The sequence below is a fragment of the Haemaphysalis longicornis genome, unplaced genomic scaffold (genome assembly GCF_048455015.1).
Source record: "Haemaphysalis longicornis isolate Haplotype H1 unplaced genomic scaffold, Haemaphysalis longicornis Haplotype H1 scaffold_3, whole genome shotgun sequence".
Lineage (NCBI taxonomy): Eukaryota > Metazoa > Arthropoda > Arachnida > Ixodida > Ixodidae > Haemaphysalis > Haemaphysalis longicornis.
In genome coordinates, this window is record NW_027526335.1 from 180,055,323 (window position 1) to 180,127,143 (window position 71,821).

Sequence of the window (71,821 nt, forward strand, 5' to 3'; positions counted from 1 at the left end):
CAACAGCATCATTACGAATATTTTGTTGTAACATGCACACCATATTCAACTTCACTGCCAATGGCCAAAAAGCGCTGTGAGAGCGTAATGCAAAGCAAGACCGACAAATAGGATTATTATACGACTAACTGGCTGATCATTCGTGGACGCCATTATAATGCCCCTGCCATGTTCTATTGTGCACGGAGGTGTCTGCAGGCGATGCCTGTAAAAAGAGTGAGTTGGTAAGAAAAATTTTCACCTCAATAACGATTTTAATTTTTTTTGAAATCCATTAGAAGCAGTCCTTCACACACTACGCTGAAACTCGAAGGGGTCAGGACTATTTATCGTATTTCGCAGGAAACGATGCGACCATTCGAACTATTGCGCTTATCCTAAATTTGAGGGCATGTTGCTCCACATTCAGACAAAAGTATCACCACAAAATTAATCGAATTTTTTTATGGACCAGTTCACGTCAATCCTGAGCCATTTACTTTTTGATACCGCGCGTAAAGTATTTATTGGGGAATTAATACGTCTAGATTAGTGAAACATGTGTTATTAGGACTGTCTTTGTGACTTCTCGGCAAGAAACCATTTTTTTGCAGCGAAGCATCCTAATGATGCCAGCTATCTTTTAAAAGCATGCAGATCGAACACTACAAATGCATTTATGATGACTTTAAACGGATTTATTGCACTAAAAGAACACCAGTGCTGCTGTGAACACAGTGACTCACTTGCTCAGCGTTTGAAGCTTTCTTTCTTTTGTTTTTGCGCTAGCGTCCGCGATCTTGTCATTCAGTCGGCAACAGAAGTTCTTAAGCAGAATGTTTGTACTGCACCACAGCACATGCTTCAGCAGGAGCTCACCCTGGAGTTCAGTGTAGGTGGAAAGTCTTCTCGGCGTATTGCACGTATCCATTTTCGTCGCTACTCGTCCTCTTGAGAAAACCGAAACACCGTCACTTCCACTCTGGTGTGTAATTTCCTCGACACCACGGAACTGATCACTTGCTCGGCATCAAATATAGTGCGCACCATCCCGGCAGAATGACAAATGACAGACACGAAAAGAAGCGTGGTCAGGATCATACGCGCAGTACCATGCACGTGGGTGCAGTGAGAAAAAAAAAAGCTGACTGAGAACACAGCACTTTCAGTTTACATGCGCTGTCGAAAATAGTGCGGGGTAGGTATCATTCAACCTCCGTCAAACTTGCTTGCAAATAAAAGCTGTAACTTATAAACTTTTACGTTATCTTTGTCCACAATTTACCGAACAATCTGTTCTCATTCTACCGCAAAATATACATCGATATTTATTGTCACTGCGCGAACTGACACAAACACGGGCATGCTATGTGGCACTACTTGAACCTCTTTGCCCTGAAGGAAACTTGTTGTGAGGGGTGGCTATGAAAATTCTGGGAAGTTGTGGTTAGTGAACCCTGCCGCCCAGCCACTACGAAGGATAAGCCGGGAAGTTATGCTGAGTGGGCGCGCCTTTTCTTTTCGTCCCCTTCTCGTTGGGCTTTTGTGGGCCCCATCGGGAGGCAATTAACGTGTCTCGCGACAATGGCCGTCTTTCTGCTCCTGCACGTACCTACCTGCGCCGGGACGGGGGACAAAGGAAGGGGTGGCAGGGCCCACGGAAAAGCTTGCAGGCGACGCCAGCAGAAAAGTATTTGGGCTTTGCAGGGAAGACGACCATGTGCTTTGCCAAGAAGCCGACTTTTTCAATCAGCCCCCGCCCGCCCCAGCCCGATGACGTAGGCCGCGTCGCGCAAAAGAGAATTTCGGCTTTATAGTCTAGGTGGTGTTGGCGCGTGGCGCAGCGCACTCGCGCGGCGCAAGCGCGCTGTGCGCATGTGCAGCGCCCTCTCTCTCCGCGGTCTCCTCTCCTTCTGGCGCGCTGCGCATATAGGCGGAGTGCCGCGCTCCGGCCGGTCTCTCAGTCGACGGTCGTCCGCGCTATGCTCTCTCTCTCTCTCTCTCTCTCTCTCTCTCTCTCTCTCTCTCTCTCTCGCATTACCCGACGATTGCTCACGCAATTCGAGTAATCGACCCAACGGAAACGCACAATGGAAGCCCCTTCAGCGTCGCATCACACCAGGGTTCCCGCGAGGGGAGGTGGGCGTAATTTTTTTACTTCCTTTTTACTGACTCACTTGCCTCCAATGCCAATGGCGCATTTTTAGGAGGCGTTGACATAACTTTTTGCGTAGGCAGCCGATTTGCCCACCGCGTCAAGCTGGCACATGCGCTGAGAAAATGACACTCCCTGGGCACGTAACACGAACGCACACTTGAGACGACGCAAACCTTCGCGGGACAACAAACATCGGTATACCGTTCGCCGTCGTCACAAATCCACCCGCCAAACTGAGACAGATCTCTGAGCACTGCTTGAATGTATCACAAGTAGCGTTGCAATACAGTCCCAATTTTCTTTTCAGCCCCTGTAGCAGCACAAACACGAGGCCTCCCACACTTCCACAGAGTCGTCTGCTGGACGGCTGGCTGAACAGTGAACTGGGTATTCCTCCTCTCCCTTTCAGTTGCGTGCGAACTAGAAATAAAAATTGTTGGCACGCGGCGTGCGAACTAAAAATAAAAATTGTTCCCACGGGGCGTGCGAATAGGGACACCCTTTTCTGGCAGGCTGGTACGCCAACTGGGTACAGCGCCACCACGCATTCTTATTATTGCGCAATCCAGTCCAAAGCAGTCGTTGAGCGAGCGGGCGACGGTGGGCTATGTGTGTATTTGGTGGCTATACATCGGCCGCGCACAGGCCGTGAACGGAGACGCTTTCCATGGTGCTTTCTGTGCGCCGTGGATGAAGATTTGTGTGCCGCTACAGTGACAGAAAGTCCCGGAACGCTCCGTGAAGGACAAGTCGCCGAAGCAGTTCCATTCTCCAGGCGCAAGCAAGCTGAGCCCCAGCGTTTCGACTGCGCTGCCCGCTTGCTAGGGGCTGTGGAGCTCGAGCTCCGTGTTTTAGCCCGCGATGGGGCCTCCAATTGTGGACCGATTGCTGAGTGCTCCAAACGACCAAGTTGCGCAGCTTCTCGATGAGTTTAACGCCAAGGTAAGCCACGGAGTAAGCGCACACCCTTAGGAGGACTTTGTACGCCGACGTATCCGCGCTCATAACCAGCCCTTGCCGGCAGCATGTGTTGCTGCCTTGGCGTGTTTACACGTTTACACCATTTGCACCCAGGACTTCGGTCGCACACCACAGCGCTGATGAAGTGTGTGTGAAAAGAACATTTGTACGGCTAGTTCACAAATTGGGCTGCATAGTTTCTGTCTTCTGAAATTCTTTTTCTGCAGAGATTGTCTGGTTGCCAAGTCTGTGGGGCGGCATGTTCGGGACGAGATTTCGCGTCACTGTAACGCAAGCAGGCAGTGTTCATTGCAGCCCTAAGCGTTCACGTATTTCCGACCGTCGAGACAGGCGGTTGATTTAACCGCACTTCGTATCCTGTGTCCGTTCCCAATGGGCATTTACACCAACGGTACACGAAAGTCAGCGACCTTTTGTCACAAGCTCACCAACTTCAAAGCCGCATATCAGGTGTGGGTACAGGCCCTACGGGTCAAAAGCCGCGTTTTTTGCCTTGTGCCAACACTGTGCGGCTTGTTTTTCACCGAACTTACCCCACCTCAAGCGACAAACGTTTTCATTGCCTTCCAGTTTATGAGTTATTCTTACGCCAGGATTGAGATCTAACCGTCCCAGTTCACCAATTGGCCAAAACCGCAACCTTTTGAATTAAGTCCCCCACCTGGTGGTACAGTCAAAAGCTTAATGACAGTAAACACTTGAGCGCGTGCTGCTGCTGATGATGATGATGGTGCAGTGGTGCCTTTCCCTTTGAAACGGGTGGCAGTTACAGTGATGGCCTGGCCAAAAAAGAAAACCCAGTTCGACAGCGAAAAACAAACGTTTGACGATGTTCACCCTGTTTTGCAGCTTGATAAAATGTACCTGATTTGCATGTGACTACCCTGCGATCATTTCATGATATCGTGACGCAACATACTGGAGCAGACAACCGTGCTATCAACTGCTATCTGGCAGTAGGTCTGCCAAACGTGCAAACTACGAGAGTGCGTCAGCCCGTCGCAAGCCTTTTGCACATGTACTGAGTGGCACGCACTCCCCTGTCATAAAGCTTTTGACTTTACATAGCTTGAACAAACAGGGAACTTGAGGTGTTGTTTTATGACATCTTAGTTTTAATGTGCTCATGTTTGCTCTTGGCAGCGTCCACCTCAACTGCATTAAAATAATTTGTTCTGGTGGTTTTGAAAGGGCCTGAACAACGGTATGGGGCATGCTTCACATGTGAACATTACATCCGTTTGATTTGCCCACATTACATGAACCAATTCAGGTGGTGAACCCTCTTCCATTCATCTTGCGTTATCTGAACTTAACTGTCTGATCCACCAGTGTTGCGGGTGTGTTCATGGCTTATCCACACTTGAAGCCGCGGAGGTGCAGAATCAGGCGCAAAAACAAAACAAAAAAAACCGTGCCATGTTCATTAACGGGAGCTGGTTGATAGTGCAGGCCTATCGGAGAAATTGAGGAGACCTATCAGTGCTGTCCTAAGAATAATGTGCCATGGGACCATTGCGGAAAAAACTTCTTGAGACGCAGGACTACTGTTTTATGGCTTTTGCAAGGGGAATTCTTGAACGTGGGGCAATCATAGGCTCTTCATTGAAATCTTTCGGGGAACAACAAATGCTAACTGCCCAGCGGCCACTGGGCTCATCTGCTGTTATTGCTTGCATGACAGGTTTTTCCTACGATGTGTTGGATGTACCAGCTTGCCAGTGACTTCAACAAAGTGGCTTTGCACGATTTGCATGTTTCCCCATTAACGAGGGAAAATCTGCTTGCATTTATAAGTGGCATTTTGCTGCCGACAATTATGGCGAAAATCTGAAAGCGGTACAGTCTTTGCCAGCAAGCCAGCAAGATGTTTTTGAAGCTGAATGGGATTCGAACGGTCTGTGTGATGGGGGGGCCTTAGCTGTGAGCAATTACTGTTGGTGTTATAGGAGGATGCTTCATTGCGCCTACAACAGAAGTTGCTACCATACCTCTAAATTGTAGAGCATAGTTTCAGGCGCTTTAGACAATCTGGCCGCAAGGACGTTGCAAATCAAGGCATCCTAGTATAATCAGGCTTTAAACTAAGTTTTCGCCAATGTATGCATGACCAGGCCTTTCACCTTTACAAGGCAGCGACGCACTACCTTCTGCTGTTTGGTGAAAAGAATAAAAAGCGCATAATTATGGGCTTTTTTGATACGTAATAACTGTGCGGATTATGATGGCATTTACAGAATTCTTGCTTGAATTTTTTATTCGAACTAGACTGTACAAAACTCTAGTGCGTGCTGTGTACTGTCAGTGGAGGGTGTTTCAGAGTCCTTTCCAGTGTTGCCGGACCAATATCTTCAGGAATTAGCGGAAATGACCGCAATCTTTGGCACAAGCGTGCGTTGTAAAAGTGCGCCTAAAATCAATGAGTGGAGTCGTCACGCACGTGCCTCTTAAAGCAAACCGTCTGAGCGTTCCCCAAAAGCAGACATCTCCCATGGTTAATTTAAAATTATTACTTCAAAGGTTTATCTCTGTCCCATAAGCCTGCTGTAGTGTGTATCTAATAAAAAAAAAACAATCTGGGTCTTTCAGTAAGAGCGCAGTTTGCCTTTAACTCAGCATGCCTTTAACTGTACGCGAGATGAAAAGAGCTATTTAAAGATTGTCCCTGGCTAAAACAATAATAAAGTGAAGTCTTTCCATTACTTAATACAGTTTTTAAATCACGGATTAAAATGAATGGAGTGTTTTGTATACGAACAGTCGTGTCATGTTTGTACACTACATGGCGCAACCTTTCAGACTACACAAAGTTTAGCGCCAAATTAAGATTATTTCAGTCAATTTATTTGTAAATTCCTTGCGGTTACCCCACGAAATGAAATGCTGGCTTTCATATGAGCCAGGGGACAAGCACTCCACAAAAAGCGATTGTTTGGCTCCCTTTAAGTTCTTCCAAACGCAACGTAGTCTCTATGTTGTGGTTGAGCATAATCTACAGTGGCGCCTTACACATGCAGCACGCCCAGGCGTTCACGTTCCCGGACCTGAGCCTGGACGATCGGCAGGTGAGTCACGCACACACCTCAAACTGTGGTTGTCAGGGTTTCAAGGTGTGTGGTCGGGTTTTGGCGTCTATAGAAAGAACAGAAGTTGACCACTTTGAGAGGTCTCCACTTGTGGCCACTGTTCCAATTCAGCATGAACCAAGATGAGGCTTTATGGGTGTTTCGAAAACACTCCATTTAGCTGCGTGACAGAAGTGAGTTGGTGTTATCCAAATGGGTTTCTTCATCTGGCTGCGAAAGCGAGGCTAAAAGAGACAGGAAAATGCAGTAACGTTTGCGTGGCTTAATAGAGAGGAATACCATTGGGCATGCATAATGTCAGCACACTTGCACTACTACCCTCAAAAATTAGTGCATTTTGTTGAGAACTTGTTTAGTTACTCAGGGGGGCTGAATATGGCAATGTATGGATACATCCGAAACAGTTGGAGTTAAAAATCTGGGACCGTGCGTGTGCCCTTAGCATCAGCAGACATCGCTTTTGTAGCAGATTATTCAGTGGCACTGTTTTGATCTTCCAGGCAGTTTTCTGTTTTACGCCACTTGTGATGGGAGGGCGTAAGTGGGTCAAGAGGCTCAAAGAACGCTCACATGGGCAGTTGCCTCATTGCAGAACATTTCAAAAGGCTCTGTCTTGAAAGCTGCCATCTGTGTGCCATGCTCTGGTGGAACACACGTGCCACGGTTGTAGTAGCAAATTTTTTTTTTACCTTTTTCTATGCTGCAGGTGTAATCAACCAAACTTTGTGGAAAGGTTCACTGTCAGTTGAGGAACCAAGTACAGGATAGTAAATCTAGAAATGTGCTTTCGTGTGGGGAGGGGCGATTGTTGCCTTGCATTCCCCCTTGGCTCGATCTATCAAGTGTGTGAGGTTGGTGGCTCTTTGCAAAGCCAGTTTGTTGCTGCTGCTAGCTTTGGGTGCATGGCTGAGTGCACTATCTCCCACGTAGAGTTTCCTACTAATGTATACTAGAGGGAAATCTCGCGCTGTAGTCGTGAGCTGTCGTGGGCGCTCCCATTGCAGCTAGCGACGTTCCTCGCCTACTCGGCTTGGCTAGCCACATGGCTTCTTGTGGCTTAAAAGCCAAAGCCAAAATTAATACACTAAGGGTGCGTTCCAATTTGCCCTTTGGACAGCTTCGTCGCCGTCTTCGCGGACAGTCCGCCATGTTAAGCCCCGTTCCAATTCGAACGAAGCAGTCAACGAAGACGGCTTCGAAGAGGCAGCATCGAAGTCAGCAACGATGCAGACTACCTTCCTGTCTAAACTACTAAGCGACGCCAGCGCCATCTTTTTGTGTTAATGTTGTGACAAAATTGTGACAAATAGTTTAGTTTACTAGTGGTGAACATGCTTTTGTTTAGTTTTTAAATTACATAATGCTTGTAATAATAACGGTAATATTATTTACGAAACCTGCAGCTTGCGTTACTCAACATGTCTGCTACAAAGTTGTCGTCTGCGTTGGTGACCGCTGCGCTGTTCCAATTCTGGTTCCTTTAGACGTCTGATTTGACTGATTTGTAGCCTGTCTACCAAGCTGTCCCCGAATTGGAACGCAGCCAAAGAGTGACAATTTTTTCTTTGTAAGCTTCTAAGTAATCCCTGACATAAATCTTTTCGGAGCTTCAACTTCAAATAACAAAACAAAGTTGAATAATCTTTTACAGTAGTATTGGTGCGTTTTTGCAGCCAGAGCCAACTTATAAGCCTGTTCTTGAACCGTGCCAAGGATAAGTGGGACGTGCTTGCCCGGTACATGGCAGAACGCTCGCTGAAGCATGCCTCCCCTAGACACTGGCACCAGATGCCCCTCTAGTAGATATTAGTATGAAACTCTGCGGTCTCCCCCTCCTCCTTGGCACAGCGGCTGGTGGAGCGTCTCCTGCAGCTGGCCTCTGCCGAAGGTTCCCCGGTGGGCTGCCGTTGCCTGGAGGCCCTGCGGCTGCTCAGCCGTGACCGAAGCCACCTGGAGGCCGTCTTCTCGGCCGACGTGCTCTCTGCCCTGGTGCGCCTCGCACGGCTCACAGGCTGTGGCAAGGAGGGGGAGGAGGAGGAGGAAGAGGCGGAACAGGCAGAGGGGCTGCCCAAGGACTTCCCCGCTGACGGTGAGTGAGCGCCACTTCACTCCTTTCCCTGTTGGCGACGATGGAGTTGCTCCAAGCTTGGCTGCCGAGAAGCGTTCAAGTTCCCTTTTCCTAAAGGTCCAGGGTGGGTCAGCAACTCTCGATGGTAGCCACCTACTGAATGCTCAATGTGACGCCCTTCTTTAGAGGGACCACAAACACAAAGACAGAACACCAATTCGGTTCGTTAAAAAGATGGTTGTGTCCCGCTGACAGCGATACCGGTTTTATCACAAAATTTGTGCCCTAGATATTAGGAAGTTATAGCAAAGCGGAGAACTGATCCCGGTACGGTGCTTGGTGGGTGACCGGCGCAACTGCACGTGCGCAGTGTTGGAAAAACTGGTTGTGTGCATGTGCAGATGTACTGGGTACCGTACCGGGTCCGGTCCTCCGCTCTGCTATCTCTCTATTAACTTTTTTATGACCGGTTGTCGTGCATTCACATCACACCAATTGCAAGCCGCGCAAGCAGAACAAAGAATTGGTAGCTGTCACGCCCGCACTCAGATGGAATCCACTCAAGGACAGCAACATATGGCACAAGTAGCATCGTATACCTCCCATTCAGTAAAGTGCTGACTACTGTCATTTCTCCGGTTTATGCCATTAATCCCTGCTCATCTGTGATCAGCCACTGAAACTTGTATGTATTCAATGAATGTAGGTATTTTGGTTGCAAAAAAAATGTTGCGCAATAGGTACTTCATTGAATAACACACGGAGTTGGCGCAAATAATTTGTTCCTGAAGAAAATAACCATGCACTGGTTTATTATGACCCCTTGTTATGTTTTCGTGCGATAGTCATAACTTTGTTCCCAAAACCCCAGCATGTGTAAAAGTTCTCCTGTGGCTTCCTTATAAGCAGACTAGGAAAAGTGCTAAATTCAGGCTAGAAGAGGTTAAGGAAGGCAGTTGGGGGGCAGTGTTGACTTGTCACCCACTTTCTTGCCGGGACTTGGTGACTTCACAGGGGGAGAGAGAGAGAGAAAGGACTTTTATTGGTTATCCTGCACTATCGGTGAGGGGGATCACCACACAGGGTTCCGCCCTCACCGTCGGCTGTTGGTGTTAAAGCCGATCCGGAGACGGGGCCGCGTCCGGCCGGAGGCGTCGGCGCTGGGGGGTCCGACCATTGACGTGATCGGGAAGCCGCCCGCGCTTCTGCCTGGCCAGAGCTGTCTCCAGCTGCTGGATCACCATGAGTTGGAGCTCCCTAGTCGGGGAGTTCATATTTTGCACGACATGTTGTGGTAGTTCCGGTGGGTAACCCCTCACTCTGTGTTCGTCACACCCCCACATTATGTGAGGCAGGTCCGCGCGCACCACACTACACACACAGCACACGTCACTCTGGTAGAGGTCCGGACAGATGTGTCGCGCCAGAGCTGGCGTGAGCGCTGTACCAGTCTGCAGCTGCCGAAGAAACACTCCCTCACTTCTACTCAGAAGCGAATGAGGCTTCGGTGCTTGTCGGCGTTGTTCGCGATACCAGGCAAGGACTTCACCGAAGCTCAATGCCGGGTGCGGTTCGTTTTCCTCGTCGTTGCCTTCCGATCGCAAGAGAGGGGGCGAGGTGACTGCGCGGTGTGCGAGCTCGCGCGCAGTTCTGTCCGCTTCCTCGTTGCGGTTTGGCGTCCTTCCCAGAGTGGTTTCCATGTGCGCCGGGAACCACCTAATGTGGGCCCGCGCCATTCTATTTGTGGGCAGTAGTCCATGGGCGGGTCGCCCAATGATCCCTCTGCTGTAGCCGACAATGGCGGTCTTGTTTGTGCGATCCAACGACCAAAGCCACCGTCAAGAAATATCGCTGTACTTCCATTCGATTGCACCGCCTCAATGCTGATGTAGAGTTAACAGAGCTGCATTTTTAATGCTCCCTTTATTGCATCAGTGCGTCACGTCATGGAGCACGAAACTAAAAATTTTCCTAGTAGTACTATTTCTTGTGTTTTTTTTTCTTCTGTTATAGAGGCATCTTTTGTGGGTGGATATGCAACTGAGCAAGTTTTAGAGGCCTTTTATTTCAAATTAAACGATGTTCTGTTTTTATCTCGATGGCCCCCACTACAGGGCATGCTTTGTATGTAGCCTAACTGTGCCTGCAACAGCAAGCACACCTTGCAAAAATTGGGCTACCTTCACTTTGACTGGAAGTTCGTTCGCGCCATTATGTTGAATTCAATTTTGAGGAGCACACACAGTGACTTGAAATGTTGCCTAGTGAAAGTTTGGAAGAGCACTGAAGTGTGGGTCTCTTTTTTTTTTCCGAGTGACCCTTCAAATAAGTGAAGCAGAGCAACTGAAGCAAACAGCAACGGATGAAACAAGGCATGTCTGTCTGTGTTACTGTTTTTATCGCTAAGTTTACAAAATAGTTTACAAAATAGTCACCTCAAAAACAAGAAGTACCCCTTATTGTTCGAGTAGTTCTTGACCCATCTTTTTTTGGCACACGGGAACGTTACCTGAGTGGTCAAAATTAATCCAGAGCCCTCCACTTTTGCAAGCCTACTCACCTGTGTACCATCGGTGCGTTAAACTTCACAATCAATCAATCAATCAATCAATCAATCAATCAATCAATCAATCAATCAATCAGTCCAATCAATCCAATCAATCAATCAACCAACCAACCAACCAACCAACCAATCAACCTCACAATCAATCAATCAATCAATCAATCAATTTTTCTTTCATTCTACGCAGTGGTGGTGGAGGCACTGAAGACCCTGTGCAACCTCATCTACAACAGCTCCCAGGTGCAGCAGACGTGCAGGTGAGCACCACGGTGGGCTTCAGCTCATATGGTGGCGTCAGTAGGAGGGTCGCAGTTGTGAATGCACAGTGAAGTGGTGCGGTTCCTGAAATGAAAACGTCCATGTGGAATGAAAAAGGAACACCTGTTGACCAATATTTTTAACCGCTGATTGTAGTTTCATTGGTTTTAGGTTTGAAACACCTTCAGCAGTACACAGAGCATTGTGAAACTATTGTGCATGCTTTTCTGTGTGCCTGGTAAACAGCTCAATGAAATGTCATCAATGAAACGTGCGCGACATTACTAGGGGATTGTGTACATGTCCGGTAGATTGCAAGGTGGAAAGTTTGACCACTCTTTTATGCCTCATGTGCCTAACGATGTACACTTTGAGGTGTTATAGGTAAGTTTTACCGTATTTTCGCGTGCATAACCCACACCAAAAATGCGAAAATTTCAATGGCAAAGTAGGGGTGCGGATGATACGCAGGGTTTTTCCTTTAGTGCACCTTCACGGCAATGCGCGCTGTGCCGTGAAGCTCCTACGCAGTGGCACTGACTAAGATTTTCATGGCAGCGACTGCGCAAAACATACAAGGACAAAGAAGAAAAAAAAACAAGGACGAGCGCACTCTAAAGACTGAGTTTTACGCTTTTTCTGTCTGCATAGTATGTGATCTGTTGCTTGAGCAGTAGTTTTGGTGCAGCCTTTCCTGTATCAAATGTGCGGGCAATATGCGGGGATTTTTTTTCTCTTTTCTGGCGGGCTGAAAGTGGGGTTGCGGATTATATTCAGCGGCGGGTTATACGTGCAAAAATACGGTATTTTCTCTCGAGTGTGCAGGGTACGGAAAAATAATTAATTGCAGTTTAAATTTTCTCAGCTGGGGTGAAATCGGCAATAGCAAAAATACAGGCCATTGCTTGCTATGTCTAGAGAGTCAAGCCCACATCCATTTAAAAGTTAGTATTCAACCTTACATTTTATTTTTGGCAACTGAGGAAGGCTTTGTTTCATAATTTCATTAGCTAGTTTGCAGGTTTTTGTTTTTGTGGTTGTTTTTTACCTTCTTTTTTGTTTTTGATTTAATTACGGGATGTGCTGGCTTTGATAGACATTTGAGATTTTTGTTAGTTCAATTTCAAATTATGCAACCTTTTTTTGTTTTGTTTTTGGTTTTGTTTTCCCAGTTAGTTCTGCGGGGGCACTGGATCGTTCCAAATATATGAGGCCATAGAGCCCCTTATTAAAAAATCCAATGAACCCAGGTATTCTTGTTAAACATACCGTATTTACCGTATTTATTCGAATATAAGGCGGTCACGATTATAAGGCGAGGGGGGGTTGAAGGACCCAAGAAAAAGAAAAAAGTTTGCACATTAATATAAGGCGAAATACCAAAAGAAAAAAGGCAACTAAATTCCTTACCTTTCAGCACAGCAGACACCAAGTATTCATGAACTATCTGCGCACAACGGGATTTATTTGAAGTGAGACGAAAATGCAACTTAGAAACTGTCTTCAGAGGTGGTGGTATCCGAATCTTCCTTGTCACTTGCGCACTCAAAGAGGTCATTGTCCTCGGCACCGTCAAGAGCATTTGAAATGCAGCACTTGCGGAACGATGCCGCAACCATGGCTTCGGGGATTGCTGCTCAAGCGTCGACCACCCACTGGGCGAGCATAGACGGGGACGCCCGCTTCAGACGTCCCGACGGCGTCAGGGCCACAGTGTCAGACGCCATCCATTCGTTGTACAGCCGTCTCATGTGTACCTTAAAGGGCTTGTTAAGGCAAACGTCAAGCGGCCGTAGTTGACTCGTCATGCCCCCCGGAATGACGACCAGCTCCGTCTGGTTGTCCATGAGCTTCTTCACACCTTCCGTGAAGTGCCCGCGGAAGGCGTCGAGCACCAGCATTGACCTCCGGGCGAGAAGTGCCCCTTGTCTCCGGCACCTCACCGACTTTATCCAGTCAAGAAAAAGCTCTTCCGTCACCCACCCTTTCTCCTGGCAACGAAAGTGGACGTTCTGCGGGAACACCTCGTTCTTTGCCATAGTCTTTCTGTTCAGGATGATGAAGGGGGGCAACTTCCGCCCATCGGCGGTGCAGGCTAACATCACGGTTATCCGAGCCTTCTTGTTGCCTGTAGTGCGCAGGCTCACTTGGCGATCACCTTTTTGGTGAATGGTCTGGGCCGACGGCATGTCAAAAAAAATCGGAGTTTCGTCGGCATTGCCAATCTGCCCAAGTAGGACGCGTCGCAGGCTGATAACATATCTTTGAAAGGAAATTAGTTTTTCTTCATAGTCTCCTGGCAACTTCTGCATCACGGAGGTCCGCCTTCACAACGAAAGCCCGGCCCTCTTCATGTACTTCTGCACCTAGCCCCGGCTGGCTTTGAAGCGGGAATGCCATGCTCTCTCGCCATTTCGCGCGCCTTCATCTGCACGATGTCGGTAGTAACGGCCAAACCGCGGCCTCTTCTCTCTTTGACGAAGTCCGTCAGCACTTTTTCCACTTTGGGAAACGCTCCCTTTCGTGGGCCGCGGAAAGCCTTCCTCGTCACGGTGCATGCTAAGAGCGATGTCTTCTGTTTGCGCCAACGACGCACGTTGTTTTCGAGAGCGTCAAACTTTCGACCCGCCGCGCAGTTTCCAGTGACTTCCGCCTCTGCTATGACTTTCCTCTTGAAGGCAGCATCGTAGTGGCAACGACGACTCGCCATTGCGCTGGTCGCATGAAACAAGCACACGGAAAGAAAATCTTGCAGCAGGGAGTCCGAGAGCTCTAACAAAAAATGCAAAATGGCGTCCCGACTTGTTTACATGCTTTGCGGCTACTACTGGCTTGGAGCGGCTACTGCTGGCTCAGCTCGTTGACATGGTCGAATGCGTCTGCTGCCATGGCCTCTGCTGTATTCAATACCCTTGCAGTTGCCGAAACTCGGTAATTACTATCTGCAACCTGCGTTTGTGTAAAATTTTATGCGTTTATTCTGAAATCTCTTTGTTACATTTCCAACAGTGTTGTCGGGCTCTTTTGGAAGCTTGGAAATGGTTGGAAGGTGGAAACCAAAACTTCACACCAGAATCGGCATAACGGGATACTGAGCTTCGAATATAAGGCGGGGTATGACTTTGAGACCGCACATTTTGGAAAAAAACCTCGTCTTATATTCGAATAAATACGGTACTCGCATAATGAACCCACTCACGTAATAAACCCTTCCCCCACTTTTCCTCTTGAGAATTTACTTTTTTTGTCACTTTGAATAAAAAATGCAGCGGGGATATGTTTCTGATGTTGTAGACGATCGCAGTAACTTGATATTACGCCACAGTACGCACAGAAATGCTAAAAACGCAACAAAAAGAAATCTCAACACTAGCCGGAGACGTGAGCGCGAATGCGGTGGCTCACAATTTAAAAATTGCGTGCTTGCGGTGTGCCACCTACTGAACACAAAACAAACTTTGCGCCATAAAAACATTGCATTGTGCGAACAAAGCGCAATACGCACTCCACACTTCTTCCATGGTCTTTGCCGTTCCAGCTGGTTTTGGCGGCGTGCGAACAAAGCACTAAACGTATTCCACACTCCCCTGCTCTCGCTGTTCCGCGACTTCGCCATGACGCTCCGTGGTGTTGTTGTTCAGCTGTGTTCCGAACTTTTTTGTTCAGCTGTGTTCCGAAAGGAATTCACCGACAGTGCCTTAGCGTTCACACCACTTTATATGCAGAGCCCTCCTGGGTGTTCTATGGCTCACTAACTGTCGTGAGATTTTATGTACAGCCTCTTATTTATGTTCTGTCTTTGTTCTGCTTTCACCTCGCCTCTTGTCAAAGTCGTTTTTTAACCCAGACAGCATACCATATTTATTTGAATTTAAAGGAGCCATGAAGAGAAAATACAACTTCGTTTAATTTGAAAGAACTAGGATTCAGTACTTCACTCAGCTCCATTACAGCTACGAAAAATGTTTTTTTAACGAAAAAAAAGCAAGAAGTAGATAAAAACTTTCAAATTTTGCGCCACAGTGACGTGTTACGAGCAAGAATGACGTCATATGGGCCACCAATAAAACATAATTTTCAGTGCGTTAACTGCACGTTAGCATTCAAGTTATGCGGTCAAGTGGAACTAGAGGCCCCATTACAGACGCCCAGTCATGTGTCGTCGCGACAGGTCAGTTAGGCGGCCGCCAATTGCACAAACAAGGTTCCGTGACATCATAGAAAAGTTGCGAGAAATTGGCTAGGGGGTCGCGACTGCTTCACATGTTTTCTTTCATATCTCCATTATTTGTTCGAAGATTGCGGTGATATTGCTATCATTGTTATCGGGACTAAGCAGTCTTTCGAATAAATCCAACTTGTATTTTGTCGTCATGGCTCCTTTAAGGCAAAGTTTCTATCCAAAATCTGTAGTCTAAAAGTCATACCCTGCCTTGTAGTCGACGCTCAGTGTATATATAAGGCGATTTTTTCGGCTCTCCAAACTGCACCCTCGCCTCATATTCGTGACCGCCTTATAATAATATATATATGTGTACTTTTCTTTTCTTTTCTTTTTAGCAAGCTTCACTGTAAGGCACGAAAGCAACGCAGGAAGCCGAATGTACTAAAACCGGGCTACTTTTTAGTTGGCTTCCGTCGCATACTTTGAGCCCCTTTAACGTTGGTTTTACTGCTTCACACAAGTGCACTGCTGAGAAGAGGTTCTTTCAGGAGGTGCCATAAGCAGTCATGTACCAAAATATGAAGGCCCGTATGTCTTTTGTTGACAAAAGCAAAATGAAATACAGTAGAACGTCGTGGACACATTAAAAAAAAAATGCGAGGGAGAAACGTACCATCCAAGAAAACGTGCTGTGGGGCATTTTGAGTGGCCACAATTGAGAGCGTAGTAACTTGGAAATTGCATGAACCGGGAACGTATCGATGGTGTTCTACTGTACATTACAGATGGGGTGGCAGTTTTTTAAGTGAATATCCTTGAAATGCATATGCATTAGGAGCACTGCTTTCCTTTTGCGGGGAAAGTAAGCAACCGTAAGGGGCAAACGATGGAGCAAAATGAGCGTTGTATGTTTTGCAAACTCTTGCCAGTGCCTTCCTTAGTGAGCACCTATGCAATCACAGTGTGCAGAATAAAGCGAGTAGTGTTGTTCTGGGCTGTCGAAAAAGAAGCATTTGAGCACTGTGGGTACGTGCGCGCATATATGTGCAGCCACAACGGGTGTGTGGAAGGCGTCATGGTGCGCCTCAAACTCTACGGCTGCCCGGACTTGCCGCACGAGGTCAAGGTGAGTTGATTGTGGCTACGTCATTTTGGTTTCGGCTGGCTTTGGCTTGTTGCGGCCACTGGAGGCGATGGTAGAAAGAACTATTATGAGCTTGAATCTGCTTCAAACGCATGTTTTGGGCGTTTCTAATCACTGAGGAGCATTCAAGGGTGTGACGCAAAGTGAGCAAGGCAGATGACATTGTCACCGCATTGACCTAACGTGAAGGCTTATGAAAGGGAAACAAAATAATGCTCTGTTTTCTTTCTGCTCAAAGTGGGCAGCTTGGCAGGAAGAAGTTTTCTGTGTACACCGGACAATTTGGTTTTACGCAGCCACATGAAGCGTTGCTTCAAAATCAGGGCCTTTTTTTTATTATTTTTTATTATTATATTATTATTATTATTATTTTTTTCATGTGGCTAAACATTGGCACCATTGTGAGGTTTTAGGTGGCTGCTTTGAGAAGGTTGGCAAATCAGTGCAACCTGGCTAGATCTTCGTGCAAAGTTTTGTCCAGGATGTGAGATGGATGACTTATGTAGACAGGGGGTGGGGGTGCCTATAAAATTCTGTTTGGCAGCCGTAGAGTTCTGCTTCGTGTCGTTGCACCTCAGGCAGTGGAGTTTATTGTCGCACTGTTTCAGTTCTTCGACATGCGGATGCTGTTCCTGCTGACAGCCCTCTGTGCTGACACCAGGTGAGGGTTCTGTGGCCTAGAATTTCTAGAGTTGATTCTAGAGTTTCTCGAATTAATGGTGGTTGAAACGCAAATGGGGTCTAAATAATATGCAGGTAAACCAACCTTATTCACTCAAACCCTTTTTGACTCGGAATATTGGCTAACTGAAGGGCTTTTGAAATGTCTGGTCGATCGTGTGTCATCCAGATCCAGGAATGTCTTACCGCATTAACTGAAAGACCTTTTGAGCGTGCACACTACAAAACTCGGGATCTACCCATCTAAAGCAGGGAAAATTTCTTGGGGATGGCTGGAACTCAATATTGTCACGAAGCCAGAGACGACACAGTTGTCTTCGAGGAAAAACAAGTGTATTGGAGCGAACTTGTGCTCCCCTAGCAACTCAAAGAATATACAGGCGGCGAAGCAGCAGTCAACAAAGTGACGGGCGCAGGCGAGCGTCGGCAAGTCGAATGCCGCGGCGTCTTCTCTGCGGTCATTTATCTCTCGGTGCGAGGGCTTCTCGAACAGTCGAATTGCATCCAGAACACTGTAGCCCATAGAAGATTATTCTACGTTAGTTCGTGACACTCTCTCTATCTGAGGAGATAACACGTGGGGCATAAAGAATAGAACATGCGCTTAACTTGGCCCACGGATAACACAGATAACATAGCCCGGCCCAGCCGGTCGGCAACAACGAAACATAAACAAACAAACCCAAAACATGGTTTGTGGCAATATCGAGAGGTGCGCAGCTTATTCCTTGGTTCTGGCACTAGAAGGGTGTAATGGAAGAAAGGAGGAGAGCAGGTGCCTGACATGAGCAGCTAGGTAGCTATGGAAGGACTGCATGCTAGCGCCTTTGGATTTCCGTCGTATAGCTAGCCTAATAACCTGTCACACCGCAAATCTAATGTCATTCAAAGCGAATGGCATTAGCTGTTAATAATGACATTCTGTTTGGCCGTGCGGGTCTACACGGCGAAACAAATGTCATTTGCTAGTGGGGCTCTTCGATTTACAGTCTCGGACTCACCGCGGACTCCCCGAGAAGCAGTCCGGCATTCGATTTTCCCATGTATCCCTATGGCTTCGGGAAATCCTCAGACTACCTGCGGACTATCCGCGGTGAGTCCGAGAGTGTAAATCGAAGAGCCCCAGTGACAGCGGTGCCGATTAGCGAGCTCGCGAAACCGCAGAATTATATTTAAAGGGCATCTAGAATGTTTTCATGCATAATATTTTTTTAGAACATAACAAAGAATTATTTTTTTTCAAGTAAAAATAAGAAAGTCACCAGTTAAGGTGACATCAGTAGGCATCGCAAGCTGAGACAAGTCTGCGAAAAATCCGTGTTAGAATAGCGCGTGCATTGGGGACGAGATTTGTTTTTTTGTTAGTACTTGTTTGTCTTTATTTGAAAAACAACACGAAGGGGAAAATATGTTTACTAACAGTTTTTGGGAACAGTGTTCTTTGGTTTATTACTGAATTTTCTTCTCTAGTATTCTTCTCTAGAATTTTCTTCTTTATAGAATTTTCTTCTTCTAGAATTTTCTTCTCTAGAATTTTCTTCTCTAGCCGCTAAATGTCATTCGCCTCAAATGTCATTCGGTATTGTCGTGTGGTCGCAATATTACTTTGTCTTCTTTATTTTCAAGGTGTTGTGCATATAAGTATGTATGTAAGTACGTATGTATCGTCCTGTTCCTGCGCTGTTTGTAACTCAGTTATTAGCTATTCTTTTTTTAAATGCTGAGTTGTCAATTAGAAGTGGTAGACCACGCTTAACAGCTGACAAGGTTGTTTGCTACATCATAACCTACCACACAAAATGCACTCGTGGCATGCGCATTTGAGTCCATTTTTTTCTTTTGTGGCCGGGCCAAGTGCAAGACTCTGAAGTTGCCCTAGGGTTCATTATACTGTATCATTTGTCATCTTCTAGTGTTAATGGTACGCCTTGCGTGAGCGTGGGGTTCCGCAGCAGGGATTTCCGGGGGTTTTTCAAGAAGGGAAATATTCCATTTTGCTTTTTTGTTTGTCTGCATTCCAACCTGCTACTGCTGCCATCTTGGGCTTCCTTGCCTTCTGGAGTGCAATGTACACACGCACGTGCACGCAACGGTGCTGGTGCATACTCGTCCTTGCATCTCTTCTTGGCACTGGTAGTTGACTGTGCTTGTTTGGGTGGACACTTCCTTTCGTTGCAGACCCCGACTGCGTACAGAGCTGCACGGCCTGATCTACCTCAGGGAGACGCTCGACCTCATCCTCAAGCTCAGTGAAGAGCGCACCGCACACTCGGCCTCGCCAGGTCAGTGCTCGCGTGTGCCAGTGCAGGATACGGGACCGTGCCTCCGGGAGCTCGTTCTCTCGAACAGCTTGTACTGCACTTGGAAAGGACATTAAAGGGGCCATGCAGACAAAGCACAAGTTTGGTCAATTCGAAAGATTGCCTCGTTAGAATCATGCTGACACCACTCATAACGCACACTTCACTCAAATAAGCTATATAATTAGGAAAAAATGGAATGGCCATGTGACCCACTGGCTCATTTTCCGCAACAGAATTTAGGATGTCATATGTGCCCGACTATGTGGTTGGGTGAGGCTGGCAAAGGCAAACGCAAATTAGGCACGGCTGATAAGCTTGCCGAAGGAGCTATTTGCGCCTAAATGTGATGCATATTCATCTTACAGCAGTAAGAATGTGGGATAAACAATGAAAGTTACGAAAATACGTGTAAAAATCGAAGTACCGATGCTAACTGCTGTTGCTACTGGGCGCACCATGCTTGCTTTAGCTGCACAGCAGTGGGCCACTTTGGGGTTGTCTTACACGACACTTGCCGTTGGCGTAAGTGATGTTGTCTTATGTGACCCTGTTTGTCGAGCGAACACCATGTTTCACGAACCGATTACTTTCTGCCGTAACAAGAACACGCCAGGTGCAAAAACAGTCAAAAACAAAGCAACGGCAGACATCGGTCTGCGGCTCCGTGTGGTAGCGCCATCTGGGAGGGCTGAGAGTAAGCAAGGCTGCAAAGCCGAATGATGCACTGGAAGTTTGTTTGAATATCTGCCCTTGTGATCTCATGGCAGGCATCATGCAAACACACGATTTGGCGGGAGAATCACAATTTTAACCGAAATTGATTAACCCTTTTAGGGTCGAATTTTTTCACCAAATGTGACCCCACAGGGTCAATTTTTTTTATTGCTGATTTAAATTCTTCGCATGAATCCATTTTGAGAAAAAATTATAGTAATTTTTTTAGGGTGACCACAAAGTGTCAAAAAAATTGTTTATGTTGTTACATATATGTGGTTTATTCATGAGTAACACAAGAAAAATTCTAAATAAAAACGAGAGAGTAAGAAGCCGGCACCTTTTGAGTGAATCAAAATCATATAGACATCAGTTTCGCGGGCACAAAAAGCGGGAAGCGCCCGGAGGACGATACCGAAACCAGCCGCTGCGCGCGCGGCCGGATGCGGGAGCGATAGACGGCGCACTGGTCATAAAATACAAAAAAAAAAGGAGAAAAGAGCCTCATCAGTTTCGCACGTGACCTTGGTCTGTGGCATGCGCAGGAAGCGAGAGGCGCCCAGGCGCCAGGTGGGTGTAAGAACCTTAGGTGGGCGATACCCAGTGCGCCCCCTTGTTAGTGCTTGCGCAAACGACAGCTGGGGCGCCGCTGAAGTAAATCATAAAAAGAAAAGCCTCCGGCACAAAAAAAAAAATTGATGTATTTCCGAAGTGTGGCAGCACATGCCAATAAAGAGAAGTTGGTGAAAAAGGCGCACATTTTAACGATACAAGCAACGCCGTACATGTACGTCATTGACAATTTTGAAAGTATTTGCCGATGCCGTACATGTACGGCCGTGACCCTCAAAGGGTTAATTTCTCAGTTTATACGGCGTCATTTGCTGCCGCATAAGCGCTGGGGGCACTACTAAACACAAAATCTTTCGAATAAAACAAACTTGTATCATGTCTGCATGGCCTGTTTATGGGTCCCCCGGCCATGCCTTTCAGGGCTTCACCACACAGGAGAAAAAAGGAAAAAACAGGCATGGGGCATTAATGCTCCCAGAGACGTGCTGTATGGCGACAACATTTACTTGCTGCATACACCAGGCAAACAGATGGGAGGCACAGCCTTTCTTGTGTGTGTCACTTCTGTTTTGGCACGGCCACGAAGGTGTTCTCTTCGCACACTTACCTTGAGTGTACTGGATCCAGTAACCAGTAGGCAGGAAATTTCGCTGCAGGTCAGGGTTTCAGTGACCTGCCTCTTTCGCGATTCTTGATAGGGTGGGGTTGCTTGGAATAGCATGAGTTCGTTCGTGGTAACTGGAAATTTCTTCTTCAACGTTGACAATGGTAGTAGGTTGAGAAGACATTGCTGAATTTATTGGCGGCCTTTTGTCAGTGCACTTAATGGTTAATAAATTCAGTTGATGGTCGGAATTGTGTCCTTGTTTTCTCTCGACCATCCTTTGTTGCTTGTTTTACGTTCAAGCTGAAATTTTTAGTGATGTTCTTTTATGAATGCGAAAATGTTGCGTATGTGAATTGGTGATAGTGTGTGTACCAAGCTGGCATTTGCAAAAGTGTGTCCAGAAAGCATATGGTCTCTCCCATTATGTCTGTTTCATCCAAAATTATGCAGTATCATCAGCAAAAGAGTAATGCTCTCCCATAGTTTTCATGGCTAAGTCAGCAAAAGGGCTCCACAGCATTTATGTGCAGCCATGGTGTAGGAGAGGGCGATCCCCTTTGTTATAACAACCTAGCCTAAAAAGAGCCTTTGTCATTGTCTTCATGGACAAGTTTTCTTGCAAGTTTTCTTTTTTGGAGAATGTTGGGTAATGAATTTTTAGTAACAAAATTTCGTGGCAGTTGTGGGGGGAAAAGAGTGCAGCTGCTGTGACGAGAAAACTACAGAAAACTCGAAGGAAAAAAACCAGTGAAAGCTGTTGCTAGTGCGTAGTGCAAAGAACAGTGCAAAGGATGAGGACGAATAAGGGGAGGCCAGCACCAACGCTGACTTCCAACTGGAGTTTACTTTGCAAGCACTCAGTGTTTATACAATTACATTTTGTGGCCACAAAACAGGAAGAAAATGTAGAAAGCACTTTACATCTGACATCGGACCCAAACGACAGTGCATGCATGCGTTTTGTAAGGGGATTGCGCCTAGTTCGTGGCACCGGCTGTTTTTCTAACCTACCGTGAAAGAGCCATGAAGACAAAATAAAAGTTTGTTTTATTAGAAAAATTTCGTGTTTTACAGTGTCCCCAGCGCTTGTGCGGCAGCAAATGATGCCGTATTCACTGACAAATTAATCAGTTTAGGTTAAAATATTGATTCTCCCGCCAAATCGTGTGTTTTGGTGACGTCTGCAATGAAGTCGTAACGGCCCGTATACAAACAAACAAACTTCCGCTGTGCCATGCGGCTCTGCAGCCTTGCTGCCGTCAAACCTCCCAGATGGCGCTAGCATACGCAACCCTCCGCCGTTGCTTTGTTTTTGACTGTATTTACACCTGGCTTGTTTTTGTTACGGTAGAAAGTAATCGCTTCGTAAAACCTGGGGTATGCTTGACAAACAAGGTCACGCAAGGCATCGTCGCTTACGCCAATTGGCCAGCGTCGTGTAAGACAACTCCGAAGTGCCGGACTGCTGTGCAGCTAAAACAAGCATAGTGCGCCCAGTATCAACAGCAGTGCTCATCGGTACTTCTATGTTTACATGTTTTTTCGTAACTTTTGCTGTTTCCCGCACAATTCTTACTGCTGTAAAATGGATATGCATTACATTTAGGCACAAACAGCTCGTTCGGCAAGCTTATAAGCTCTGCCTAATTCGTGTTTGCTTTTGCCAGCCTCCGCCTATCGCAGAGCAGTCTGGTATGACATCACAGGTTCTGTTGTGGGAAATGAGCTAGTGGGTCGCATGGCAATTCCCTTTTTTCCTAATTATGTAGCTTATTTGAGCGAAGTGTGCGTTAAAAGTGGTGTCAGTATGATTCTAGCGAGGCAATCTTTTGAATGAACCAAACTTGTGTTTTGTCTTCATGGCTCCTTGAAATACCGAGCAGGTGCCCCCCTCGACGTGGGGAAAGTTCAGGAAATTTTGGGCAGGGGGCACTTGTTCAGAATTTCCCCATCATTCAAACTGGCGGCGCGGAAACGTCAACCCTCCCTCACCCCCACCCCCCAGAAAAAGAAGGAAATAATGCAGTGCACGGGAAAGAAACACATTTTTAATGAGGACAAAGAAGACCCTGAAGCCCCTTTTGGTGCAACCAGTGCTAGCAATTCGCCCGGTGTTCTCGCCAACCCCGAACCCTGTTGTTGGTCCTGTTAGCCGGAGAATCCATTCTAACCATTGTCTGACCGATTTTTGATATTTTGAACAGGGTGTACTCATGGCTATTCAGATGGCATTCACGGCGAAGTGAAAGGCCTTTAATGCCTCCGAGAAAGCTTCTGGTGTCCTTTGGTGTTCGTTAGTGGCACAACGCATTCTAACACCAAACCGCCGTTTCTATTGCTTGGATGTGCTGGCTCGATGTAACAAAATTTCTGAGCTGAAAAACTGTGCGCTATTTAAACAGCTTCATTAGACAGAAGCCTGTTACTCACAGCACGCCCTGCGCTTCTTTCTCGTTCACGAAATTTAAAAAGAGTGCCATCCACTTTTCCACTTAACACCTGCTCTCCGTTGCTCAACTTTCGCCAAAGCTTGGCCTTGCCAAAGTTCTACTGCAGCAAACTCTCGTGCATTTGGTCCTCCTCGCAAATCTGCTTTCAATCTTATAACTGAAGTGGCGAGATGTCACGTCCATTTTTTTTTTTCCACCGTGGCGATGGCATTCCACGACTCAAAATGTCTTATGTGTATACGAATGCATGTCACGAACCACCGTGATCATCAAGTCAGAAGCCCGTTTGGCTCTGTCAGATACAATAAGGAAATGGCAAGCGTGTGTAGAATTTATGGTAGGCTGTATGTTCTTAGATTTGATTTTGCAGTAGACAAAAGCGCAGTCAGAAGCGTTCCTGGGCAGTTTGGTTTCACTGGTTTCGTCCATAACAGAGTGGTTGGTGGAAGGGGGGTGCTTGTTTGGTAGTACTCAAAAACTCGAAATACTCGGGTTATGGGACGGGGCCGCTTGATCAGTGTCTTACGGTAGTTTGTTTGTCGTCGCTACAATAGTTCATAGGGTTACCACCTGCCCGGTTTTTTGACCGGCCTGACCGGTTTTTTAGGCAGCAATCTGGTTGCCGGCCCACGCTGAAAACAGGCCATTATTGGACGGTTTTTTTGCTATTATTATTTTTTTTTTTTGCCATTTCATAAGCGTCAATTGAGCAACTACGATGGTAAATATGCATCGGCAAGCTGCACAAAAACACGGAAGCAGAGAAAATATGCGGGCAAGCGCACGAAGTTGATTGATTGTGGGGTTTAACGTGCCGACGCTACACAGGCAATGAGGCGCGCCGTAGTGGAGGGCTCCGGATTAATTGTGACCACCTGTGAAATCTTGAACGTGCGCCGAGAGCACATGAAGTAATCACATGAAGTATGTGTGGTTACTTTTCAGAGCAGCACATTCAGAGCTATAAGCAAAATCTCAGTCACTTTCCATACAAACTGTATTATGGTGATTTATCTCTAAGAAAATGCTACAATAAATGGAATAGCATGTAAAAAAAATGTGGCATCTTTTTTCAACAACAAACTCAACTTCCTATATGCCACCCCCCCCCCCCGCCTCATCCCCCCTCCTCGTGGTAGGCTTGTTTTTTTTTTGTCATGGAAAGATGGCAACCCTGCTCCAACACTCTTGATAACACAGTGTTTGCATTGCACCTAGAAACAGCCGGCTGTGGTGATAGATGGGGGGGCAACTTCTGTTGTCGTTCTCGAGTTGTACCCGAGTATAGGGGCATGTCATGCACATGAGGTACGACAGGGACCATGCGCTTGAGGGACCGTCCGTTTAATGGAGGTGGCTGCTAATAGACCGTAAACGCAATAGAGGTCGACCGAGGACTGGATGGAGCGATGAGCTATGAGAATTCAAGGGCAAAGTTTGGACCCGGCTTGCTGACTATGATAGACGTGGCTGGAGATTTCTGGGTGAGGCCTTCATGCTGCAGTGGACGCAACCAGGCTGATGATGATGATGATGATGATGATGAGGAGTTGTGCTGATTCCACGTGTGGACGTAGCTGACGAAAGGCCCCCCTGCATTGCGCAGGCCCGAAGCGGCGCATGCGCTCGAGCCGCCGTGGGCGTGGGGGAGACCAGCAGGGGGGTGGCCCGGAGGCGGGGGAGCCCGTGGAGCAGGCGGCCCCCACCCTGAGCGTGCCCGATGCCCAGCTGGCGGCCGAGGTGCTCAAGGTGCTCTACAACCTCACCTGCAGCCTGGACAAGTTCCATGTGGACGAGGCACGTGCGGGCTGGCTGTGGCTGCCTCCCTCCCTCCTCTCTCTCTCTTCCTCTCTTTTCCCTTCTTCCCAGGGCTGCGCGGCACCTTGAATTGAGGAAGAAAGGAGTTTAAAGCCACGAAAAAAAAGGATAACCGCATTTACTGATTCCTTTGCTACTGCAGTAAAATCTCGTTACAGGAGACACTTAAGGGACCCGAGAAACGTGTCTTTTGTAGAATGGCTCTGGTTTGTGGTAGTTGGTACATCTTTGGTAAGAGTCAATTGAGTAAAAACGAACACAAAGAAAGAGGGAGATGCACGACACACTGCTGTCGTGTATCTCCCTCTTCCTTTGTGTTCGTTTTTATTCAAGCCGATTCTCATTGATGAAGATGTCTCTCGTAACCAAGGTCTCTTGTATGCGATGTCTCTCACATAGCGAACATAGAAAAACCAACCAAACTGTTTTCGTTCAAATGTCTCTTATAAGCAAGGGTCTTTTGTAGCAGAGTCTCTTGTAACCAGGTTTTACTGTACTAAACACAGTGTGCAAAGATCCCCGTCTTCCTTCTGTTCTTTCCTGAAGTTAATTAGGTCAGCCCTGTGACATGTCTCCTCCTTCTCCCCAATTACTTTGCAATGTGCAGCACGTTAAGGTGCAATGTCTGTACGCCTGATCTGCTCGCCTATTGTTCTGTACTGCATGCAGTCAAAGGGTGCAGTACAACCTCTACTAACTGGTCAACCAGGTGGCTAATTGAGTATGCACTGTTCTGTGGACAAAAAAAAAAAGAAGTGCTTGGACAGAGGAAGGGTATCAGACATAAGTATAAGTGATGGCTAACAAAGGTGGTCTCTATTAAGCTGAAAGTGCCGCATTGTGCAAAAAACTTCCTCGTGTAGTGGTTATTGTTGTTGTCCAGGTCAGAGGATGGCCACCACTGTAAAGGGTACGGTTTGAGTTTGTACGGGATTGGAACCGTGGTATCGAGAGTAAGAGCAGCGTGTGTTACCACTGCATTGTCCCTACCCATTGACAACGCGTCGGAACAAAACTTAGCTCAGTACACGCCGCGTGACAGGCAAACGTGATGTTGTGCGAGTGGAACGGATGCACCCAGGCCGTGCAAAGCTCTCATTCTGGGCGAACGTGCAGCGTGTGTCACCTGTGAGCCCGTTGAGGTTGCAGAAGAAAAATGATGCAAGGCTGACCCGAGTCATGGCTTCCCAAAAGAGGGTGGGGATAATGATGACTTAAATGACACGGTTGTCATTAAAGTCATCATTATCCCCACCCCCTATGCTTTCTATGTTTCATGACGGGTGTCAGTCATGATCATTAGCCGTACCATGAGTATTTACAAAGCTGGCGCCCTTTGAAGTCACCTAAATGACCATTTTCGCCTATGTTTCCAAACTTTGTGCCTTGTTTCCTTAGAACCGATTTTTTTTTTCCCACAAGGTCAGCCGTCAGGTACAATATTTTTGGATGTACTGGCCACATTTGTATCATTTTTGCTGGATTTGAAAGCTTAGGAACTGAACAGTGAAATAAAACCACAGAAATATATGATTTGCTTTTGCTAGCACAAGATTTTGTGCAGTTTGTTTTACGGAAACATTGGTACTTGATGATTGGACATTTAATAAGTTGACAGCATTTGCAGAAAGAATGCTAAAGTTACTGTTGTGGTATAGTTGCACTCCCTGGTCCTTCTAGAGCACAAAGGGATAAAAAGTTGCTGAGCCTTTCATAGTTAGATAGCGAAAAAATTGCCAGGAACGGAGTGGCATAACTAGAGCCCCTAGCTTTCCGCGATTCCGCAATTCCGCAAAAAATCGCGGAATTAAAGTGTTTTCGCGGAATTAAAAAAAAAAAACGTTAAAAGTGTGGCGCTACGTCCCCAAAATGATATATTCGGTAAAATGTGGCGGAAAAGTGTTATTTTCTATTAGCAATAGCAAAATGGTTTCTATTAATTGTCTGCAACGTTTTTACTGTTGAAAATTTAAATTTGCATCTGCGTATTCCTACTGCGTATTCCTACCTTATCAAATAATAGAAGTGGCTAGGTGGCGCAGCCTCCACCCAAATCACGGGGCTTAGCCACAGCCACAGAAAGAGAACATTGCACACGACAAGGCCGGTCAGATTGCAAACAAATGAAGGGTGCAATGAGTAAAGCGGCTAACAAGGCGCTAGTATACTTGGAGAACTCTGACACTTGGAAGTTCTTCAGGAGTGTGAGGTGCTTGGATCCCCTGCAAGTTGGGTGTCTCTCAGAGAAGAGATCAGAGTTTGGGGCCGTTCCTGGATTTATATAGCCCTAGCTGCTGAATGGCAAGTGTACCTGAAGTCTTCCCAAGACCTCAAGTCTAGTGACAGTGACTTGGCACAATTTCTTTCTAAACAAGAAAAGCCAGGTGAAGATTTTGATGTCCTGGCTTTCTGGGCTGGGATGGAACACCTGACTCCAACACTTTCTTCCACTGCCCTTTAAATACCTGTCAGTGCCAATCAACTCTGTTGACGCAGAAAAGTCATTCAGTCACTATGGTGACATCGTGCCTCACAAGCGCCATTCTCTTGGTGAAGAAAGCACAAAGCATCACCAGATGCTCAGCCACAGCAGCTTCCTTGAGTTGTAAATAAAATCTAGCATGTTAGGAGTCTGAAATGTCAAATAAATGAACTGTTACATGTACCTTATGCCGTTTCAATGTTGCCGCGGAATTTTGCAGATTCCCCTATCTAGAATCGCAGAATTTGAAATGTTCCACCGCAATAAGTAAGGGGCTCTAGGCATAACATGTTGCACGACCCTGAAGTTACACCAGATAGATGAAAATGAAGTACATATTTGTGCTCAGGATGTTTATATATGTACTAAAAAGGGGTAAATCTCTAGCACATAGCTTAAAAAAAAAATATCCTCAAAACCAGTGTCCTCTTGCTTTGCTTACATGCTTTAAGCATGTAAGTTTGCTTACATGATTTAAGCATGTAAGGAAACTTTAGCATACCTGCCAGGTTTCCCGAATTTTCCGGGAGACTCCCGAATTTTCATGGTTTTGTACGATTGTATGACGGAAACAAAAATCTCCCGAAAATGCACCCGCATTGGCTAAATCTTTCTCCCAGTGTGGCCACAATGTGAGGGAGGTATACCTGACAATACAACGCAACACCAATTGGCAACGTTATCAGTGAAGTGCTGAAAAAGCGTAGTCGGCCATGTGTAGATGGTGAACCTGTTCGACCCATTGTTAGTTTACAGTTTATAGAAACGCAGCGCCGCCGCCGCCGCTTTCATTTACACACGAGCACGGCCGTTCTGGACGGCGGTTCTGAAGATTTAGCAAGTCTCCAGTGGTGTAGCTTGTTGCTAGCTTAGACGAAACAACAAAACAGTTTAGTTCCTGCTGTTTTGTATTGCACTTGCAGTACTATTTCCAGGACTTTCTGAAAAGGGCGGTGTCAGCCACATCGAACATTTGAGTGGTCTAGCTTTTTGGTAGTTTGTACGAAGAAACAGTTCATTTCCTGCTATGTGTTAAGCAAATAAAAAAAACTCCCCCCACCTCCCCGAAGGGGATCGTGCGGAAATGCGAATGCATTGGGTGCACCGATGAGTGCGCGCGGCAAGCAGTCACGGAGAGAGGCGTGCGCTCCACTGCATTTATATATATTTTTCCGAGCGCAGCGAGCGGAGAGAGGGTACGCGGAGAGGAGAGAGAGACCCGCGCAACACGCCCACCCCGCGCGCGAGCTCTCTCCGCCGAGCTCCGCGATGCGAGCGCCCTCACACGCCCGAGCGCGCTCCTCCTCTCCACTCACTCTCCGCTACTCCGCCCGAGCTCCGCGATGCGAGCGCCCTCACACGCCCGAGCGCGCTCCTCCTCTCCACTCACTCTCCGCTACTCCGCCCGAGCTCCGCGATGCGAGTGCCCTCACACGCCCGAGCGCGCTCCTCCTCTCCACTCACTCTCCGCTACTCCGCCCGAGCTCCGCGATGCGAGCGCCCTCACACGCCCGAGCGCGCTCCTCCTCTCCACTCACTCTCCGCTACTCCGCCCGAGCTCCGCGATGCGAGCGCCCTCACACGCCCGAGCGCGCTCCTCCTCTCCACTCACTCTCCGCTACTCCGCCCGAGCTCCGCGATGCGAGCGCTCTCACACGCCCGAGCGCGCTCCTCCTCTCCACTCACTCTCCGCTACTCCGCCCGAGCTCCGCGATGCGAGCGCCCTCACACGCCGAGCGCACTCCTCCTCTCCCCTTGCCCTCCGCTACTCCCGCCCGAGCTACCACGTGCTCCGGTTACTAGGCGCGCCACAGCTGTTGCTAGGCGCACGCCGGCCAACGCACGACAACCCCCGACTAAGAAATGCATTCGCATTTAAAAAATGTGTGTAAAGTTGCCCATTCTGTTGTAGCTACAACCCCCCCCCAGTAAGATCTCCCTAATGCCATCCCGGCAAACCTGGCTGGTATGCTTTAGTGCACTCAGTTATTTTTTAAGTGAGTTGTTTTGTGGGAAAAAAAAAATCTACTATGATATGATGACAGCAGGCGATCAGACGTAAGCGTTGGCTGCCAGATGTGTGTTCCATTGGTGAGAAACTGAAACGTGCGCTTTCTTTACGAGAAACTGAAATAAATGTGTCCTTTCTTTTGTCACGATGTGGGCTTTTTTTTGTTTGTTTGTGAGGTAAACCACGAATTAAACCAAAGAGGGGGAGAGATAAGGATAGGCTGGGTGTGTAATTGAGTTTTGTTATGCCCTGTTGTACTTTAGTGGGCTGTCTGCTAGAGCAGGGCATGCTGCAGAGATTGTGGGGTACTGATTGATTGATTGATTGATTGATTGCTAGCGGTATCCCCTTTGAAATGGGGTGGCGACGTGTCATCTTACCAGGTCACCCACTTACTCCCCCTCCCTCTGATTGCAGGAGGAGGAGGTTCACTTTGAGCGGCTGGTGGGTCTGCTGCACGACCTGCTTCTCTGCGAGGTGGCCGACGAGGAGGCCAAGGACCAGTTGCACGGGTGAGGGACCCAGCATGCTCTGGAAGGGGGAGGGGGGGACATCTTATCCTGAGGGGAGAACAGGATCTTTCCCTTCCAGCGAATGAGCTGTCCGGTGGTATAGGGCCAGTTTAACATTGGCTTTCACTGTTAATCAGCGCGGTGCTCCGTGAAAACATTGGACAGATGTGAAAAGAAAAAAAGAAAAAAAAAGTTGCCTGCATATCTGCTCGCTTCAGTGTAAATGCCATCGAAAGACGACAGTCCCTTGCCGCCCCTGCCACGTAACTTCCTGTCCTCTCTCTGGCTTCCACCCTCATGGTATTCCCCTCTTCTCTTGCTTCTCCTATGATTAATCCAATATAATCCAACCCAACCAATCCATCTTTCCTACCTTTGCACCGTTCGTGCACCATCTCTTGGGACAGCACCCATTGTATATTTTCAGTTCAATTTAATTCAATTCATTTTATTTGCCAGAAAAAAATACAGAAATTGTGGTGGGATTCTCAGGCTTTATCTTTTGTTTCTGTTGTGCTCGGAGGATTTTGAGCCAACATTTTTTTGTCGGTTTTCTTTCACCTTATTTGTCAACGCTGTTTTTAATGCAATGCTTTTCTTTTCGTTTGTTTCTTTGCTACCATGACAATTAGTCCAACGAGCGTTCTTAATGGACGTCTCCCTGGGTACGCCGCACAGCAGTCATGGCGTCATAGCAAGCATGCCTGTTCACTGCAGTTGGGCGGCTGGTCGGCAAAACATTCGGACTGGTGCGCTGCGTGGATAAAGCAAGGATGTCTCCGACGCATGCAAAATTATACCTTTTTTAAAGTGAATCCTTTCTATGTCTCGCTAATGGCTACTGTCCTGTCACGAAAACGCACTGCAGGAAAGCCAACTGCACACGATGGGTTCCACAAAGCGATGATGATGATAATAAGCAAAGGCACATCAAGCGCCTTTGGAGAACACCTCCTATGGTCAAAATCAGACCTAGGTCCCATATTTCGGCGCACGTTAAAGATCCCCAGGTGGTCAAAATTAATCCGGAGCTCTCCACTACGGCGCGCCTCATTGCCTGAGTAGCGACGGCACGTTAAACCCCATAATCAATCCATCCATCAATCAACCAAGAACATAGGTCCCTTGTGTTGTGAAGCCGCAGCTATCCAATCGTACCATTTCGACACAGTCGAAGCAGCGTGGTTAAATTTAAAGCAAAGCTTCCATGGGTCTCACTGATGGCGGCCGTCTTGTTACCAAAACTCTGTGAACCCCTACAATCCCAGCGATGGCGAACGAACCCGTCACAAAAAAGCTGAGCATTTCAACTTGCGTTGCAGTTGTTATTTTTTCTTTCGTCGTTATTTTTAACGACGTTAACGTTAACGACCTCTTACGTCGTTCGTCGTAAGAGGTCGTTATTTTTTCTTTCGTGTGTTGGCTTTCTGGGGCCGGTCGAGCGTTGTGCCGTGGGCTGCGCAAATTGTGCGAGAAAAGGCAGCCACATCATTCTTTTGCTGACCGAAGAAATAAAATTCAGCTTCTATTAGTGACGTGTGCAGTGTGCCGAGAAAACTGGCAGCCAAAAAGCAGCAACAAGGTTTGTCGTAGCTAATAGTAGCAATATCTCGCTACTTTTGAACTTGTACTGCTTTTTTAAATGCTGACACATTTTCTACATTAGCGGTCCACACCAATTAGGTGCCTAGCCTGTTTCCGTTTGAAAACGTGGGTGCCGAAATTAACAAGGGGAAATGTGAGCGCTTGGAGCAAGCCATGAAGCGACGCTCTTTGTCCATCCTCTGTAATCAGCAGGAGCATAAATTTTGCCCAGTGAAATGGGCTAGTGTTAAATGTTAGTTGATGGCTGCAGCTAGCTACAGGCATCACCAACAGTCTGAGCCAACAGCAGATTGTCCCTTTCGGGAGCCCCAAAGCCAGCCATACTCATTTTGCGGCTGCCAGTAGGCAGAGCAGTCGTGCAGAGCATTTCATGACATCACCGTATTTTCAACAGGGAGAGGTCTATCAAACAAATGCTGGTACTCTCGTTTATATACATACATCAGGCCTCGAATATTGCAGAGGTTGTCTTTGCACTGAATAATGGGTACATTAATGGGGCACGGGAGCAGTTTTAGTAGTTTTTTACGGCTCTGCCTACTGTATAAGTCGGAATATAGGTCGACCCCTTGCCTTGCGGCCGAGAAATGGGAAAAACATTAAGCCAATGACCGGTCTATAGGTCGAGGGGTGACTCTTCGGCAAACTATTTAGTGAGAAATCCCGACCTACTGTATTTACTCTTTTCTGAGCACCCCCTTTTCAAGGTCGCAATGCTGAAAGTGAGGGGGATTGCTTAGTTTCGAGAAACCTATATCGACGCCCCCCCCCCCCCCCCCCCCTTCCTCTGCTTTTTTTGCAGCGGTGTCATGACGAGATGGGCGCATGGAATAATGTTTCATTTGGAAAACATTCAAAAGAAAAATAGGTGCGGACAGTGAACCCGCCACTTGTTATACAGTCTACGCCCGTTACAACAGACCTTCTGAATCCGGAAAAAAACGTCCGCTATAGCCGAAGTATGCAGTATCCGACCGGGGGGGGTATGAGCCCTAAAGTGGGTACTTTGACGATATTGCATATGCACAGTACGTACGCATACACTTTGTTCTTTCTACACGCCTGCAGCACCTCTGCACAGTGTTCGCGCGAGGGCAAAGAATCGCGTAAACACCGTTTCCAAAGCTTAGCCGGCACTTGCAAAAGGCCTAGCTCATGCGGTCAAGCGTGTAAAGACATGATAAGCTGAGCAAATAAAGCAAGAATATAACTAGGCGCAATTATTAACCAGCTATAAAACATCAGTCGTGGCCATCTGAATTAGCTAGGCTCTTTTAAATCCCTCCACGACGAGGCAGGTTTTCCCAAAACCGTTCGTCAATCAAACCGGATCGCTGCCTGACGTTCCCCCGAGGCAGCTTCCACATTTTTAACGATTTTAGTCTGGTCATTGAAATAGCTGTAATGAAATAGTCTGATGACGGACAGCTGTGAAATCGAAAGTTATACCAGTTAGACTGCGCACGGTTACTGGCAGATTGCACGCAATGGATGGGAAACATTACTTGAGACATTTCTTACCTTTTTCACTGAACGGAATGGGAACGATGCATGCGTGGTAATAATGAAGACTGAACTTCACTGAACCCGAGTTTTTTATTACATAAAAAAACTGACAAGGGCAGACTCGCCTCCGGGTGCACAACTTTGAGTATTCGATAGCCCTGTTTTCAATCTCACCGGAGTCGCATTTATCGGCAGCGGCCTAGTTCTTGACGGTAGAGCGGACCGTCTGCTTAGACAGGCCTGTACTTCTGGTGATGTCGGCCTCTTTTTCCCCATATTCGACAGCGATAATTACGCTTAATTTATCCGATAGTGAAATCAGCTACCCTGCCGCTTATGCCGCTGGTCGCAAAAAAAAAGCCACTGGCACTGGCTTGGCTTGGCTGCGCCAACGACCCGGCTGCCAGCAATGTTGCCAGACATAACAGTTTTCTCGCCAAACTATAAGCAAAGAAAAAGCATATCGGGTGCCGGCCCCGCAGAAGTCCGCTATAAACATTCAGTCGAAACAATTTTCACCTAAAATTTAGTCTGTTGTAGCCGATAGTCTGCTCTAGCCGGGTCCGTTGCGAGCAGAGTGGACTCCATTTAAAATGCATGGGGACCAGACAAACCAACAGAAATGGTCTGTTGTAACCAAAAGTCCGTTGTTGCCGGATCCGCTGTAACGAGTGTAGACTGTATTCAGTTACCATCATTAACGTTCGAGTCCGCTGTGCCACTTGGGCCGCCACTCTCACTATACCCCAGCAGGTCGTCTTTTGTTCTGTCGAAGTGGTTTGTAATTGAAAACTCCATATATGACTTCACCACAAAGTCAACTCTGGCCCATTTCGACACGTCTGAAATACACCTTGTGATGATTGCTGAGAAAAAGGGAAACCTAGATTCGGATGCAAACTTCCTGTCCAATTTTTTCTCCCGAAAGTAGGGGAGGTTGCTTAGAACTGCAAAAATACGATATACTTTATTTATTTATTTATTTATTTATTTATTTATTTATACATACCACAACTCGTAAGGGCTGTGGCAGGTGTGGGGAAGAGGCCGGTAAAAAACACGCGGTGTAATATTTTGCGAAGTAAAGTACTTGAGTGAAAAATTGTACAATGAATAAAACCTAAAGACATGGTGGCAAGGAGCAGAACACAGCAAACATATGAAGAAAAGGGGAAAATAAAAACAGCCAAAGGGTATTTATGGATAACAAGAATTCATTTGAGGGCAAAGAACGTGTGTCACCCGGTAAATTATTCCAAAGTTAAACAGTTCGCGGAAAGAAGCTAAGTGTAAAGGTGATAGTACGGGCGTAGAATGGTGTCATATTCAAAGGATGGTACACTCAGACCTCGTTATAATGAAGTTGGAGGGGAGCCGTAATTATTTCGTTATATCCATTATTTCGTCGTATCAATTATAACAGTTTACGGCAATGTATGCGCAGTTGGGTGCACAGCTATAAACATGCAAAAAAAGAAACCACCTCGCAGCCCACTGTACCGCTATGCGACCATGCATGCGACGGAAATTTAACAGAAGACAAATATTTTGCTTGCTGAACGCGCACACTGCCTATTTTGTTGTCCGCTAGACATAGCTGCAAAAAAGTCCGTGATGCTCCTGCGTTTCGGGCATCGCAAACGAAAGGCTTCCTCTTCAGTGGCGGCCAACGCGTTGATGCCGTTTTTGACGTAGCCATAGGTGCCGAAGAAACGACGTAGATGGTCAACCGCATCGAGTGCCTGCGCCGACGTTGGCACGTAAAATGTGTGCGCATGGGAGACCACGGCGTCATCGTGTGTTTGCCAAGTGACATCTGCGACAACTCGTCAGTCGTCTCCTCCGTAGGAACCCACCTTGCGCCGCTTCTCACTGTCGTCACGAAGCCCGCCAGCCCGCTCGCTCTGCCCCGCTGGCTGAGTGAGGAGGCAGGCTCGCTCGGCCATGACGTTGGCGTGGGAGTTTTAAAACAGCCGCACCAAACGAGTGGTGAACTCCGCTGAATAGTACTTCACGCACCGTGGTAGAGCTTTTGGGGGGGGGACTTATTCAGTTCGTTATATCCATTGACAGGTTACAACAAAGTTTAAAATACATTGGTCTCTATGGGGATTTCAAGGGGGATTTCATTTACTTCGTTACATTCATTATTTCGTTATATCCTCTTACGTTAAATGAGGTTTGCGTGTAGTGGCTTGTTGAAATATGGTAGTGGCATGTTGAAGTATATATACTTTGTGTATAAGCATTTTCTCACTTTGTCCTGATGGCTGAATTGAGTGAGGGATCAACAGACGGGCTGAAATTTCCACATTTAGGTAGCATGAGAAAGATTATTGCCTTCAGAACAGCTTGATAGGGGTGTGCTTACAACACGAATCAAAGCCATACGTGTTTTATTTTTGTGCGCACACGTGCAGGCAGGTGGTGCACCTGCTGTCGAGCGTGCCGCGTTCCAGCTATGGGGAGCTGCTGACGGAGGCCGATGCAGACGAGAAGGGGGCCTTCGAGGGCTTCAACGTGGACGCAGTTGCCGCCCTGGTTGCTTACCTGGAACGCCGCCTCGACGAGGTGAGGCCTCTGCCGCATCTGCTGCTGGCTGCACGGCTCGGTGGTTCGGCTCCTCATTTTTTAAGTGCAGAGCACTTTAGGGGCTTGCCTTGTCGTCGTAGCTCACTCGCTGGACCCAAGTAGAGCCACACAGCGTTCCGTCGTTGCGGCTGTCGTCGCGGCATAACCCAGAGGCTTCGAAAGCAAAGCGGTGTGTATAGCCATAAGCGTTCGAAACTCGTGAACCGCTGGCGCTTTTCATACGTCTCCCTGCTGTTCAGCACAAAGAAAACTGCAGGCACATTTGAGGCAAAATATACGCAGTTAACCAGCAGCACCTGCGTTCATTTAGTTAGGAACGCCCGTTGGGTTGGTTTTTACAACAACAGTAAGCAAAACAACGTGGCAGTGCAACGCCAGCGCGTGTGGGAGGAAAAGCAAGCACAAAAAGAACAGAACTCCCGCTGGCGCAGTTTAAGGCAGGGGGCACGCGAGCACTGCGAAGGCGGGAAATTTGAGATGGCCGCACGTACTGCCCGCACGTAATCCGCGCGTACTGCCCGCACATTTGGTACAGGAAAGGCTGCACCAAAGCTGCTGCTTAAAAGCAACACATCACATACTATGTAGACAAAAAAAGCGTAAAATTCAGTTGTTAGATTGCGCTCGTGCTTGTTTTTCCTTCCTTGTCCTTGTATGTTTTGCGCAATTGTTGCTGTGGAAGGCTTAGTCATTGTTACTGCATAGGAGCTTCACGGCACAACATGCATTGCCGTGAAGCTGCACTAAAGGAAAAACCCTGCGTATTATCCGCATACCGACGTTGCCGCTGAAATTTTCGCATTTTTGGTGCTGGTTATATGCGCGAAAATACCAGGGGTGGAACTGCTGCGCCTATTGCGCCATTGTGCGCCAATTTGCCCTGCTGCGCCAAGCTGCGCAGAAACGGCAATTTGTGCGATTATTGTCCATTGAGAGCATACAACGCCAAATTTAGCCGAGTCTTGTCGTCGTCCGGGCAACACTGAGCGCTGGCTTTCCGGAGCGCCGGATTTCCCGTCGATCACCCGTGTAAAAGGGAACGGCAACAACTAGTATATCTATCATATCTATCTATCATAATAGACGCAGCCGCATCCACGCGTCCACGCCGCATCCATAGCCACGGCAGTTTAGTGCACTCGTGGTTCCCTCGTGGAGTTTATCGCAACGTTGTTATCGCCACGGCTTTCCCGTAAGGCTGTCACCAGCATGAGTAAAAGTACTTTGAACAGTTATCTAGTGTTATAACTTGAGGCATGGCCTCTTGAATTTGCAGCTGCTCGAAGTAAGGTGAACGACCCCTTTGCACATCCTTCGCACAGTAGTTTTTAGTGATTGGTCTAATTTTTCGGGACCTGCACGAACCGAGAACTGCGAAGCCGCTGCGCGCTTGGGCTATTGTACGATACTGAGCGCATGCGCACGACGACGCGAGCTTCCGCGTGAAGGGCTCTTCTACGATACTGAGCGCATGTGCACGCTCCTCTAGTGTTGCGGCGGCCGCTATCACTTTCCTCTCCGCTGTCGAGTCAGGTCGAGAGCTGCGGGACACGTGCGCGTTAGCGTTCCTCGGTTGGAATTTTCGGCACGCACGAACCCGAACTTACGGCCAGTAACAACGGCCCTTTTGCATCAGAAGTTCTTTTGAAGCCGAATTTTTCGCACTGCTTTAATAAAAGAAGTGGTGTGGAGCTAAAACAGTTGCGTGCAGCGCGCCACACAGCCACCGTACTCGTTCGCGCGCCGACGAGGCCCGACTCGACCGCGAAAGCGGGCGTCTTGATGGGATGCCGTGCCCGCTTTCGACGTGTCTACCACGAAATGAGGCGTCGTGAAATCGCCGTCTTCGTTCGCTGCCTGCCTTTGCCTGCCTATGATGCCTGCCTTCTCGGTCGACGCGGCGGCGGCAGCTTGCTACGAATACGGCATCCTATTTTACGGCGCCCGTATTCGTGTTGGGGCCGATCGGTGGGAGACGATGCGCGCTCGGCGAGTGCCGCGCGGGTAGGGCACGTTCGCGACGCCTGATTTCGCGGTTGCGGCGACGGCGGCAGTGGGGCGGCGCACTGCACGCGATTGTTTTAGCTGGAAACTACTTTACCAAAAAATTAAAAAAGCAGCCACCGTTAGTAACATAGTGTTGATTATTATACAAATAAAAGCCAAAAAGTCGCTACATTTAAATGAATTGGCAAAAAGCAGGTTTCAGTCCTGAGTAAAGGGTAATATCAAGGTGCTAGCTCCTATTTGATTTATTGCGCTCCTGCTAAATAATTCTGCCCAATTCTATTTTTCATGCAGTTCTGGATTAGTTGCTCTTAAAAGTGCGCTCAGCCGCATTATTTAAAGCAGTCAGAGTGCTCCAAAAGTGCTCCGAAATAGCCCCTAAACTGCTCCAAACCTGCTCCAAAATGGGATTTTTGCTGCTCCAAAGCTGCTCCAAAATAAGACTTTTGCTGCTCCCGTGCCTGCTCCAAAAAGCTAGACCCTGCTTCCACCCCTGAAATACGGTAACGTATGCAATGTCGGTGGAAGCATCAGGAGAAGCATGTCGTCAAGCAAACGAAGCAGAGCTGCCGTGCAGAGCAAGCGTTTTGGGGCTGTAGCTTTCTCACTGAACATTGCAACTCTGTTGTCCAGAGTTCAGTGAAATTCACATACCATTCACCTGCAGTGTGTGAGAAGTGGTTGCTGAAACTTTGCCATTTTTATGAAATTCATGACCAATTTGAGATTGGTTGCATACTAAGATACAATCGTTTGCAACCCCTGGTTTAGCTTAATTCTGAGTTGGCTTCGCAAAAATTGCGAGGGTTAGTATTTCATACCAGTGGGTGAACATACTGCCGTATGTTTTAGGGAATTCACATTACAAGTAATTTTACTACTGTTTTTGCCGTGTCCCTTCTGGCTGCTCAGTGGCTATGGCAGGGGTGGCCACATTGTTCATTTTAAAGCAACCATTGCTAATTATCCATGGTAGTGATTGATATAAAACTCTGCATCGTCGTGCAGTTGTCTTGGCAGTCAGATGTGGTATACCTTATACAGTAAAACTTCGTTACAAGAGACACTTAGTTACAAGAGAAATTTGAATGAATCCAGTTTAGTTGGTTTTCTTATATTCGTAATGGGAGCAACTTCGCACACAAGAGACCTTGGTTACAAGACATGTTTCTGGGGTCCAGTGTCTCTTGTAATGAAGTTTCACTACGTAGACACTTAATAGGTAATAGCTGCAGCGCTAACTTTGCAAAAAAAGAAATAAAAGATTTGCTCGTGTACACATCACACCAATTATTTCAAGAATGTTGGCAGTGCCATCGACTGTGTGGTGCAACAGTTCAGACCATTTTAAAAATTATGGTTTCTGCACCTGACACGTGAGCGTTCCTCGTGGCGAAATTGTCCATATCAAGAATAGCCACTAACAGCCAACTGCTTACAGAATGCTCGATGATTGTTCTGTCTAGCAGGGAAGTCGAGCAGAACAGTATTGCCGGAGACCTGGTTTTCTTGATATCTTGGCACCTTGGCAGGGTGCTGGTGCGAGGGATTGTGAAATACTGGCTGAATGTGTATTCTTGTTAAGATGAAAGCTTCAAATGCTCCATTGACCTCAAAAGCTAGCGTGCGGCCAACTTTTTATGGGAGGTGTTTATAGCGCAAGCTTAAACTTGGCAGTAGCGAGAGGAGGTTGTTCACTCCAGTACACTTGTGGGTAGAGAGAGCGGTAGACCGAAGCCGAACGAGTGAATGGACAGGCAGAATAATTCGCCATCATCATCAACTCTCCCACTATGTGGTGGCAGGGACGTGCAGCGGCGCAAGGCGTAAGAGACAGATCGAAGGCATTTGAAAGCGCTAAGGTGGGCCACAAAGCCAAGAGTACCAAGTGGCAGGATAACGAAGCCCTTTGGCAGTGCGAGGTTGAGGCGAGGCATCTCAGACATTCAACTGGACATTCATGCTTTCGCATTTACAGTAACCAGTGAGGAGTGCATCATGAGTGTCCTCGGAATGTTTAGGAAGAGCGTGAGGCTGAGATGTGCTCCCCCCGTTGTCGCAGGAGGAGAAGCAGCCCAGCCTGCAGCACCTGAGCCCCGTCCTGCACTGCCTGGCCGAGTGCGGCCGCGGACACCGCATCTTGCGCCGATACCTGCGCTCTCGGGTGAGGGCGGGAACCCCCTGGGAGGTGCACATGAACAAGGGCTGCCAGCCATGAAATACACCAGCATTGTATTTTAAACCACGAGCTCACTTCCGGTCTTGTTGAAGCACAGAGTCATTGACTTTGCCCAGTCTGCCGTGGGGCTAGATGCCAGTTGATATCGAAGGCAGTCTCCCAAAATCTGCTTCCCATCAAAACAAATGGTTGGAGGCAGCCGTGCAGTTTACAAAAAAGTAAACACAGTAACTTTCAAAGGGCTTGATAGGGTGAGCCATTATGGGCGCTGACTGCCTGCCTCTTGTGCGTTCGCAAACAAAAGCAGCTCTTGCAGGCAGCAGAAGGAGATGTCGTGTAGAGAGCTCACCCATTGGTGAAGTGTAGAAAGGGCAATTTGGTGTGTAGTGGAGACGTAGCATTGCACGAATGAGTGCTGTACTGGTGCAGGTGCTGCCCCCCCTGGGTGACGTGAGCAAGCGACCCGAAGAAGGCAACACCCTGCGCAACCGGTGAGAGAGCGGCCCCCCTTTTAAGTGCAGAGCACTTTAGGGGCTCGCTTTGTCGATGTAGCTCGCTCGCTGGACCCAAGTCGAGACACACGGCATTTTGTTGTTGCGGTTGTCGTCCCAGCATCCCACAGAGGCTTCGAAAGCCAAGCGGTTTACATAGTCATAAGCGTTCGAAACTTGTTAACCGCTGGCACTTGTCCTACATCTCCCCGTTGTTTAGCACAAAGAAAACTGTAGGTACATTTGAGGCTAAATATACGTAATTAACCGGCAGTGCCCACGTTCATTTAGTTGGGAACGCTCGTTGGGTTGGTTTTTGTGATAGTAAGCGAAAAAAAGTGGCGGTGCAACGCCGGCACGTGCGGGAGGAAAAGCAAGCACAAAAAGAACAGAACTCCCGCTAGCGCAGTTTCAGGCAGGGGGCGCACGAGAACTGCAAAGGCGGGAAATTTGAATTGAATTGGGTGGTAGCAGTGAGCGGATAACGGCGCTACAGCCCATTATGGCGAATCACCGCTCTGCACTTCTGACAGCTTTCACGTTGAGTGGAACAGCTGCAATTTTTCTAGTCTTCATTAATGACATCTGCTCAAAAGTGTCTGTAAAGATCGAAATCTACGCAGATTACTGCATTCTTTCTGGTTAACTTTATCCTCTGGGTGAGCAGGCTATCTGTCTGCAGTGTGCTGGCACTTGCAGTGCATGCTGTGCACTTTGGGTGAAGTGCGTGTGTGTGTGCTTTTTGTTCTTCTATCTGGCCTTCTTCACGAAATTTTTTTGTTCCCCCATTGTATGTACGAGGTATTCTTATCGTGGACTCCTTTGCTTCTGAAGTCCAGCAAGTGTGGCTCTTGCTTATTCATGCTGCTGTCTGGGTGTTCCAGCTTGACTGTTTGAGACAGCAAGTGCATAACCTCCTTCAAATACAGTCAAACCCTGCGATAACGAAATCCCACAAGTACAGAATTCCCACAGCAACAAAATATTTCCGGATCCCCAGCGAATGCCCACTGAAGCCCATGTATTTCATATATTGCGGCAATGAAATGTTTTTTTTAAAAAGTGAAACCACACTAAAGAAATTTTGGCAAGTCCAGTCATCATTTTATCTACCCGTTTGGGGCTACAGTGTCCAAAAAGTGCTCAAACGCATTTTTTTTCTCACATTCAAAGTGCATAAACTTCAGCAACAGCGCACTTGCATGGCTGCCGCCCTAATTTTTTGCAAGAAAGTCCTAGCAGCAGACATCAGCAGGCGGCCGTGGAGGCAGCCTTGAGGTGACACCACCAGGGGGCGACACAATTTTGGTCAGGCACGGCCCGGCTTTGGGGCTTTGGCTTGGGCTACGCTAGCCGGCTACCGTTGAACAGCGCGCGTGCGTTCGTTGTGTGTGGTGATTGGCGCATTTGCTATCTTTTACATGCCTCTACCAGCCCGAAAGCTGAAGTTTTTTTCGCTACGAGATAACGCAGCCATCATTGGCCAAGTCAGTGGCCCAAGGGGAGGAAGAGAGGATAGCGCCGACGAGTTGGGAACTGCCTGCAGCTCGCTCTACCATTTTAGAAAGGAAGGCTGCCACTCTTTAATGGAACACGTGCACAAAACAAAACAGTGACGGCTGCGGCCTTTCCGTACGTCAACAAAGCGGTGCTCACTTGGTTTTGTGAACAGCATTGTAACGAGGTGCACTCTCTGGAAAAGTTCGTCAACAGAAGACGCTGGACTTCGCTTGCATGCTCGGACATACTCGGTGCCGAGGACCAAGGAGAAAAATGCGCAAAGAAGGCGAACCTGCGGGACATGATTCGGTCGTTCTTGGGTGTGCTTGAGGGCTAGTAATGAACCAGTTCTTTAGTGTGAAGGCTGAGCTGTGAATGTAAGGCTCGCAAAGTACTATAATTGACTTCAGAAAATAAATTTTCAATGTGCGGGCAAAGTTCCTGTCGTTTGTGTTTCATTCTCGCGGCAACGAAATTCCCTCAAAAACAAATTTTTCGGCTTTCCCCTGCGATTTCGTTATGGCGGGGTTTGACTGTAGCCCGTTTTTGCGGTGCTTGTTAAAGATCCCCGGGTACTTCAAACTAATCCGGAGCCCTCCACCATGGCGTGCTTCATAATCCAGGTGTAGCCTTGATGCGTTAAACCGCATAATCAAACGAAATATACCCGTGCCACACGTGCACGAAAAATCTCGTGAAGTGTTAAGGCCTTAAGAAACCGAATGGCATTATTTGAACGGGCCAAGCTACACGCCAAAGCCAAAGGCATTAAATGTTTTGGGCGTGATGGTGATAATGACCAAAAAGAGAAATGCACTCATATTTTAGAAGTTTGTAACGTAGAGAAAACGTCTTAGAAGGTTTAAAAATGCTTTTTTTTTTTTTTTTTGTGAAAGAGCTGTTTCAAAGAGTTGCTTCAGCAGATGACGTTCTGCCTTTTGCGGCTGTTTCAGTGAATTTATTTTTCTACAGAACTTTGCCACGAAGAGTGCACAAAAAAGTCTTATTTCGAAGTTCAGCTAAGCTTCTGCGTCAACACTGTGGTGTGAGAGTTTCGTTGGTTCCATTTGGGGCCCATCTCGTTGGGGAGTAGGCAGATTTAAGGAGTTCGTGAAGGTGAATGGGTTGCAGGGAACTCCTTAAACCAAAAATGACATTACAGTGAATGGCATTAGATGTTTGTGCGTAGCAGCGAATTAAGCATTAATCTAGGCAAAAAAGCGCAAAAAAAAGGCAAAGACAGAAAGAGATACACAACAGTGACTGCGACAAGGATCAGTGCAGTCCCTGTCGTGTCTCTCTCTCTGTCTTTGTCTTTTATTGGGCTTTTTTGCCTAGATTATGTACCAACATGCCCAGTTTTCCACATTAAGGCATTAAGCAGCTAATGTCATTTGTCGTGTACATGTGACTTGGTTATTAGTCCTTTTTTTTTTGTTAATGTCCGAGCAGGGGTTTCATAATTGGGGGGTGTACGACATCACGGAAACTGCTCTGTGTTTTCTCACGTAACGTAAGCATGCTGCTCTGCAGGCTGGTGCGGCTGATGACGCGCGGGGACACCTGCCAGCTGGCGGCCGAGCTGCTGTTTGTGCTGTGCAAGGAGCGGGTGAACCGGCTGGTCAAGTACACGGGCTACGGGAACGCCGCGGGGCTGCTGGCCTCCAAGGGCCTGCTGCTGCTCGGGGGGGCAGGGGGGCGGGGAGGGGGAGGGTCGGGGGCGCAGTACTCGAGCGACTCGGAGGACAGCGACACGGAAGAGTACGCCCGGCAGCGCCCCCACGTGAACCCCGTGCTGGGCTGCTACCAGCCGCCGGGAGGACCCCACCCGCTGGCGGGCATGAGCCAGGAGCAGAAGGAGCACGAGGCCATGGAGCTGGCCAACCTCATCGACCGGCTGGCCAGGTGGGCGACCGCACTTGCACTCGTGACAGGCTGGGTAGAGAGGGTCCTCTACACGCTTTGAAACATGTCTCCCAAGTTTGCAGACTGACAGGTCAAGTCGCTGATGTCAGGCTGGTTAGAAAATAGCCCCTATGTGCTTTGCTACGTTTTTCTGAAGTTGAAAAACCGCCCGGCAAAGTAATAACTGCAACACACCCACGGGCTTGCACCCACACATGCTCATGTTCACTATGTTTCACTTCGTTGCGTTACGCTTCGTTACGTGCCTCTAAAGTTAACAGACTGCCTGGCAAGGTAATATAACCTCCTCGCACCCACGGGCATGCATCCCATGAACTCTTGTGCGTTTTGTTACGAGCCTGCAATGTTCACTGACTGCTTGGCTAAGCAGCGTCGTGCTTCTGACCGGTGGTGTGCCGGTGATCACCAGTCTGCATCGTAGCTGTGTGGAAGATACCATGCTTTGAATCTGTAAACTTTATTCGTTCACGCAGGCTTTTCCTGGATGGGCGAGAGAGTGGTTAAGGGGTGTTGCATTTCTTTTCACTGTGTTTTGTACATCGGTCCTGGTGTCTCGTGTCCTGCACGGGTCACATTTGTTCTATTCTTCTGTTTTTATCCTTTTGTCTACCATTGGTGTCAGCTTCCTTACAGCATTGCAGCTTCGTTGCGTTGTTTTTGTTGGGTTTTGTAGCAACCACCACTGCCATTTTAGTGGGGATCTGTGGCAAGATGTTCACAGTTGCCCAGCATCACGATGATTTTGCAGTGTAGCTACTTGTGGCGTTGCAGCGCGGTGGGCGCTATCACGGAAGGAACAAACTGGCACACACAAACGCCACCGTGGGCTATCGACGACTGCCAATGTTTATTGGACAGTGCACTTATATACACGACATGACAGGTGAACAGATCACAGCGCCATCACTGATGGTGTCACGGAACCAATACGAATATACAACACTACTGTTTCACATCACTAAATCTAACAAAAGGCTCGATGGAGGTCCTTCGTATCGGGGAGGAAATGACGAGAAGTGGTGTTGTTGTCTTTGAGCTACTGTCCATTTTGGGTCTGGGATCAGCCATAAAGGGCTGCATGTCCTGCAGCGTTGTGTGCTGCCCGACTCATTGCGCTTCGCTCTTCCTTGCAGGGGTGGCGTGGTGCAGCCTGCGCGCGTGGGGCCCGACGGCAGGCCACACCCGATTGAGCACGTGCTGGAGTTGCGAGAGGACATCGAGTCTGACTGAAGCCTGGTGGCCATCTCGCACAACAAGTCGTCACGTGTCTCACTGCAGTGGCCGCGCACTAACCGTGCTGCACGCGGTACTTCCACAAACTGCTTCGTGGACGTTGTTCTCACCTTGCGACAATCTGTCATGTGCGACGGTTTGTGAAAGAGTCACGGCCACTTTGCGAATGAGGTTCCCTTGCGTGCGGTGTACGGGTGCGGTGTACGGGGGTGCAAGAAGTTGCGCGAAGGAGGGGCACGGTTCGGACAGCGTCTGCGCTTCCATTGCCAGAGCACAAAATGCATAAGAAGAGTGGTGTGGAGCCGTTCCGTGATGTGTTTAGCCGTGCCAGGCATTATTTAAACGTGCACGCAAGTGTGAGAACAAGTTGGCCTATATCGGTAAGTGACGGTGCCGAGAGTAAAATACTACGCTACTATACTTGGGTGCAACTTAAAAACAACGTTCATCGTAAGTGCAGAAAAAAAAAAAAAACACAGAAGACAGGGACATGTGCAGGGACAAGCACAGAAGACAGTGCTTGTTCCTGTCTTCTGTGTTGGTGTTTTTTTGTGCACTTAAGAGGAATGCTATGGAGTACCAACTAGACCGAATGCTAGCCCTTCTTTAAGAACAACGATGGAAGTTCCCCCGTGCTTCGTTAGTAAAGCTGGTTGTACCTCCATGCGGCGCAGACTATTTTGAAGCTGCCGGAAGGTGTTACTGTGATTTTTCGGACTTAATCTGCTTATAAATTACTTACTGCAGCAATGACAAACAAACAAGGCAAGAAGAGGCAGACGATGTCAAACATTAAATGCGATCTCCTTTCAAAACGTGGGCACGTGTTGACGTCACGGGTCCGTTGCTTCGGCGGAGTGGTACACTACGTGAGCTATTGCCGTTCTTAACTTGTACCCAGGTATAGTGACAGCTGCAGTTGTTTGGCAACATACTAAATTCTAAAGGTGTGAAAGCAGGTACCCCTACTCTACACACTTTTGAGCTGTATCGTCACAAATTGTGGACGGTGAAATGGGGTCGGCGTCCTTGAATGTTTCCGTGGAAACAGCAGTAAGACAATAACCTGTGAATGTAAAATAAATGTATCACATCGTTTTTATTGAACCTGTCTTGTTAAAAAAGCACAAACGTCAATGAGTGGGCGTCACTAATAGGCTGCTGCTGCAATCAGTGGCAGATCCGGGCTGGCGGGGACAGGGGGCGATGCTGCCTTCAGATTCAATATTTTCACAAAATTAAATTTAACACTTACCTTGATGAAGTTGGATGTTCCCAATTTAGGTTGTCAGAGCAAACCCCCCCTCACCTATTTCCCCACCTAAGATTTCTATGCCGCCATTTCACACTCCCCTCTCTCAGTGATCTGCCTCAGGCTTCATTCACAGGAACAGAGTTTAAGCCTCATTTGGGGTTCAAATTAAATCGAATGCCTTCTCTTCGTACAGAAGCACAGTCGAAATAGTTATGGGTTGGGCAAGTGTGAAAGCTATATGTTCCTTACTGCCATGTTATGTATGTATGTGTGCATCCAATAGTCAGTGGCAAAAGTCAGGTTATTAGTGCTGCAGCTAGACGACGAAGAAAGCTATTAGCTTTGCCGTTTGCCATACTGGCCAGTCTCACAATGCTGTCTAAACTGTCTTTTAGCTGGCAGTGTGGCAGACTTTGCATTTCTGATGGGCTCCTCATGTTGCCTGAAAGGTTATTCGATCAGTTTGTTTCAATATTAAAAGGCTGGGTGTTAATGAGAATTTGTCAAACCGTTTATTTGTGGCATCAGCACTTGATCTGAGACATCTCATGTTTCGTTTCACTGGTCAACGGAAGTATAAAGCATTGAGATTTTTCTAAACCTCAGAATAAATGAAATATCTGCCCAAAGTCCATGACAGCTTTGCCACATTAGTATTGTTGAAATTTCGCAGTTTGCAATGTAACCAAAAACGCCTTCCCAGCATTGAACACCTTGATATCCGTCTGTATAATAGTGAACACTGTTTTTCCGGACACAGCTTGTAAATGGTAAACGTGCTTACAGTGCAGTGAAAACTGCTGAGAATTCACGCTAGCATCGTCACTGTTAACATAGCCAGACCGGCGAGAGAAATCATGCTGTAAAACGGGCACTTTATTCACTTATCTCATGAAAAAACTGGTGAAAAATGTCCTTGCAAAGTGAAAAAAAAGAAAAAGAAGCTCTGAACACAGGCAACACACTGCAAATTTGTTAAAATGTGCGTGCAATTGTTTCAACTCTTTTGAGTGTCCCATTTAACTAAAAAGTGCAACTTGGTAGGTGTCTGAAGGCAGAGCCGAGGGTGTCATGCCCTGACTAACACCCTCGGAAGCATGTACCATATCTCTACAGAGTTTGTGATGTGTCCCGTAGTTGCCTCAGCACGTGTTTCTAAGAATGTCTGTATGTCGAATAAAGATCCTTTGTGTACTCTGCCTACGCGGGTGTTTTTAGCACGAAAGCAATAAGTGGCTAAGCAAGTGATTGAAACCCACTATGCCAAAAATGCGGGCAATAAATTCTCATTTACTGAGCTGTGTTTCGTAGCACAGGTCTGAGAAATAAAATGCAAAGAACATGGAGAAAAAAAAAAATGAAGGAAGCTCACACTAATGCGCAAGACTTCAAGATAGCGAAGCTGCACGCACCCTTCACGACCGTCACGACAGTTAAAAAAGTCCACAGTTGCAGCCGTTTTGCCTCTTCTTCGCTGCCGCCAGGACCTTTACTCCATCATTGTTGGTACAAGTGAGGGCTTCTTTCGTTTCTTTTGGAAGTGATAATCATTGGACATCACCTTGAAGTGGCGTTCACTGTGACGTGTCTTTCTCGTTCCGAGCAAGTGTTGCCCCGATTACAGCAAAAGCTGGAGTTTTATTTTTTATTTTTTTTCGACAATCTTGGCCAGTCTCTCTAAGTGGATATGCGTGGCTTGACAGACGTGCGCAGGGGACGCTGGGCGGTTGTTGCGAGACACGCACACGCGAGCGGTGGGCATTTTCTTGGTTTTGATAACAGCCGGGCGGTTGCCAAAAGTCCCGCGCACACGTGAGTGCGCTCGGCAATTTGTTGGTACAGTAATTCCTCGTTATAACGAAATCGCTTTACTTGAAATATCGCTTTATTTGAAATTTCTTCTGGGCCCAACCCAAACGCATACATTTTAGGCTGTATTACTCAACGCGCACGAAGAGCTGGACCCGCTTATAGCAAAGTGGCAAGCGGAGGCGTCCCCGAGCAGCGGCGACGCAGCGGCGAGTCAGGCTGTCAATCTGGCGAGTTGACAAGCTGGTGTTTCCCCGGTGATTTTCTCGAGCCCGTCAAGCTCGATTTGCGCGTCCGATTTAAGACAAACGGTCGAAATGCATGGTAGGGTGATTGAATTTTGTTCCTAGACATTGTTCAATGGCGTGGACGCGACGGTGTGCGAACACTGACACTCGAAGCGTAGAATTAGAAGTGTCGTCCAGAGCGGGGCGCCCAAAAAATTGTTGTGTAAACTTCACGGCTGCATACCTCGGGAAAAAATTTCCCAGTAAGCATGCAGAGCGCCTAGTGCAAAACCGGTCAGTTTTCATGATTGTGCTGTGTGCCCACAATGAGCAGGTAATCGTTTTTTGAGCTAAACAAACACAACCTCAGATTCGAAATGAGGAATTTGTGGCACTTTCCAGCACGAAACTCGTGGCGTTCCGTCACGCCCCCACACACCCTATAAAATCAACCACTGCCTTCTCCTCCTCATTCGCTCTGCAGTGTGCGAGGCGTTCGGATGCCACTCACTGCTTAGTCAAATTGGAGTGGGGTTGCTCGCGCCCTCGAAGAACATGAAACAGCCCCAAATCTCGCTGCCTTTTTTGCACCTGAGTGAAGTTCTGCTTCATCTAATGCATTGTGTTTTGATTCCTTGCAGTTGTGGCGCAATTAAAGCTAAACTACTTTGGTTTTCTGAAGTGGTCGCTTATATCAAAATACCACTTATAACGAAATTTTTCCCCGTCCCGCTGACTTCGTTATATCGAGGGATTACTGTATTTTAAACTACGGACACGAAAAATTACAGTTTGCTCAACAGCTTCGCTGTTAAAAAGGAGAGAAGGTAGTGCTGTTTGGCGGCCGCTCCCCCCGTGCCTGGCTTCACACTCCAGCTACTTCTCTGCTCCTCCCACCCAGCAAGGTGGAGCCGCCACCAGCGAGACTGGTGGCCACTCTGCGGCATTATTCGGTTCGTGCCCGGCAGTGCTGCAGTAATCAGCGAGCTGGGTCACTCTGCATGTCCCAGAACTCCCCTGTGGCGGCCTATTGAACACTCAGCGTAGTTAAGTTTATGAGTGTTTAGGTGTCCTTGGAATTTTACAGCAGAGCTGCATATGGCTAGCTTGCCGTGGATATTTCATTTCCTTCTGAAAAAAAAAGAAAAAAGGAGAAAAAGTTCAGAAAAAAAAACCCTTCTTTCCACTCTGAAAAAGGGTGACCAGAAAGCTGGGAGCAGCTAGCTGCAAGCGGTGCTTGAAACAAAACGTGTGCTTGTAACAACAACAACAAAAAAAACTTGTATTGTGGGCTGAACATACTCCGTTTTTTTTTTTTTTTTGTCATATGCACTACACTTGTCAATTTTCATGAGTTCATTGATCACATTCAAAGTTGCATCTAGCGACCCGTGAGTGCCTTTGAGCTAGCCTGATCGTGTGAACAACCCAAACAAACAAATAAAAAAAGGCAAGCCAGGTGCCATATCCAGGGATATGGCCGTCTGTTTTAAAGAGAACACAGGAAACAAAGCTTTGCTCCGTGAACTTCTTTACTTCCAGAGTGCAGTAAAGCTGTGAAAGTGCCCCGCTTAGCATACTGAGCCAGAAGACCCATGTTCGATTCCTGTAGCAGGTGCCGTGTTTCCATAGGAGCGAGATGCAAGAACGCGTGTTGGCTGCGTGGTACCAGTGCACGTTAAATCCGGAGCCCTCCTCTAACAGCGTCTTCATAGCCACAGTCGTTCTGCGGTGTTAAAACCTATAACCTGAACCAAGCCAGTCATGAAGTGTTTGCAACAATACATGCATTTAACTGAGATCATGGCACTGAAAAGAGGAATTGCGCTCAGTTGTTGCACGCAGAAACTACACAACACGCTGCAGTGAAGGAAGTGCGCTTTCCCGCAATGCGGTCGTGGTACACTAAGACGCTACAAGCATGCCAAGAGTTTCGGGCACTTTCAATCGTGATTGAGTCGATCCGGATAGCACCGCATGGGGCACCTTGAGTAATCTTGGTGACGTTATTGGTGACAGCGCGGACCCTGAGCCCCCTAAAATAAGTTGTAACCTACCATGACAAGGTTAGAAACCACAACGGTGGCCGTCGGAGCCCAAGTCAAGCTCCGGCGGGTGGGCTCCTTGTCTGTTTACCAGGCAGGGAGCTCCGGGACCTCTTCAGTTATCAGAATAAGGCTGATGAAGAAAGTGCCCCCGGCCCCTGCTTATTTACATGCCATACAGTAAATCGTAAAACCCCCCAAACATGATCGGCCCCTGAAAAGGCGCCGCACCTATAAAGCTCATTTTCGCCACTCCCAGCCCTCAGTTTTCCAAAGCCCGATAACCACCCCCATTGCTTGGTAATGGAATCGACTGAACAAGAAAGCTTCTTGCATTACAGTCCGTTTTCATGACATCGAAATTTCTGGAAGGCATTATTGGTGAGACATATATATATATATATATATATATAAGGCCAAAAAATAAAGAACTGGAGAAATCCTTGTTGAAGTACACAACCAACAGCAAGCCATTATCCTCCTTGCTCAAAGTCGCATATCCAATCTCGAAATAAGGGTGACACCCCACCGGAGCATGAACAGTTCTCAAGGTGTCACCTCTGAACTAGATCATGAATGAGACAGATTCTGATCTGCTGGAAGCACTGAGAAATCAGGGCGTGACAGCTGTGAGGCGCATAACTATGAGGAGAAAAAGCAGTCCCGACGAAGCCCATTATCCTTACTTTCCAGTTTCGACCGGTCCACACTCCGAAAGTACGTAAATGCAGGTTTTATATGGTAATGTCCGGCCCTACATTCCAAACCCGCGCCGCTGCTAGAGTGAACTAGAATACTTCTAGTTCACTCTACCGCTGCTTCAAGAGCCAGCGGTTCGGGCACGGAACCAACTCTCCTGCCGTGGCCGACTGACCTGTGCAAAGTGCGCCCAACATATATCCACCCATCTGAAAATGTTCATCACAAACCCTCACCTACGCCAACTGCCAGGGACCACACGCGGGCTACTCTCGAAAATTCGAAAAGTTGAAGCAGGAGAAGGAAATTAGCAATGTAAAGGTCACTGAAAACATCACCTTCCCAGAGGTGCGAAAAAAAGAAAACATCCCCCTCGCGAGGGGCACGATCAAATGCAGAGCATTTCCGCGGGGGGCGCGCCTGCAAGTCGTATAGATTACGTATTGGTTGTTGTTGTTGTAATTGTTGTCTTCCAGCGTAGACATTGTCAATGAAGTCGATGGTGAAACGTGCCGTGAACCCCCTGCCGCGGCTATGACGCAACGTGGAGCGGCTATGACGCAACGTGGCGCGGCTATGACGCAACACAATCCAACACAACCCACTTTAATCCAAGCCAAACCAATCCAAGCAATTCCAATCGAATCCAATCCAATGCCCCTCGCGAGAGAGTGTTATAGCGCCGAAATCGCGCCACCACACGAACGCGTGATGTTGACGTCACGATCACGCCACAGATGTTAGCGACCGGAGCGCGCGCGAACGACATATGTCGTTTAAGCGCGAACCGACCGCGGCGAGAGAGCGCGATGCGAGCGCCCCCACCTGTTCTTGCGCGCGAACCGACTTGCTCAGCGCGAACCCAACGCGGCGAGAGAGGGTGTTGCGCACGTCCCCACCTGTTGTGCGCCCGAACAGAACGCGGCGAGAGAGGGTGTTGGGAGCGGAGAGAAGGCGAGGAGGACGCGGGGGAGAGGGCGCACCTGTGGCCGACGGTTGAATGAGTCAAGGATATAAGGCGCGTTCGTAACGTTCCATTCTGTGTCGGATTTGTGGCGCAGTGGGTACCATGTACCTTGCGTTCCACCCGCAGAGTCGTGGGATCGAAACCTGGCGCCGGTATTATTTTTTTATATAGTGTGGGGAGCGATGCGGACTACGGACGTCAACGCGGGTGACATCGTGAGTTACTGAAATGCATTGCATTTAAAAGATTCGCCTCTGTCCCCCTGGGGAGGTACGCCGACGCAGCTCGCCAAGGGGCGAAGCGGCGTCTGGTTTCGGCGGGGACGCAGTACCGCGAGTCGGACCTGGTCCCGCCCTCACTCCCCCTCGGGTTGCCTCTGGCGGCCCGTTTCGCCCCCAAACCGCTTGCTGAGCCAGCAGCGGCTGTGGTTGCAACCACGGCTGTTGGGGATGCCGCTGCATCCAATATGTTTCCTCTCCACCGGCCCAAAGCACACGCGAGGGCACGGAGGAAATGGAGACGGGGGAACCCGCGGCAGTTCCCACCGCTGATGCACCGCCTGTGCCACGGTCCCTCCTGACGCCCTCGGCGGTCGCGGCTCCAACGAATGGCACCGGAAAGGGTGTCATGCCCAGGGGGTCCGGTTCGCGGGGCAACCCCCTGACATCTGATGAGGAGATGGATGTGGGACCCCTTCCTACCTGCTTCGTAGCGGAAGGAGCAAGTTCATTCATCCAAACCTCAAGAGAAGGTAAAAAAAACCCAAAAAGAAACATCCCCCTTGCGAGGGGCACGATCAAATGCAGAGCATTTCCGCGGGGGGCGCGCCTGCAAGTCGTATGGATTACGTATTGGTTGTTGTAATTGTTGTCTTCCAGCGTAGACATTGTCGATGAAGTCGATGGTGAAACGTGAAACGTGCCGTGAACCCCCTGCCGCGGCTATGACGCAACGTGGAGCGGCTATGACGCAACACAATCCAACACAATCCATTTTAATCCAATCCAATTCAAGCCAAGCCAATCCAATTGAATCCAATCCAATGCCCTTCGCGATAGAGTGTTATAGCGCCGAAATCGCGCCACCATACGAACGCGTGATGGTGACGTCACGATCACGCCACAGATGTTAGCGACCGGAGCGCGCGCGAACCGACCGCGGCGAGAGAGCGCGATGCGAGCGCCCCCACCTGTTCTTGCGCGCGAACCGACTTGCTCAGCGCGAACCCAACGCGGCGAGAGAGGGTGTTGCGCACGTCCCCACCTGTTGTGCGCCCGAACCGAACGCGGCGAGAGAGGGTGTTGCGAGCGGAGAGAAGGCGAGGAGGACGCGGGGGAGAGGGCGCACCTGTGGTCGACGGTTGAATGAGTCAAGGATATAAGGCGCGTTCGTAACCTTCCGTTCTGTGTCGCCTTTGTGGCCCAGTGCGTAGAGCACCATGTATCTTGCATTCCGCCGGCAGAGTCGTGGGATCGAAACTGGCGCCGGTAAGTATTATTTTTTTATATAGTGTAGGGGGAGCGATGCGGACTACGGACGTCAACGCGGGTGACATCGTGAGTTACTGAAATGCTCTGCATTAAAAAAAAAAAAACTTCCAAGAGTCCAGCCCTGAAAGACCTTACATAAATAGTCACACTCCAATAGCTCTGAGCACTTAATAATGGATAATGGGAGGAGAAAATATTGTTCAATAGAACTGCAGAGGCCTTCTTAATAATCTTAACGATGTGTACGAGATCCTGCAAGCTAGTCCAAGAAACACATTTTTCCAATCACACAAATTTCTTGAATAGTTATATGGTATTCAGAAACTGTCTTCTATACTTCCTCCGGGAAACGGGTGCAAACTTGTACCTGTAGGACCTTATGCCAAAGGGCATACTGTCGCAATTAAAAAAAAAAAAAGGACAGGGTTGGCTGCACACACTCTTCGGGTGGTGTGGCCATTGTCACCTGGAAATCAGCATGCCACCCTCTTAGGGTTGCCATTTTACCCCTAGAGAAAACCCGGCCCTTGGGGGGGGGGAGGGGGGGGGGGGGGGGGGGGGGGGCTGGTATAAAATATTTAGTTTGTGTTGAAAAAAAAACGCCATGTTTTTGACATGCGGCGCCATTTGTTGTAGCGTTTTCTTAGAGAAAAATCAACATAACCTTTGTACTGAAAGTGATTGAGAGCTTGGTTACTGCTCTGTATGTGCTTCACTGAAAAGTAACCGCAATGTCTGACCGCGGCGGCAGCATTTCGTTGTTTCGTTCCTAACTTAGCTCCCCCTCCATCTCAAGCAGCGCGCTCGCCCGCATATTTTCTGTGTTCGCGTGTCTTTGCGCAGCTTGTCGACACATATTTATCCTCTAAGTTGCTGAATTGACGCTTATAAAACGCCAAAACGGACATTATCACGGCAGGAGGGCCAAAAAACCGGCCAATGAAGGCCGGTTTTAAGTATATGGACCGGCAACCGGCCCGCTGTTTAAAAAACCGGTCGGGCCGGTCCAAAAATGGGCAGGTGGCAACGCTACACCCTCTCTCTTTGAACACTGTCCTTGAGGCTGTAGCCATCCGCACATTAATATTTAATAGGTTGATAATGGTATGCTCCATTTACATTCCAGAAGTTACTAACATCCACTGGAGCATATGCCTTTTCAACAAGAAACAGCCTACATACCATATAACATATAGGACACAACACATGCTCATATCTTGACTTGGCTGTTGGCTCAACAGTTCTTTCCATGTCTTGAGTGGGGTGTGGGCACGGACCCATACTGTAGTGACCACTTCCCCACCTCACTAACATATATAGGTAAAGGCCCAAGCAGTCCATCATCCCAGAACAGGTTCGATGAAGCAAGAGCAAACGGGAATACACAGACAGAGACATCTAATTTACATTACACTTCCATAAGAAACTTACACGTTGAAGAGGCAACCCAACTCGATCCTCACGGCGCACATCCTCGACGCCGCCGAAAAGTCCATTCCCAGGCCTTCGCGGTGCCCGCGCAACCCAAAAAGGCCCTGGTGGAACGAGGACTGCAGGCGAGCACGAGAGGCCCAGAACAAGGCGTGGGGTGTCCTTCGCCGGTGCCCCACGTCCAATAACCGTAATTGTATCTTTCAAACGGGCAAAAGCGCTTGGGAAACGCGTGCGCCGTGAGGCAAAAATGGACAGTCGCCGCACCTTCCTCACATCCATTAACTCATACACTGACACTCACAAAGTCTGGACAGGTATACGAAAACTCAAAGGACAGCATACACAAAACCTGCCCCTAGAACAGGAGACGCACTTGAAGACCAAGCTAACACACTTGCGCAACACTTCGAACACGTGTCCAGTTCAGAACACTGTATACACCAACACTTTCGTAAAACACAAAACATCCTGTGAGAATTAGTCCTTGCGAGATATTAATAAGTCGACCTCGTCTTATAACACGCCCTTCTCACTCCATGAGCTGAAGATCACACTCAGTACTTGTAAACCTTCAACCCCAGGTGCGCAGACATTACATACACTATGATACATCATACAACACTTCCACGCAGGCACACTTGAAACACTCATTCACCACTACAACAAAAATATTTCTTTTGGGGCACCTTCCAGGGTCATGGAGGGAGGCCATCGTAGTGGCCTTTCTGAAAGAGGGGAATGACCCTTCCTTTCCCGCAAGTAATCGTCCCATCACCCTGACAGGCTGCCTGTGTAAGCTGTTCGAGAAGATGATCAATGGAGACATGTACTTCTTAGATTACAATGGTCTTCTCGAGAGCTAGCTGCCAGGCTGGCATCAAGGCGAGGAGATCCACCAATGATAAACTGGTTGCGTTGGAATAGTATGTAAAAGATACCTTCATCCTGCAGTTCTGTACAACAGTCTTCTTCGATACGGAACAGGGCTATGACACGGCTTGGCGGTACGGCATCTTGAGTGACCTCAGTCATTTGAGGTTTTCGGCAACATGCTGAACACCCTCGCTAGCTTCATGTCGGAAAGAACCTTTCGAGTGAGGGTTGGCAGTGCACTTTCCGATGTATATGTGCAGGAAAATGGCGTCCCTCAAGGCGGTGTGTTGAACTGTACACTATTTATTGGTAAGATGTACACTATTTATTGTCTGGAAGGCATTGCCGCCAACCATTTCCTGTTCTATATATGTAGATGACATTCAAATGTAACTTCTTGTAACTCCTCAATTTGTGAATGCCACGTACAGCTTGGGGTGAACAAACTTGCTGGCTAGGCGGACACAAACGGTTTTAAACTGAACCCTGGAAAAAGTACTTGTGTTGTGTTCTCCCGGAAGCGCAGGCATCATGCGGACCCTGATATCTGTATTAATGGTGTAGTAATTCCTGTCAGAGGGGAGCAGAAGTTTTAGATGCGGAGCCTCTTATAGTCTGGGCATGTCCCGCGTCGGCGTCCGCACTCACACTGCGCATGCACAACTCTCCTCCTCCCCTCTCTCCCACAGATGCGCGATACTCCCGCCACTTCTTCTCTCGTACCAGCTCCGTGCACTTCGCTTTCGCTTCTCCCGCGTTCTCGCTTCTGCTTTCGCGGCGCATGCTCGGCGCTTGCGCATCTCTCCTCCTCTCGCCTCCTCTCCTTCAACCTTGAATGTAAATCGAGTAGCGCGCTGCGCGCGTTCAGTTCAGCGTTTGCTGCGGTTGACTCCACTTCACTCCGTTCTTCCGATGAAGTGTGATGGAAGCAACATTCCCGTCAGTTAGTGGGTTGGCGCAAGCAAGCGTCAGCACCACCCCACAAACTAACAGCAACGCTACGTCCACTGAAGACAAAGCTGCGCAGCGAAGGGCACGCGACGCTGAGCGCAAACGCTTGAAGCGAGCGGCAGACCCTGAGCTTCGTCGGCGCGAATGCTCGGCGCTTGCGCATCTCTCCTCCTCTCGTCTCCTCTCCTTCAACCTTAAATGTAAATCGAGTAGCGCGCTGCGCGCGTTCAGTTCAGCGCTTGCTGCGGTTGACTCCACTTCACTCCGTTCTTCCGATGAAGTGTGATGGAAGCAACAGTCCCGTCAGTTAGTGGGTTGGCGCAAGCAAGCGTCAGCACCACCCCACAAACTGCTCCGCATCTACTCAGCGTTCCCTTCGGGAAGATGGGGCTAATTTTTTAGTCTTAGTATTCGATAGTAAACTCACATTTATCCTCACTTGAAACAGCTCAAACAGAAATGCCTAAAAACAATGAACATTCTTAAAGTACTCTCACACGGTGCTGACAAAGAGATCCTTCAACGTCTGTATAATGCTCTGATAGGATCCCGGCTGGACTATGGCAGTGTTGTCTATGGGTCAGTGACGAAAACACCTCTGAAAATGCTGGACTCAGTGCTGCACCTCGGGCTTCGCCTTGCATGTGGGGCTTTCCGTAGTAGCCCAGTTGAAAGCCTCTATGTAGAATGTAACAAGTGGAGCCTAAAACGTCAGCGAATTAAACTACATGGACCGTTTTTATGATTTTAAAATCTCATCAATGCCTAACCATCCCTTTAAGTCAGTCTTTTATGATACATCCATATCCCAGCTTTGTCTAAACCGCCGGTCTATTTCTTCTCCCTTCTCATACAGAGCTAGAGAGGAAGCATCAGAACTCTCAGTCTCCTTTTTAGATACCATGAAAATGACTGCTACTAATTCTATAGCCCCATGGCATCTTCGTCCTATATCATGTGATTTATCTTTTATACATATCGACAAAAACCTAGTGCTAAGAAGTGTGATCCTGCAACACTTCTTGCCTCTTCAGCACAGATACCCGTGTGCAGAATTCTGTACTGACGTCTCAAAAACTACCACCACTCTGTCATGTGCTGCGCACGGACCCAGCTTGAACATTAGTAAAACCATGAATGTGTATACTAGTATCTCCACGGCCGAAGCTTACGGTATACTTCTTGTCGTGAACATATCCTCCAAACTAAAATTCCACAGTCCATAATCTATACTGATTCCTTAAGTGTAGTGCGGACATTGTCATCACAAAAAACCTTCTAAAAACCATGCAGTCAATCTTCTGATTAACATCATTATGTCTTTATATGCGTTAGACCTCAAAGTGACCGTGTGCTAGGTGCCAGGTCACTCTGGAATCGCAGGGAACGAGACCGCAGATCAAATGGTCGTTGCTGCTGCACTTAGTACAACAGCTGACAACAACTGCACCCTACACCGACATGAAGCCGCACATCAGAAAACAACTTCGAAAAACCTGGCAAACACACTGGAGTGAACCGACAGACTACAAATTACACGTAATAAAACCACACTTTGGACCATACACACTGACACAACCAACAGAAACGCAGAAGTTGCCTGCTAGGCTTCAGGGCACACACATGCAACACACTCGTATCTGCTCACGGTATCTTGAAGACCTCCGTGTAGCAGGTGCGGAGATACCCTATCCGTAGTTCACATACTCATTCAATGCAAGACACTTCACACAACACGACGGAAACACCTCCCACAACTGTACAGACTCCACATCCCATTACACCCAGCTGTTTTCCTCTCTGACGATTCCATGTTTTATGTCCATAGACCTAATTTCATTCCACGCATAATCACAACCTGGCAAGCTTCTACACCAGCCATCCTCATTGTCTTTTTTTTATTCTACTTTCATTCTTGTAGAGTGATATTTTAGTGTTCATATCTTCATCCCTCATACATAACCACTGTTTTGGCGCTCTTTGCACCAGTTGGCATTCTGTCATTACTTCCAACCATCATCATCATCATCGATCATCATCAACAGAGAGAATAAATGTGAGGGACAAATTACTTGGGAACGAGGGGAAAAGCAGTTCAGCATAGACTACAGCCTCCTTTCAGAAGGAGTGTATGAAAGGTTGACTCTAATGGAAATAGATGAAATAGGTGCCCACAGCTTAGGAAGTGACCATAAACGGATAACATTGACTTTTGGAAAAATGGAAGGTCAAAACCAGAAAGCGCTGGTACACGACTTGAAATTAAACGATCAGCAATTGGCTAATATTGCGAAAAGCCTGGAGACGGAAATCGAGAGACAACCTATGAAAGATTGGGAATACAGGGAACTTATTGGTTTCATTCAAGGGAAGATAAGGAACGCGAAAGAACGCAACTACTGGAAAGGAAAAAGAAAACCTAGAAGCTGGTGGAACAAGGAAATCAAGGAAGCTATAACACAAAGGCAGCAAGCCTCGAGAGAGCACAGGGAGTCCAAGCGAGTGGGAATGCAAACAGAGGAAATAACTTTGGAGTGGAATTGGTACCGCCTTAAGAAGCTGGAAGTACAAAAACTTGTACAGCAAAAACTTAAACGAGAAAGTGAGCGATGGGTCTCAAATACGTATACGGGCAAAGGATAAAGGCGCGCCGAGAAAGTTTTGGAATCATGTAAAGGGACTAAGGAAAAATACCGAATATGCCGAAAATACCGAAAGTACCGAAAATAACGTCATGTAATGAACGGCGAAGGCCAGGTACTAAAAGGGGAAGAAGCGGTTTTTCACATACGCTCAATGATGCAAGAGAAGTTCACAAGAACGGAGAGAGGGCTACAGCATTCAGGGAGTGGGGCAAGCGAAGTGCGTACAGATAGAGAGCTAAAGTTGGAGAATCTGAACTGGAAAAAAGCTGAAGAAAATGTTCCGACTAATACAGCAACAGGGACGGATGAAATTCCTATACGGCTGGTCAACCTACTGGGTCCAAAAAGCAAGGCACAACTGATTCGAGCAATCGATAAAGTGATAAAAACTAAGAAAGTACCGGACAATTGGCGTAAGAGCAGGATGAAGAGATATATAAAGGTAAAGGAGACAGGGCTGATGCCAATCCGTACAGGCCTATTACAGTTACCTCAGTGGCATTCAGGCTGGCAACGCAAGCCATAAACCCTCTATTCACAGGCGTGGATAGAGGGGAACAGCATACTGGGAGAACTACAAAATGGTTTCAGACGAGACAGACGCTTAGAGGACAATTTATTTGTCCTAACCCAATGCATAGAGGTGTGAATGGCTCAGGAGTGACCACTATGGGCAGCATTTCTCGATATAAAGGGAGCCTACGACAACGTAGATAGAGAACTTCTATGGAGCATACTTGAGCGGGAGGGATTAGGCCGAGATTTTATACAGCTGTTCCAGGGAATGAGAGCGAGGTGCAAATTACCTGGGAGGACCAAAAGTGCACGGAACCGGTAGTCACAAATAGAGGCTTAAAGCAGGGTTGTCCTCTGTCGCCATTGCTATTCATGCTGTACATGGCTAGACTAGAAAGAATGCTTGAAGGCAGTAAAATAGGTTTCAATCTATGTTATAGCCGCAAAGGACAGGAAGTGGAACAACATATCCCGGGGCTGATATATGCAGATGTCATAGTACTACTAGCAGGTAGAAAACAGTGTCTGCAACAGCTCACAGATATTTGCGGGGAAGAAGCTACTGAACTGGGGTTAGAGTTTAGCACAACAAAGTCGGGAATTCTAGTTTTTAATGACAATGCCTGTAACGAATCGGTATTCGTTCAAAAAGCAGCAATACCGAGGGTAACGGAATACAAATATCGGGGCATGTGGTTAAACGAAGGTCAGGCGTATGTAAAAACTCATGAGGAGCATTTAAGAATGAAAGGCAGAAGAAACGCCTCTATCATGAAGCACAGAGCACCGTGGGGATATAACAGATATGAAGTAGTGAGAGGAATCTGGAAGGGAGTAATGGTACCAGCATTCACCTTTTAAAACGCAGTAGTGTGTGTCAAATCAGAGGTTCAATCAGGGCTAGAAGTAAATCATAGGGCCGTAAATCGATTGCCATTAGGAGCACACAGTAAAACAACAAATGAGGCAGTGCAGGGAGATATGGGATGGGCATCCTTCGAAGTGAGAGAAGCACAGAGCAAAATATGTTTTGAAGAACGACTTAGAAATATGGATTATCAGAGATGGGCGGCCACAGTGTTACGGTATCTTTACATAAAAACGTGGACACACAATGGAGGAAAAGAACCAGAAGGCTCAGGACAAAATATATGAAACCTGGAAGTGCAGGGGAAACGACCAAGGCAATAAAAACTGAAGTGAAAGAAACAGAGACAACGACCTGGAAAAAGAGGATGGATGCGAAGAAGTCCTTAGATATCTACAGGATCGGGAAGCAGGAGATCACAAGGGAAAAATTATTCGATAATACCGAAGGGAGTGCATTGATTTTTGAAGCCCGAGCGGGTTGCTTGCGGACAAAAACGCTTATCCGCGAGCCGGTACAGAAAGAACTATGCGCAGGCTGCGGAAATGAGCCAGAAACCATGCGACATATTGTAACGGAGTGCAAAAGTTCAGAAGCCCAATCCTCAGTGATGGAGCCATCCAGCTTCTGGAAGCTCTTGGCTTTAAGGTTAGCGGAAAAGTGAACTGAAGAGCAGTAGAGGTTAGTAAAAGAAGGTTAGAATGTTGGTTGGAAAAGAGCAGAGAACAATCTGGGAAGACATGCGAACAAAGAAGTCAGGCCACAAACATTTCGTAAAAGTAATTTCTTTTCATTTTGACATTACTTTTTATTTATTTTGTGTGTATTTTTTTGGCGAGGTGATTGTACAGTGGCGTTGCGACTAAGGCCGCTGTGCAACGCCACCCCGTTACAAAGGGGAAGCCACTAATCATCATCAAGCATCATCATCACGAACCGTTGCCAGCCGTCGCTTTGTTTTTGAGCGTATTTGCACCTGGCTTGTTTTTGTTACTGTAAAAAGTGATCGTCTCATGAAACCTGGGGTATCCTCGACAAACAGGGTCCCGTAAGACAACGCCGCTTTCGCCAGTCGGCCAGTGTCCTGTAAAACAACTTCAAAACGGCGGAGTGCTGTGCAGCTAAAACAAGCATAGTGAGCCCAGTACCAACAGCAGTGCGCATCGGTACTTCTATGCTTACGTGCGTTTTTGTAACTTTCATTGTTTTCCGCACCATTCTTACTGCTGTAAAATGGGTATGCATTACACTTAAGCGCAAATAGTTCGTTCGGAAAGCCTATAAGCCGTGCCTAATTTGCGTTTACTTTTCCCGTCCTCAGCCACTCGCACAGCTGAGCTCATGTGACATCATAGGTTCTGTTGCGGGAAATGAGCTAGTGGGTCGCATGGTCATTCCGTTTTTTCCTAGTTATGTAGCTTATTTGAGCGAAGTGTGCGTTAGCGGTGGTGTGAGTATGATTCTATCGAGACAATCTTTCGAATGAACCGAACTTGTGTTTTGTCCTCATGGCTCCTTTAAAGGAGCATTTGGTAATGCGACCCACGCGGCTATTCTTGGTCGGCTTAATCAGACTGGCTTCGAAAAACGAACCCACAGCTACGTCGCCGATTTTCTCACAGATCGCCGAGCCGTCTCGAACTAGGGGATCTTACCTCTAAACCAATCCAACTTGGCAGTCACGGCACGCCCCAGGGGTCTGTATTGCCTCCCCTCCAGTTTAAAAACGCATTTATTGGCCTTCCCGCTGACCTAGAGCAAATACCCAACCTTCGACGTGCTCTTTATGCGGATGATATCACCCTGTGGGCGGGCGGGCCGATTCTCTCTGGGGCATTCAAGAAACTCTCCAACGTGCTGCGGGCACAGTGAACGCGTATGCCCAAGCTAATGACCTCCGCTGTTCTCTTCAAAAGTCAGAATTAATTATAGTTCGTAAGCGCAGCCTCAACTCTGACCCTGGCAAAATTTCGATTACCCTCGACGGACACACTATCCAACTGGCTAGAGCCCTGAAGATCCTGGGTCTTACTATCCAAGCCAACACCAGAAATGACCAAACACTTTACAACCCCAGTAAACCGACTGATCAGGTAATACATATGATTCGTCGCATCCCCAACCGGCACCAAGGCATGAAACAAAACATTAGCCCCTTCTTCCCGAAGGGAACGCGGAGTAGATGCGGAGCAGTTTTGGGGTGGTGCTAACGCTTGCTTGCGCCAACCCACTAACTGGCGGGGCTGTTGCTTCCATCATACTTCATCGGAAGAACGGAGTGAAGTGGAGTCAACTGCAGCAAGCGCTGAACTGAACGCGCGCAGCGCGCTACCCCATTTACATTTACGGTTGAAGGAGAGGAGACGAGAGGAGGAGAGATGCGCAAGCGCCGAGCATGCGCCGCGAAAGCAGAAGCGAGAACGCCGGAGAAGCGAAAGCGAAGTGCACGCAGCTGGTACGAGAGAAGAAGTGGCAGGAGTATCGCGCAGCTGTGGGAGAGAGGGAAGGAGGAGAGTTGCGAATGTGCAGTGTGAGTGCGGACGCCGACGCGGGACATGCCCAGACTATAAGATGCTCCGCATCTAAAAGATACTCTTCGGCTCGTTCAGGTCTTTGTCATCTCCCGCCTCACTTACATCACGCCATATTTTGTCCAACTCAAACCGACACCGACAAACTCAATCGCCTCATCCGCAAAGCAACAAAACAGGCTTTGGGTATCACGATGAGTACGTCTACGGCCAAACTACTTTGCATGGGGCGCCACAATACCATAGAGGAGCTCATCGAAGGACACCTTTCCAGTCAACGCCTTCGACTTTCACAAATCAAAGCAGGCCGCGGTGTCCTTCGAAATATTCGATGCTCATGCCCTGAGCAGACCGACCTGATCACCATCCCCGACGCTTGCCGCCAGCCCATTATTGTCCCCCTTCTCAGAAATATGCACCCGGACCTCCACCCTGGTCGTAGAGAAGCCTGAAGGAAAGCCCACGAAAAACTTTACAGCAGCCGATCCGACGTAATCAACACAGATGCGGCCAGTTACCCAAATGATTAAACTATGGTGGATTAAACTTCGTCCCTGGACGCTGAAGACTTAGCCATTGCGCTCGCCCTCACCCAAACCACCTAGAAGATTATGTTGACCGATTCCCAAGCCGCCTGCCGCAGGCTCTTGTCGGGACGGGTGGTCCCCGCCACATGCCGACTTCTTAAAGAACATCCGCCTGCCTAGATCAACTTCTGCTGGTCGAGAGGGCCAGTCGAGCCGGGACGGCACATGGTTATCTGAAATGAGGAACCACCCCACCTAAAAGCTCAATAAAAAGTTTTGCCTCTCTCTCTCTCTCTCTCTCTCTCTCTCTCTCTCTCTCTCTCTCTCCGCCTGCCCATCTGGTGGACATTGTATGGACTCCCGCCCACTCTGCATTGACGGGAAACAATTTCGCTCATCGAGAGGCTCGAGACCTCACTCACCGAGCCGTTGAGAGCGGGGCTGTTTCTGCACCTCTTCTCACCTACCAAGAAATCACCCAATACTACCGAACCACGAGACAGACCTTTCACAGTTCTCACACATCTTTGACCAAAAGCCAAAAAAATCACGCTCAGACAAATTCAAGGAGCCACTTTTTCCTGCCCCATCCGTATGCATTTACTCTTTCTACATGGTACTCTGATAAGTGTAAATTCTGCCAGGAAACAGGAACTCTGACACACATATTATTCTACTGCACAAAAAAACGCAGACTTTCCGCCCCACAAGCATGTACGGCTAAGCATGAGCTGTCCATCTCTGGCCGAGTAATTTCTGCTCGGCCGCTGCTCCATCAGAGTGTAAAGCCCGTACTCAAAAGTGGGCCTTGGCCGTGTGCTGAAAGTTCCCTGGTGTAAGCTGAACAGCTGCTCACCTTTGACCAAAGCATCGCCAAGGGGCCTACAACCGCTCTTCGGCCGCCAGACTTCGCCGTCGTCTTGCCGTTCGTATATTGGCCGGTGGCCGTTCAACCTTTAACAACCCACGGCCGTTCAACTTTTACAGACGACGGCTATTCATCCTTGCTTGGGGGCCAGGTATTGAACCAGAGCCGCTCAGCCATGGTTGAACTTTAGCCATTCAAAATACTCGTCCGGCCGTTCCACTGCAAGAGACATATTAATTGTGGTACTGTTTCTACAGCCAAGTGCAGAATTTATAACCTCGTAACAGCAACCATTCATGCTTTTAAGTAAACAATTAAATTCTGCAACTGACAAAGACTCTTGATCACAAAATGTGGTGCAGATTTATTTTCTCAATTGCTGCTCCTACAGTGATGCTGCTTCCATTTGATGTGACCGCTACTGTGGTCATGGACAGAGTTACAACGGAAGCCACAGCTGCCATGCTCAGGAGCACCTGCATCACAAAACAAAAAGAAAAAAAGACAAAATACAACTCTGCACAGCTCACACTGTCACCAAACTAAGAAAGGCAGTTCGAGGCACCTACAGATATTTACACTGCTAATGTGCAATGTATCTTGCTTGAAAGGGGCCCTAAAACACTCTTGGAGCAGTGGAAGTAAACCTGCACGACGTTTAGATTACACTGCCAGGAATACCTGAGCCAAATATTACACGTGCACGTGAAGCGGTGGGCGCACAAATCACTGTGAAAGACGCAAAAAAACCAACCTCACTCTCTTCAATTTCGCTCATTATACACCCCTGGCATGGCCTAAACAACGTCAATACGGCCATGGCTGTCCTATTCGCTGTCGCTGGTCAACTTCGCGGCTTATTTCTTGCATTTCCTGTTCACTGGCGCTGTGTACCAACCTCTTCTAAGAGTGAACCTGTACGTAGAGTTTTGGGGGTTCTGTTGTGTTTTGAGTGCGCAAGGAGTTTCAGTGACCGACTAAATAGTCACCGTTCAACGAGATCACTCGACAACAAACGTTCATTACTGTGAAAACGCCCTACCAGACTGAGCACGCGCTTGCGACCAGGCAGCGGTGCCTGCTTTTTTGTGGCGCCAGACGGGAAATAGACCCCTCTACGTTGCGGAGAAAAGAAAAAAAAACTCCATGGCGTGTGATATAGCGAAGGCCCCCAAAGAGAACACTGTGGGCCACACCCCACCCAAAGGTGAGAGCGCACAACTTTCGCGCGTTCAGCCGAGGTGCTCCTGAACTACAAATTGGTTAAAGAAAAGAAATAGTTTCCAAAGAAACAGAACCCGAGAAAGCATTAGAAAAAGTTTTCAGCCAGAAATCAGATAAAAATGAAAATGGGAAAACGCTTTCATTGCAAAGCTCAGATTTTCGAACTATTCCCGTGTTTCCTTTTTTTCTCAAGGGCAGTTTTAGCTCCGAAAAGTTGAGCAGTCGCATATTGTATTTTGCGTTGTTCAAAGTGGCCCAGCTATCGAAGTCACACGATAGTGCTTTGAAACCGCCCAGCCGACAGGTTTTTTTAAAAAATAGGCGCTTAGATTTACGCGAAGGCGACCTCTACAGTGGGGTTATGCGCCCAGGGGGACCCATAAATAAGAGGTAATTATTGATTTCGGAGGCTTAATTAACTAAAATTGAATAATTAAATTTTAATGGCTACAGTAACCAGACATACTGGGAAGTTGGACGCAATCATGTTTATGGGCAGTTTCAATTGGCAGAATTCTTCTGGTGCATCCATAGTCCGAGATATCAAACGGCGAAGTTTAATTGCTGTTCGCATGATCACGCATGCAAGACAGTCTGCGCCGGCGCAAAGCTCCTCCCTTCTGTGACGTGCCTGCTGTGTACGGTGTTTTGTTCGACAAAGGGGTGGAGGCCCAGGAAAAAGGCCCAGGAAAAAGTGATAACTTGCACCCATTCATTCTTGGCTGGCAGTATTGCAATCTGCAGTACTCCCAACCGCTATTGAAATACAGAATAAAAGGGAGGAGCCATGCGCCGGTCTTGGCTTCTAGCATGCGTAATTATGCGAACGGGTTGTGCACGATTCCACCTAATCCCAACTCCCCCGTTCCAGTCCAACTGTGCCCTTCCACTTGCGGGCTTGCCCCCCTTTTTAAACACCCCGCGTTCTAAGCGACACTGCACGCTGCTCCCTTTGCTCTTCTCCTGCAAAGGAGGGACAGGGGGGCGCCGCCACGCCGTGACTTATGGCACTGCGCTGTAAAAAAGAAGTAGAAGAAAGTGGTTGTTGGGTTGGGCGCTTGTTTTTGGTGCTGGGAGGAATTTTCAGGGCCACGTAGCAGCAAGGACTGTTCCGTGGTTCCCAATTGGCCGCAGTGGAGGCATAGTGGCGACGCTTTTCTGCCTAAGAGGTGGCTGCTTTGACTGGCTCTCGGCCTCTTCGTTGCCGTTCAGGCCGACGTGCGAAGGCACGGCCTTCGTGGGCACGGCCTCCTTTGATGTCGCGTAGCTTTATGGCAAGCTAGTGCACGAGCTTGGAACGGTAGAGGGTTGAAGTGAAATGGTGCTGTTAAGACGGAACCAGCTGATTGTAGTAGAAAGAATTGCCTGGTATACGTTGTAAGGGCGACAAATGGCAGCCATATGTGCTACCCAACGGAACAATATCATACGTGATACGACTGATGCTATGTAGTGCACGGTAGGCACATGATCAAATGGAAACAAATTGAAATGGCAAATGATCCAAAACAAATCACTGAAAATGGCTATTAAAGCAACAGATGCTCAGACTGGATAAAACAAGCAAAGAATATTCTATAAACGGACGTTCCTAAAAGGGGCGTTCAATAAAGTGTCGGGGGCACTTGATCTGAACGGCCGATAGGTAATAAAACCTGGTCCATCTAACTACTTGGGAAAAAGTTTTAAAAGGTGATATTTCTGCCATTCCTTTAAAATAAAACAATAGCGGAAATTTACATAATATGTTTTCTGTTTGAAATGACATTCAATCACAGTTTTATTGTTGGGATGCCTGTGAAACGAGTAATGTTAGTGTTACTGCCACGGTGATCTGACCGGTTGTAATATTGATAAGTTGAGCCCACTAATTTGGGTTACGGAAATCGGAAAAGGTTTTGGGTTGCATTATTACTGGCGGACAAAAAAAAATGCGTGGCATCACTGTCTGAAAACGCTCATATCCCACATACAAAAACGCATTTCTTGCGCCCATACACCAAGAGATAAGAAAAAAAGGGCCGACTGAAAAAAAAAAGTTTCCGCAGTTTCAAATCAGGAACCTAAATAAAACGATTAAGTTTTAGATAAATGGTCGCATCAGCATGCATAATAGTTCCTGGTTGGCTGTATAACTTTACAGAAGACCCCGCACGGGGCACCTTGAGGATTCATGGTGACGGTGAGCAGCGACACCGCGGACCCCGAGCTCCCAACATAAGTCGTGTCCAACCGTGGCGAGGTGTTTAAAGGTGAAGGGTAGAAGCCGTAAACGGTGGCCGTCGGAGCCTTCGTCAAGTTCCGGCCGATGGGCTCCTTGCCTGTCTACCAGGCAGGGAGCTCCGGGACCTCTTTGACTACCAGGGTAAGGTCAAAGAAGAAAGTACCCCAGTCTCCCTGCTTTTATAGTATGCCCTATGGTACTTACAAACCCCCCCCCCCCCCAAACGTGATCGGTCCCTGAAAAGGAGCCGCACCGAAGTATCTTTTCCTTCATTGCCATTATTACATTTCCTGAACCGGATAATTTTTCTCGATTTCTTGTGATGGAATCGCTCAATCCAACCCAACCTCTTGTATCGCAGTCAGTCTTCTTGATCGCAAAATCTCTTGAAGCCATAATAGGAAAATCATATAAGTGCAAAAAACAAAGGTCTGGTGAACTACTAATCGAGGTAAATGACAAACAGCAGTCCACGAAGCTTCTAGCTCAGACTAGACTGGCCGATCTAGACATCAGGGTCACACCCCATCGGAGCCTCAACAGCACCAAGGTGTGATATCCGAGACGGATCTCTTGAACGAAACGGATGCGGATCTCCTTGCCGGCTTGAAGGATCAGGGCGTCACTGCCGTGAGACGCATCACTATCCGCAGAGACGACAAGTAGATTCCCACCAAGCACATTATCTTGAGGTTTGACCGCGCAGTTCTTCCACAACACACAAATGCAGGTTTTATCCGTTGCTCCATCCGTCCCTACATCCCGAACCCGCGGCGCTGTTTTAAGTGCCAGCGGTTTGGGTACGGTACAAACTCCTGCCGTGGCCGAACGACGTGTGCAAAATGCGCGTCGCATGACCATCCAAGCGACAACTGTTCATCCGATACCCTGTCTTGTGTGAACTGCGGGGGGGCGCATGCAGCCTACTCCCGCAAGTGCGAAAAATTTCAAACTGAAAAAAAGATAATCAACATCAAGGTAACTGAGAACATCACCTTCCGAGAGGCGCGGAAGAGGTTCGCCTCTTTCCCCCTGGGGAGGTACGCCGACGCAGCTCGCCGGGGGGCGGAGCGGCGTCTGGTTTCCACAGGGACCCAGTTCAGCGAGTCTGACCTGGCCCCTGCCCCGCCCCCCCCCCCCCCCCCCGGGTTGCCTCAGGCAGCCCAACCTGCCACCACGCCGCTTGCTGAGGCAGCAGCGGTTGTGGTGCCAACCTCTTCCGTTGGGACCGGTGCCGCTCCCGCCGCTTCCTCCCCGTCCTCCAGTGCGTTGGAGGGTGTCGAGGGGATGGACATCGGGGGCCCCGCATCGGCTCCTACCGTCACCGCACCGCCCGTGCCACTTCTGGCGTCCCCGACGCCCGCGGCGGTGGCGGCTCAAATGAAGGTCTCCCGAAGGGGGACCAAGTCCGGGGGGCCCGGTTCGACGGGCACCCCCAGGACATCTGATGACGAAATGGACGTCGCGCCGTTCCTGCCTGCAACGCAGCGCAAGGAGCGGCCTCCGACGGCCAAGCCAGTAGAAAGGCCTAAAAAGCCTAATCCAAGAGTAACGGCCCCGAAAGACGACACATGAACACACACGAACACACACACTCCAGTCATTCTTAAATTTAAATAATGGGAACACAAAACATCATCCAATGGAACTGCAGAGGCCTCCTTAAAAATCTTGACGATGTGTATGAGATTCTGCATGCCAGTCAGCCAAGTATCAAGTGTCTCCAGGAAACCCACCTCAATTCTAAACACACAAATTTCTAAAATAGGTACATGGTATTCAGAAAGGACAGGGTTGGCTGCACGCACTCTTCAGGAGGTGTGGCAGTTGTCGCCCGGAAATCCTTAGCCTGCCACCCTGTCACTCTGAACACTGTCCTCGAGGCTGTAGCAATCCGTACGATAATATTTAATAGGTTGATAACGGTATGCTCCATTTACATCTCTCCTGATTTTGCACTTCTGAGCTCTGATTTCGAGGCGCTGGTTGACCAGCTGCCCGAACCATACATACTAACAGGCGACCTTAATGCGCACAACTCTCTTTGGGGCTCCTCCAGAACGGATGCCCGAGGTCGCCTGATAGAGAAGTTTCTTACATCCTCCGGAGCATGCCTTTTCAACAAGGGACAGCCTACATACCATAACTTAGGACACAATACATACTCTCATCTTGACTTGGCTATTGGTTCCGCAATTCCCTTTCCATGTCTTGAGTGGGGTGTGGGCACGGACCCATATGGTAGTGACCATTTCCCCACTTCATTAACGTATATAGGTATAGGCCCGAGCAGTCCATCTTCCCATAAAAGGTTTAATGAATCAAAAGCAAACTGGAGCACATTCACACAAACATCTCAACTACACCACACATCCATAAAACACCTACACGTGGAGGAAGCCGCCCAACTCGTCACGGCGCACATCCTCGACGCCGCCGAAAAGTCCATTCCCCAGGCCTCCAGTGGGTCCCGCACCCCAAGGAGGCCCTGGTGGAACGAGGACTGCAGGCGGGCGCGAGAGGCCCAGAACAAGGCGTGGGGTGTCCTTCGCCGGTACCCCACGTCAGATAACCTCATTTCTTTTAAACGGGCAAAGGCTTTTGGGAAGCGAGTGCGTCGTGAGGCGAAAAGGGAGAGTTGGCGCACTTTCCTCACTTCCATCAAATCATACACTGACACACACAAAGTCTGGACACGAATACGAAAACTAAAAGGATAACAGACACACAGCCTGCCCCTGGTTAGTACAACAGGGGACACACTGGAAGACCAGGCTAACACACTTGCACAACACTTCGAACCCGTGTCCAGTTCAGCACACTACACAAACACTTTCATGAAACACAAAACATCTGTACAAAAGAAGTCCCTGCGTGATAACAAGTCGCACACTTCTTACAATTCTCCTTTTTCAATTCATGAGCTGAAGGTTGCTCTGAGCACATGTAAGCCTTCAGCTCCAGGTGCAGACAAAATCACATACACCATGATACAACACCTACACCCAGACACTCTTGAAACACTCCTACATCTATACAACAACATATAGCTTTCGGGGCACATTCCTCGCTCTTG

The 71,821-nt window shown here is 48.1% G+C and overlaps 1 protein-coding gene across 1 annotated transcript; it reads left to right on the forward strand.

Annotated features, from left to right (window-relative positions):
* Positions 1 to 2,716: 2,716 nt before the first annotated feature.
* Ric8a (ric8 guanine nucleotide exchange factor A) lies at positions 2,717 to 48,050 on the forward strand. The gene is made up of 14 exons (XM_077704854.1): positions 2,717 to 3,079; positions 6,136 to 6,183; positions 8,053 to 8,293; positions 11,023 to 11,092; positions 16,309 to 16,384; positions 17,011 to 17,063; positions 19,262 to 19,365; positions 25,337 to 25,527; positions 30,459 to 30,553; positions 36,085 to 36,235; positions 40,326 to 40,427; positions 40,872 to 40,933; positions 43,967 to 44,338; positions 45,493 to 48,050. Exons 1-14 carry the CDS (start codon positions 2,999 to 3,001, stop codon positions 45,587 to 45,589), a joined length of 1,743 nt encoding a protein of 580 aa, XP_077560980.1. The 5' UTR covers positions 2,717 to 2,998; the 3' UTR covers positions 45,590 to 48,050.
* Positions 48,051 to 71,821: the final 23,771 nt, after the last annotated feature.

What these genes read in the sequence shown, in the direction of transcription:
- Ric8a (XM_077704854.1), top strand. Translation starts at nt 2,999, where the DNA reads ATGGGGCCTCCAATTGTGGACCGATTGCTGAGTGCTCCAAACGACCAA. An exon ending in TGGAACGCCGCCTCGACGAG is followed by an intron (nt 36,236 to 40,325) that starts GTGAGGCCTCTG and finishes CCGTTGTCGCAG; the next exon opens with GAGGAGAAGCAGCCCAGCCT. An exon ending in GCCGATACCTGCGCTCTCGG is followed by an intron (nt 40,428 to 40,871) that starts GTGAGGGCGGGA and finishes GTACTGGTGCAG; the next exon opens with GTGCTGCCCCCCCTGGGTGA.